General features: G+C 39.9%; 1 protein-coding gene across 4 annotated transcripts; it reads right to left on the reverse strand.

Moving 5' to 3' along the window:
• Nucleotides 1-19,255: 19,255 nt before the first annotated feature.
• On the reverse strand, nt 19,256-60,256 carry LOC307271212 (neprilysin-like). 4 transcript variants are annotated; one of them, XM_080053615.1, is made up of 23 exons: nt 59,878-60,256; nt 56,500-56,676; nt 55,137-55,172; nt 45,180-45,341; nt 34,454-34,534; nt 33,903-33,998; nt 33,691-33,809; nt 33,386-33,454; nt 32,721-32,855; nt 32,067-32,168; nt 31,829-31,965; nt 31,606-31,699; nt 30,391-30,519; nt 28,764-28,862; nt 28,115-28,192; nt 27,805-27,908; nt 27,387-27,445; nt 22,817-22,936; nt 21,884-22,017; nt 21,408-21,473; nt 20,614-20,709; nt 20,394-20,470; nt 19,256-20,223 (listed from the first exon to the last, which is right to left on the reverse strand). In XM_080053615.1, the coding sequence occupies exons 1-23, from the start codon at nt 59,918-59,920 to the stop codon at nt 20,124-20,126; spliced, it is 2,313 nt and encodes a 770-aa protein (XP_079909741.1). In that variant the 5' UTR covers nt 59,921-60,256; the 3' UTR covers nt 19,256-20,123. The 4 variants fall into 4 exon arrangements, with proteins under 4 accessions (XP_079909741.1, XP_079909743.1, XP_079909742.1 ...); XM_080053617.1 differs by lacking the exon at nt 59,878-60,256 and adding an exon at nt 57,372-57,521; XM_080053616.1 differs by lacking the exon at nt 59,878-60,256 and adding an exon at nt 57,281-57,503.
• Between the last annotated feature and the right edge of the window lie 692 nt (nt 60,257-60,948).

Raw genomic sequence — 60,948 nt, forward strand, 5'->3', positions numbered from 1 at the left:
GCCCGCTTTTTATTGGCCCGCGGCCGATTTTAAAGATATAATGTAATATGGCCCTTTTAATTTTTTTTTTTTTTTTACCCACTAGTGCAGGGGTGTCAAAACTGATTGATTGGCCTTCGGCACATTTTAAAAATATAATGTAATATGGCCCTTTTAGTTTTTAAATGATTTAAATGCATTCATTATATTACAAAGGAATATGTCCCATAAAAGAAAAAGAGCACCAAGCCCATACCAGAGGATGGTCTTCAGATTAAGCCTCTTAATTGTCCTCTCAAAGTGCACCAGATTCATGCATTTCACTTTAAAAAGTAAAAAAAAATCTCCCGGGGGGGCATACCCCCGGACCCCCCTAGCAGTGTCGGGACCTCGGCTGGCTACTACTTTCACCCAGCTAGACATTGGAGGCAATAGCAGAAAACACTGGGTGTCTGAAGGCATTCAACAATAGTCAATGATTTGGGCAGCGCTGATATTGGAGAGAGGCCCCCCAATCAAATTCTGCTTAGGGCCCTTTGGAAGCTTCGGCCGGCTCTCAGGGGAAGTGTGTCTGTTTAATTTGCAAGGAAAGTGTTGCCGTGAAGAAGGATTACAATTTACGAAGACACTATGAAACTAAACATCAGAGCAGCTACATGTCCTGATAAATGTGTTATTTTTGCCAAGTGGCCCGGCCCTTCGTAGATTTTTCTGTATATGGCCCTCAGTGGAAAAAATTTGGACACCCCTGCTCTAACATATTCCCCCAAAATCCCACCCATTGCAGTACAACATAATTAGTACAATTTTCATAGGTTACATTACTGGGAAATATAGTAAACAAAGCCAATTCAAAAGCCGCTATTTATCCCTTTGCACAAGCAGACGGTCAAAGTTTTCCTTGCACCAGGAGGGCATGGACTGCTTCACAAAGTATCAGGCACCACAGGAACAGGCAATGCAGTATGTTTATAGAGATATTGCATCTAATAATTAGAACATATTGAACATATACTCACACATTGAGTTTCTGAGTGAGTAAAACAGAGACTTACGATAAAATAGATTCTGCAACAACAACAACAAAAACACTCCTTGTGTCTGCTACTGCCTCCTCACACCACTCTATGTCAATGTGAAACCTGCTGACCCCTGAGAGGACAAAAATGGCCAACAGTGATGAACTCAATTGTTCCCTGAGCTGTCACAAGCCAGTTGATGATATCGCAAGAGGCAGGTGGGTCTTGCTCTTGTCAAAGTTAATTTATTGCTTCAAAGGTGTTGTGAAGTTCACTTCTCTTAGAAAGTGCCATATCAGAGAAAGAGGAAAAAGGTTGTTTCACGTTTGAAAATGATAGCATGTATCTCTTGTTCAGGCTGCACTTGCCGGTCATGGACCTTTCACAATGCCTTGTTGACATTATGAATGATTCTTAGACACATCTTTGTACAAATTCACAATACCTAAAGGTAACGTATCACATAGAGCAAACTAAAATAAATTAAAGAGTTCCTTCATGAAACGGTCAGTCAGGTAAACTGAAGCCAGTATTCATACAATTCAGAAAGACTCCATGTTCAGGGATATCAGCATTCCACAAAGCAAATCCTACAGTCTGGGCCGATTGGGAATGAGGGACAAATACTGCACTATACGCAACCTAAGCCTCCTTTGCAATCCTGCTTTTATGTTATGTTCTGGTGGATCAACTCCTCAAACAAAGCCTGACAAAAAGATAGAAGAGCAGAGGTCTATTTAGTATCTGGATCTAGTCGTCACAATTTGTATGTCTAAATGATGTGATAATTAAAGCCTTAAACTAATCAAATTACCTTTGCATCCTTAACTATAATAAACTTTACCACAGCTCTGACAGGGGATTTCAGGATGGCTTCAGTTCTAGCAGTATGTTTTTTTGGAAAGTTCTCTGAATGCCAAAGAGATAAAATCAAAGAGCACCAAAGATGGTCAGAAAAAGACTAAATGTGAAAGGGTAAATCTGGAATAACTTTATGAGGTAAAACACACCTCACTTTCTCTGAGGACATCTATTAATATCAGAATTCCAGCTACTTTGCAATGGCAAAAGAAACATCAAGATTTTGAGATTGGTGATTTTGTCAAGGGCACTGTGGAGCATCTCTAATATCTAACATTCAATTATTTGATTTTGAAGAAAACAGGAACACACAGCGAATACACATGCCAAAATCAGAAATTTGCAAACTGAAAACAGATGACTGAAGTTAGACCTAATGAGGGTTGAACCCATGAGCGTCTTTGTGTGAGGCAGCAGTTTACCACTTTCTGACCCAAACACAATTGTTGAAGCAGAGAAGACAGACATATGTAACAGTGTTAGCAATATTTTGCAGCAAAACTAACAAGAACGCAAATCATCGTTATGTTTGCAACACATCAATTATCCTGTGACATCAAACAAGCCAACATTTTTATCTGCCACAACAATAGAGGCTTAAGTTTGTGCCTCACAACAATTATTGTAGCCACAGATCGACATTCTGAGTTTGCCAAATTAACTTTCTGTCCATTTACAATAGCCATGGCTGCTGCTAACAGTGTGCTGCTCTCTGCTAGGAAACCCTCAGCTGTCAGAAAACTGAGGGACAAGCTGAGCAGGAGGTTTGGCTTATTGTTTATTTCCTCCGCTGCAAAGATAATGGCCTGAAGTAAATAAGCTTGCTGTTTGCAACTGCTGTAGTTGAGATATGGGAAAGAATTAACAGGATGCACATCAGCAATTAAGTCAAATGATGATGTGTATTAAACATGGATTTAGTGACGCTAAAAATTTTCAAGAAGAGAAAATATTTAGTTATTCAAAATCTTAAATCTCACAGGAAGCATGAACCTTTTTCTCTCAGAAAAAACAAATCAGGCTGTGGTGCCTTCACATCGATACAGCACAGGATCCCTGATCACCACATCTGCCTCATAAATGTTATGCAGAAGATATACTTTACCATCAGCTGACAGGGCTTCCATCCGTAAATCCCCTGCCTAGCGAGGCAGAAGAGGAGCAGACCTCATATACACTCAACAAAAATATAAACGCAACACTTTTGTTTTTGCTCCCATTTTTCATGAGATGGACTAAAAGATCTAAAATTCATTCCAGATACACAATATTACCATTTCTCTCAAACATTGTTCGCAAATCTGTCTAAATGTGTGATAGTGAGCACTTCTGCTTTGCTGAGATAATCCATCCCACCTCACAGGTGTGCCACATCAAGATGCTGATCTGACATCATGATTAGTGCACAGGTGTGCCTTAGACTGTCCACAATAAAAGGCCACTCTGAAATGTGCATTTTTTTGCTTTATTGGGGGTCTGGGGACTCAGAACCAGTCAGTATCTGGTGTGACCACCATTTGCCTCATGCATTGCAACACATCTTCTTCGCATAGAGTTTATCAGATTGTCAATTGTGGCCTGTGGAATGTTGGTCCACTCCTCTTCAATGGCTGTGCAAAGTTGCTGGAGACGGCTTATGGTGGAGAAATGAACATTCAATGCACGAGCAACAGATCTGGTTGACATTCCTGCTGTCAGCATGCCAATTGCACGCTCCCTCAATGCTTGTGGCATCTGTGGCATTTTGCTGTGAGACAAAACTGCACATTTCAGGGTGGCCTTTTATTGTGGACAGTCTAAGGCAAACCTGTGCACTAATCATGATGTCAGATCAGCATCTTGATGTGGCACACCTGTGAGGTGGGATGGATTATCTCAGCAAAGCAGAAGTGCTCACTATCACACATTTAGTTAAGTTATCTTTATTTGTCAGTTGTACACGAGGCACATTGAAATTTGTCTTTTCGCATATCCCCTCTCAAGTTACCACACTTCGGAGGGGGTCAGAGCGCAGGGTCAGCCGCAGTACAGCGCCCCTGGAGCAGTTTTTTTATTGCTTTTATATTTATTTAGACAGATTTGTGAACAATGTTTGAGAGAAATGGTAATATTGTGTATCTGGAATGAATTTTAGATCTTTAAGTCCATCTCATGAAAAATAGGAGCAAAAACAAAAGTGTTGCGTTTATATTTTTGTTGAGTGTATATATATATATCACTTCAATTTGAGCGCAGCGAGGGGAAATCCAAATAAAAGACAAAGTATAAACAGCTTTGATTAGTTAAAAAATTAGCCAGATAAAAAGGGATAAATGTAGCAAGAGCCAAAACATAAAACAACCTCTGGAGAGAATATGTAATGTGACCTTTATACCAAACGTTCTTTCTGATGTTGTTGATGAAACAGAGAGCAATCCAATAGTTGTACAACACATATGACAAATGAAGTGTTACTGTATGTTCCATTTTCTAATCAAAACATAGATAAGCAAGTCATAGATTAGCTCAGTAAAAGGGGTGGATACGGACTTTGAGCAACGTTGTGGGGTCATCTCTTGCAACACCAAATGAAGGAAGAGGAAGACGTTTGCATTTGCATTGCACGTCTGCATTTGATACGGATAAATCACTGCAGCATGGAACACAAATCAAATTGCGCCTTGGAAGGAGGAGGAAATGAGTTTGTTATCGAAGCGAGAGAATAGCCGGTACAGTAATTTGGAGTGAACACAGTAAAGGAGCAAACCCAGGTGTATTCATACAGGTCTCCGGGGATAGCAGTTTCAAAACAGATGATGAAATTTGAATGCCTCTAATCCTAATACAGTAGCTGACACAGTAGCTGATAGCTTATCTTGCAACCACCAGCCTTTCTCTCATGTTTCCACTTATTTTAAAAGATCCGAAAGCTGAGAAGATGTCATCTACTCATGCTTATGAACAACCACACTCTTCAATTCTGTGTAATCAGGCAATCAATTTGACCCTGTATATTTCAAATTCCCCAATACTGATGATGGGCTACATGAAGGCGTGCTTTTGTAGGTGACAAAGGTACAAATAGATTAGAGAGTCCTCTTAAAGATGAAAGGGGTTAGAGGTAAAACTAGAGAGCTGTCATCTTCAGGAGCAGGCCCTGTCAGTGACAAGTGTTCATCCAATTAAACCATGAGTGTCCTTTCAAATCCGCTCTCTTCCCTTCCCCTCATTCTATCTGCGCTCTTCAATTTCTAAACCACCTTGTCTCTCTTTTCCTCAACCTTGGTGGGTCCTTAAATAGTCTCCAATAATTACTGCCCCTATCCTCTTCTCCTGTCTGTCCTCCCGGCTTTGATAGTAATAGTTCCACTTGGGAAATATGCGTGTTCACTTTCTTGCAGATAACATAATGAGAAGGTTAAAGGTGCTGTAAGCGGAATGTTTCTTTTAGCTAACTTCCTGTCAGTTACTGCAGTTAGCAGTCCCCTCGCTCATCCCTACGTCACCACATTAATGCACTGCGGTTTTCAAGCAGCGAGTAATCTAGCATCATCTCAAATCCATAAGTGTGATAAAACATGATAAAAACCATCAAAACAGACATTGGGAAGGGTTTTTACCTGCTCCGCCATAGGCGCATAAACATTCACCCATCTGTCGCTCTGGCGTGCACTGGCAGTGAGAGCATGAGTGAGACGGGTGTCGGTTTGTAGCGTTCTCTCTTGTGATTGGATAAAAATTTCAGGATCCTCCAACAAGTTTTTTGGCCGATTACATGCAGAGCAGCTGACTGAGAGATCGGCTCTATGAAACGCGCACATTATGTAAGTGATCACTGTATGAATAAAGAGCGATTTAACACTCATATTAACATAAATTAACCGCTTACTTCACCTTTAATACTACTCTCATAACTTGCATTGTTCAATTTGAAGGAGCAACTCCGACCGCTTAGCTTATTTGAGCAAAAACACTGTATAGAGGGGTACCGCCGTTAGCATGAGGGTTACACAATGATTAAAAGGTGATATCTCAGTTGTTTAAAAAAACACAAAACACAATCATTTATAGTTAGCCAACCAGTCCTCCCTCACATAATCCCTTGACTTTTTGGTTGGCTTATCCTACCGACATGAGAGTGGTATCAATTGTGTCTAACTCTTAGGTAGGAAAGCAAATGTGTAGATTTCCTAAAATCTCAAAATATTCTTTAAGGATGGTTGGTTAGACTCCAACCTTACACAATGTGTTCAATGCAGTCGTCTCTTAGGTTTAATGCCAACAAAACAAAGGTCATGTTCTTTTCCCCCTTAACAAAAATAAGTTGCCAGATGTTTTCTCCTGCATCATGTCTGCAGAGTACATCCATTAATACTGTGACCACCCATAAATACACTGGCATCACACTTGAAAATAGCCTGTTTTAGGAACTAGGCCTCATTTACCTCCAGTGCTTGTTGCTGAAACATTCTTAGCACTCTTGGACTGTTGGGATGTTTTATATATGAATGCCTCCGGTCAAACTCTTCATCTGCTGGATGCTGTTTATCATGGAGTTCTAAAATTCATAACCAACTATAACCCCCAACACACCATTGTTCTTTATATTCTCTGGTCAAGTGGACATCATTATCAAAGAGCTCTGCATTGGTACAACTTTATCTATACAGTAAATCCTTACTTGGATTGCTGACCATCTACATATCCACTTACATGTCACATAAACAGTACAGCTACGCTCTCAGGACATCATCACTCTATCCATCCCCTCAGTCCAAACAGAACTTGGTGAAAAGTCCTCTTCCTACTTCACTCCCTCAACCTGTAACACTCTACTGCAGAAACTGAAGTTCTACAGCTGGATTCCCCTTGGGGATTTTAAACTTATTGCAAAGAATCTGGAGAGAGCATTTGTGGGAGTTTGCTTTTGAACTTGCTACGAACTTTACATTCTCAGTTTTATAAGTTATATGATCTTTTAGTTGATTTGTTGTCTCTGTGCTCAAAGTCCTTTATGTCTGTAACCAGGGCCGGCGGTAGCCAGGGGCCAGGGTGGGCCGTGCCCACCCAAATGAGGGCTGTGCCCACCCAATCAAAACATTTTTTATTTCTTTTATTTTTTAGGTGGAAGTCCAGACCCACTATCGGACGGACGTGTCCAAGAAAATGTCAAATATAATTCAGACAATTAATTAATACTAAAGAATATACCATTACCATGCATTGCTTCTAATTGTATTATTGGGTGGGCAGGACAGCCTGCCTCCAAGTTACCCACCCGCTTATAGTGGTCACTGGTCAGCAGAGCCGGCCCGAGGCATAAGCGAAATGAGCGGTTGCTTAGGGTCCCGACTGCCAGGGGGGCCCCCCAATATATATTTTTTTTTTAAGATATTTTTTGGCATTTTTATGCTTTATTGATAGTGTAGAGACAGAGTTGAAATGGGGCAGAGAGGGGAGTGTCATGCAGAGAACGACCGCTCAGTTGCCCATGCACTGTGTATAGTCTATAGCCTATTTCAGCCTCGTCTGTGGAAAAAAAGATAACTGGACAACAGAGTTCTTCTGCTTCGTTCCTCTCACTGCATTTAAATGAATTCATTATATTACAGAAAAATATGTCCCGTAAAAGATAAAGAGCACCAAGCCCATCCCAGAGGATCCTGCATAATATTTTATTTCAAATTTATATTTCTATGGAAAATCCATGTGTCTTTCTTCAATAGCTTCTAATTCATCCGACCCAGTGTCTCCAAATTATTTGTTCACACAAAATTCCTCAGATTTAGCCTCTTAATTTTCCTCTCAAAGTGCACCAGATTCACGCATTTCACTTTAAAAAGGTAAAAAAAAATCTCCCGGGCGGTCCTACCCCCGGACCCCCCTAGCAGGGTCGTGACCTCGGCTGGCTACTATTTTCACCCAGCTGGACATCGGAGCCAATAGTGGAAAGACTATATATCTATATAGTGTGTATAGTATATAGCTCTGGACTACCACCATCTAGGTTGCCCAGTCTCAAAGCTTTCTCTTCAATCAGCTCAGGCTGCCTACAGTTAATACTGCGATTAAAAAAAATATACATTATGTTGTATATAATGTATATTATATGTTATTCAGAAAAATGTTGGGAAAAAAACATGCAAGAATCAAATCTCCCACAAAGCAACACTCAAAGTTTATTTGCATATTGTGTTCTACACAATTCACAGTAAATGTGCCAAAAAGCAGACGCAGAGATCTTACAAGGGCAAAAAGATTCTGCTTGCGCGCTCTGCACGCGCTCGCATCTTCGGGCTCTCTGCCCAGTGTGCCCACCTAAAATTTCTACAGGCCCACCCTAATCTAACTCTCTAGAACCGGGCCTGTCTGTAACTTTGTCTTGTAGGGGAGAACGGGGTAATTTGTCACACGGGTAGGTTGTCACAATCGTTATATATCAGAACCAGAAGGCGCTGTCTGTTAAATTTTGGTATGTAAATATACACAACTGGGATCAGAGGTCACCTACATAGTCTTCCTTGGAGTTAGACTGTTGCATTTGAGGTGAGAGGACTGTTAGTGTTTTTCATGTCAAATTGAAAATATTTAGCTCCTCAGTATTTTTCTTCTAGGCTTTTACACAATGGGTTTATCACAAAACACTTGTTACCCTAAAAAAGTGTGAAGGGTAAGCTATAGTTTAGATTGTTTTTAACAAGCTAATTAGTTGTCAGATGGTTGTTGGCCTTGATGCTAGCAATAAATTCCAAATGGGGTTGGTCGTCACAATTTTTTGGGGGTTGGTTGTCACATGTTATCCAAAGGGGGCAGCCAGGAAAGGAACCCAATAACAAAATAAAATGTCAAGCTGTATCCTCACTGACACCCCAGAGAAGGAGAGAATTGAGCAGGAAAGGCAGCTAACATGCAAAAGAGAAAAAGGGCAACAAAATCAAAACGTCCCAGTGCATCCCAAACTAGACCAGTTGCCAAGGCTACTGCACCCCAGTGCACTCCACCACAGCTGGGGAATAAGAAACAGAAGAGAAAGAGACAGGAGGAGGAATCTTCATCAGATGAAGAGTATAGTTTGTCTTTGGTTTGTATGGAAACGTTCTCCAGCACCCGTTCAGGGGAGGTAAGGGTTGTTGTTGTATGTGCAACCAGTGGGCACACAATCTCTGCTTAGTTAGAGTGAGCAGACCCTACATTTGCCATCACTGTAACTCAGATAGTGAATTTGTGTATCCTAGTTGAGTAGGCTATTATTGTTAGACCTATTTGTTTTGTTCTTTATGTTGTTACATACAGTAGGTTGGTCTTAATATGGATTTCCTTTTTGTTTATTCCTTGCTCATTTTGTGTTAAGATGCAAAAAGTTATGTAGGCCTATTTTTCAACTTGACAATGAAATTAAACTTTCAAATGTAGTTCTGCTTTCTTGCCTTCTTTTCAGTGGCGATTTTGGGTTGGAAACTCTGGTGGGGCCATGCAGGAAAATAATCTTATAACGCAATCCAGAAATACCACATGACTACCATCACAACACACACAAATTAGCAAGTGACAGAGGGGACCAAAATTGCAGCTGAATAATGCCATCACTCAAACGTGAATCAGACGACATATATATCAATAGCACCACCAGTGTTCAAGATCTCACAATATAAAAACTCAAGATCGAAACAACAACGTGGCAACAATAAAAACACAACGGCGCACACCCTATAGGCCTACACAGCAATCAATATACAAAGCCACCACTCACAATATACCACAGCCAAAGAGCCATTTCACCACCAGAGACAGGTGAACAGCTCCCTCGGGGAGCCCACGTGAGGTTGTGCCCCCCCCACACACACACACACACACACACGTATCGCCAGTTACGCATGCAGAAATTCTAATTCAAACAATAATATGTAAACTACATTATAAATTCCACTTAGAATAAAAATAATTACAAATTAGACTCACTAATGACTCACCACTCTCGGTGACTTTGCTGTTAAAATCCAAAAGTCCGTGTATGAGTTCACTTTCACTTTCAAAAGCATCGCCAGGGCGTTCAGTCTCTGCTCTCCCATTGTGTTCCGTAGTTTTGATTCTCCCGCCGTAAACCCCGCCCTTTCTACAAATCAGCCAATGAGAAGCAGTCTGGGGACCTAATCTTCTGGCCCCACTGTCGAAACTAAAGTGTGCGCTGCGCACGCGCTTGCTCACGCACGCGCTTGCTCACGCACGCGCTTGCTCACGCACCAGCTCTCCAGTCCGCGGCTACACTGCACAGGGCCATCTCGGCTTGGCCCCACCGAGCGGAACAGACGAGACGGAGCAACGAACTATTTCACACACAACTACTACACTACAAAAAGTAAGACAATTGCGTTCATCAAATTAAAACTGCGGACATGTAATTAATTATTAACAATTAATTTATTATTAACTTATGCTCAATGCACATTTTTGACAAAAAAAAAAAAAAAAAAAGTTTATAATCCTGCCCTGCACGGCAGCGCCCTCTGGTGGGGCCGTGCCCCACCGGCCCCTAATGCAAAGACGCCACTGCTTCTTTTTAAGATTTTTCCCATGAAGATAACATTGTGACAAACAACCCCATAGTGTGTGACAACCGACCCCTTGATGGGGTTGGTTGTCACAATGTGTTAGAGTGTCTTTGATGGTAAATTTCTTCTTTATTACAATAAGTTAGAAAAAGTGAGGGGTTCACATTTCAAGCCAACACCTTAAGCTTCAATTTAATGTAGGAATGACTTTTGAAAGATGTTTAGGTGATGAGCAATTCTCACTAGAGTAAAAAGTGTGCCTACTTACCCCGGTCTCCCCTACTGTCGCCATCTGACCAGCTTTTCAGAATGAGATCCCATTTGACATGCCTGTATAAACTAAAGTTTAAATAAAAACAAATGAATTAAATTGTGTGCATGGTTTCCTCACCTAGAAGCTAGACAAGGCCAGACTCAAATACAGACAGGTCACAATTCACACAAGACACTTTAACTGTGTTGTAATGACAAGGAAGTTTGATCCGCAGCTGATCATGCAGTTGGGTCCTGTAGCTCTGATACCCTCTATTATAATATAGCATTGAAATAACCAACAAGGACCATGTATTCCCTCTAGATAAAAAAGTTCCTATCCCCAGCTGCAGAAGTTCCTCCAGGGGGAGAGAGGAGCCCAGGGTCTAGCAGCTGGGACCAGGTCCACAGAGAAAAGGCTGTCACGGGATGTGGCCTCACCTCGAGAAGATGAGGGAAACGGTATATCTCAGTCATTTTTGTGTGAATCTTGGGGAGAGGAGAACAGGCTTAAGTTAGATGGGGCTGATTAATGCCCGTGGAAAGGATGGATTCAATTTCAGGTCCACCAGATTTGTTCCACTCTGCCCTGCCAGATGCCAATGTCAACTTCTTCTCAGAGCAGGAAGCCTGGTATTGGACCCATCACAAGAAGAAGGTTAGAGCTGAGAGAGGTGCCATGTCCAAGAGAGGTAAGAAACCTAACCAGAAGATTTAGGCAAAACATGCATTTTAATCAATATATCTTTCCACCCCCTCCCAACATATTTTTATTGTGTCAATATTTCTCTCCCTAGATGTGCGTTCAACATCTTCTTCCCACAGACTCTACTCTGTTCTGCTGATTGTAGGATGGATTGCCGGCTGCACAGCTGTTGTCTATTTTGTCTTCATTTTTGCTTGGGTACATAATACAATGCAAAGTATATGGTATATTTGTATATCAGTGTATGTGTATGAACAAAACAGTTAGCATGTCCTTAATTGCCTATGCCTAAAAGCCCATATATTTAACATATAATTAAGCACGCTACCAATTAGTCTGTCCACCACTTTGATCCAGACTTAAATATAATGTATATCAACCATGAATAGCTGTAACACTTTGTATAGAGTAGACTTTACTAAATTTTCCCCAGAGTATGTATTTTGTGATCTTCAGACTCTATAGTGCGACTGCAAGGTTCATATTTGTCAATTTGTCAACAACTGGACAGGTTGCCATACAATTAGGTGCAGGCATGTATCTTCTAGGTTAAGAATCTTAACCTAGAAGTGTATAGCAGCTTTTCAGAGGGCTTCTATTATGTGGTTCTCTGACTTGTCCAGGCAGCATGCTGTTAGCATTCAACTACATACAGCTAATAATACTTTATGCATGTTGTGTCATTGATGTGCAATTACCTTTACTCTGGATTCATGCAGTCAGTGTAGTGTAGGAGTGCAATGTAAAACACAATACTAAGAAAGCCTGGTGAATACTGCTAATTTTTCAAAATGTACCAGCCAGACTGCAGCCTCAGCCTGTGTTTTTGTACCACTAATGGATTTGGATTTTCTTTCTTTAGCAGAAAGGAGGTGTGCAAGGAAGAAGTTGAATTCATCACAGCAATGAATGTATCCTTCCAGGAGACATGAGGAAGAAAAGATCATCAATATGTTTTGACATTCCTTTTTCTCTTAGATACATAATGTCAGCTACTTTTGGACAGACATGCTGGTTTACTGTATACAAGTGAGCAGTGGATTGCAATGAATCTCTCTCATGATCCAGTAGTAATGAGAACGGCAGTTCCCTTTGACAAGAATAATTGTGTAGGCCTTTCCTATTATACATTATTCCAATTAAGATGCTTTTGTTGCTTATACGGTTTGATATATCTAGTAGCCTACATCAGATAAATATTCCCCTCACAGTAAACTATAACTATTTTAGGCATCATGGATTTTTCAGTTTCAAAACAATTCAGTTTTTGTGTATTCCACTGCTGCTCTTAGAAAAAAAGGGCTGTTCATGTATCTGTTTTTTACTTAAAGGAAATGAGAAATTGATATAACTGACTGTGTTTGCTTGCATACAGTGTGTCCTCTGTGTATTCATGTCATGCTACTTGGCATCAAAAATATTTGCTTTTAGAAACTGGCAATATCGTTGCCATGGCTACAACAAGTCTATCTTTTTTTATTATAGTAGTTGTGCGCTCTCATAGGATGTGAAGAGGAAACAAAGGGATGAAATTGGGTGGGGATCTGCACTTTCTTAAACACTTTTAATTGTTAGGTGCAGAAACAACCTAAAGGGCTTTTCTTTCTCATAATTTGTTTGATCTAATGTAAGCACTTGATGAACTGCTTTACCTTTGGCACATTACGGATCTTAAGGTTTAAGCCACATAAAGTACAACCTCAACACTTTCAGCCAGTATTTAGATTCCAGCTAGGAGCAATCATACAAATAGGCTAATGTTTGCCCGACATGTAAGCTCACAACTTGCCATTACAGCTGAGACCCCAAATCTGCAGCAGTAGCACTGTCAGCTTTAAAGAGCATTTTGAAGTCTGCGTTTAATGACAGGGAATTAGATTAGGTTGTTACTCCAGGTTGTGCCACATCCACTTTCCAGTGAGCAGGAAAGTGTAAGCCTTACACAGGCCAAATTAACATGCACACTATTTGTCATGATGAGCATGTGCACCAGATGTAAGCATACGTCTGACAGGCTAATGAGGTTGAGATGGAAACATTCTGCACCTCAGTAATGCATGAGGGTTTGTACAAACACATGTGAACCAACAAACACTCGCACACATGTTGATGCAGGCAAACATCAAATCAATCCCTCATCCATATGTCCATTCAAGCTTTTATTAAACACACATTTTAATAATTGAGCAGCATTGTTGGTAACATACTGTATATATGTATTTATGCTGTTCACATACCCAATCTGTTTACTTCAGCAAAACAGTTCTGTAACTCTCACTGCCAACACCCCTCCCGAAAACAAACCTTTCTGTCCGTAAATGTATCATTATTCAAATACATGTTGTTATTCATGCTGTGTAATAAGATATCCAAGGGTGGTACATTAACTCTGTGTCTAGTATTAAGATGTTTAGTGTTCATTGTTGTGCTGCTTGCACAGAGGAACGGTGGAATGCAAATACATGATTAGTAAAGGTGACAGATGTTCTATTTCGATGATAATGGGTGTCACAACATGTGTAATGCATGCTAAACAACAACAAAATAAATGATAGTTATAAATACATGTGAAATGTGTGAACAAGTCTGTTAAATTGTTTTAATAATTATTTAATAAAATATGTGTTTAAAAAATATTTACAGTTGTTTTTCTTTTTTCCCCAAATTATAATAGTAGTAGCAGTATTGGTGCAGAGGCGGTATTAGCAGCGTTAATAGTGGTGTTTGTAGACATGGCCCTTGGAACAATCTAGCCTAAGGCAGGTTCTTAAAGCCCAGCGATGTTAAGGGCAAATCCAGGTCTCTGTCGGTGTCTGATGCTCATTTCTGGCTCATAAGGAATTCTTCTCAAGATGGTTATAACAGTTAGCTTTAGCCTGAATCAAACTGTGCTTCAAAATAAATAAAATCTTAAAAAGATTCAGATAATAAAATACACAGTTAAAGTAATGGGGTTTTGTCCCGTAACTACAGAACTCTTAACATTTGGATTGAAGCACCACAGTCAGTACATAAAAGTATAAAACACTTTATTTGGGTAATTAAAAAATGGAGAAGAAAAATAGCATATTTCCTTTTAAAAATCACATTTTATCCAAATATTTGCCAGATTAGGCCTCTGTGATATGTTTTAAGCATGACACCTCTTTTTTGTCAACTGCTGTATCAAGAATGTGTAAAGAATGCAAGAAAACTACTGAACTACTGTGCTCGTGGATTATTTGGCCTAACAAAAACAAGTGGAATGGGAAGCAAAACGGAGCCTGTATCTTTAACCCACATACCGTGTGGGGCTCCACTAGAAGCTCCCCAGTGTGGTTGGAATGTGAAAGAAAGAAGTGGCATTTGCCTTTGTGACAGAAAGTGTGTTATATCATCTGAACCAATTAAGTGCTGTGCTGTGACCTTCATGCCATTACAAAACTTGAAGCAGTTAATTAGAATTGCATAGTTGCACATTGTCGGTGACTGCACTACGATGTAACAGTAATGAAACTGATCTTTCACCTGTCCACTGCTAAAAGGGGATCAATAGTTACTTTAATTGTGGCAGTCTCTAACTATACAATACCCTCAATCAAGGTTAGGTTTCTAAAATATCGTTGTTTCGATTGATTGAAGCTACTTGCTGCTTTGAAACTACTTCTACAGTACATTTCTCAGATAAAAGCTATATTCACTTATGAGGGATGTAACGATCCTTTTTGTGACTGTTTTGGCCAAACTACTACATGATTAAGTAAAAGCAAGAAGCAAGTAAGCGCAGTGCAGCAGCAGGAGAAAAAAAGAAGCCATGCACAACTTTCTCCAGACTGCTGAATTATACAAAAAGCTATCAATGCCAGGCCCTATGTCCTGAAGTGCATTAAAGAAAGAAAACATGCAGCTTAACCTTCAGTGAAAAGGCAGAAAACTGTTTATACGGTCCATATTTGTTATTTAAATAAATAATTTTGTTGTATCATCCTAAAGAAATTGGATCTTATATTTTGAAAACTTTTTTTTAAAATCTTTGCACAAAAGAGATATATTCAACAACCACAGGATGTCACTGTTTTACATTAATTATGGAGTGTGCACGAATATATTTGTGTAGGCTATGTGAACATGAGCTATAAACAGCACATTCTGAGAAAGAGCTAGTAAAAATTGCCCCTGATACATTTTCACCAGGATTTGATGATGACAAAGTGTGCGCTTTTTAAAGGCTTTATCATTAGTTGTGTCTGTACTGTTAACATTTATAATAATTCGCATTTGTTTCACTGTCTTTGTATGGTACATTTCTTAATTTCTAGTGTAAATACTGGGTTGCATGTGGATTCATCAACATATATCATGTTTTCTTCAGTATATCACATCCGACACACATACCACAAGGTGTATCTCGTACATAAATCCTCAAGTCAAAAAGGTGATGTTTTACTGTGTTGCATGTTCACTCTCTGAGGAGGAGCATCATGTTTTTATTTTCAGTCATTTAACTCAACGTAATACTTTGTATTGAATCAGGAGCACCAATAACAGTGAGCCTATCCAATGGGCAAAGGGTAGAATGATAGACAATGAGAGCACAGTGGAAGTGCATTTCACAATAAGAGCTTCTTTCAATCAGCTGCACAGGGCCCACTCTTATTTATCTAAAAAACTTTATCAGTCATGATCCTAAAACATAATTTGCACGTGTTGAGGTGTGTGTGCATGTTTTTTTTAAGGTGTGCATGTGGTATGTGTGCACACGATGGTTTTTGTTTCATAAACCTCAGTCACCAAACACTACGCCAAGCACTGGCACACACATACCGTCAGGCATTCCTGAGGCCACATGCCCACCCCCTACACACACACACACACACACACACACACACACACACACACACACACACACACACACACACACACACACACACACACACACACACACACATACCACTGGACCCACTGTTAGGTTCGCCCCAAAGGTCACATGAATGAAAACTGAGTCGTTTTATGACCATAGGGCAAAGCAAGGGAGAAGAACTTTGTGTTGACAGCAAGAACAAAATACAGTGTGTCATGGGTGACTTTTTTAATACTGACTTAGAGATCAGAGGTTTATAGTGCAGAGGTGAGTGAATTTTTTTCTTTTTTACCACTGGCAGATATATTATCAGTCAAGTCACGTTTCTCATTCTTATGACTTTTAAAAGCTCCACACATCTCCCATGCTCTGTGTTACTTCAGGATAAACCACTCTGCTCAGTCTCCCAGGACATGCTGAGGTGTTGTAATGTTAGCTGTGATGTTAGCAGGCCTATCTGCTAATGACACGTAGGGTGAGAGCACGAGGAAAGTGGGTGATGTGAACCTTCACTTATCTGCCAAAGTATTGCCAGCCAGCAGAAGCAGAAAGGGGAAGCCATGGTTGAGCCATGGCAGTAAATAAGCAATACCAACTGATATTAAGCAGAAAACAATACTTGAATGAGTCTTCGAGAGCATGGAAATGAAGTCACAGCCAATCAAAGTCTTGTTTTTACACAGACTGTAATGCTATTGGTTTGTTTCAGCAATCACAGGTGGTTTATTCACATTTGAGTTGCTTAGTTGTGTCTCAAACACTAATAAGTAGAGTGTATATTGTGGTTTAAAGTGAATAAATAAAGCATGGTAAATGTCATGAACTTCCCAACATTACTTTTTTTGTATTTGCACAAGTGTGTGTTCGTTTTGGTCCCTACACTCCACCATTCCTCAATATATTTTTTTACACTTGGCTTCAAAGTGCAGCCATTTTTCTGGCGCTCCAAATTGGCACCTGTGTCCTATGCATCCTGTGCGTAATAATTCTCTTTGGCTGTCTCCTATACCTCTCAACTTTTTTTTCTTATTCCATGGACTGCTTGCCTCTCCAGTTTCAGCCTGGGTGCAGGCCATCCCCGTTCCAGGAAATGTGCTTGCTGGTTCATTGCAGCATGGGGTATACTGTATTTACCAGTAGGCAGCTTGGGAGCAGCCATAAAGATATTGCACATGAACTGGTTTGCATCATGCCTTTAGTTAACTTCACACACTAGCCCTCCCTTCTCAGTGCTTATAGGTCCAATTAGTGTGAAAAAAAAGTTTAGGCTACTGCTGCATTTAAATTAACTTATTGTTGTTTCATCACGTCTCTGTGGAAATTAAACTATTAAACTAAACCCCCGATATCCCTAATCCTCCCCTCAAGTCATGAATATTTCACTCTAGGGAAAGGGCACCGTGGAACTGCTATAGGATTTCTGCTTTTTGATGTAGAATGTTTCTTTTTGTAGTGTCTCTGAGGTCGGGGAAAAATACATTAAATCAGGACCAAGATATTCTGAATTTGCACATTCTTATTCCCTGCACAACTTTAGTCCAACAATAATCATGTCTCTTATTCTGCGGCTAGCCGTTAACGTTTAAGATAAAACAAAAACTTATCTTTGTGTCAGATAATGATTTAGGAGCTTGCATTTATACAGAGTGCTGATTCAGTTGCAAAATGGTATGTGCTGCAAAGATACACACAGAAACCTTTGTAAGACAAGTGTTATTGAAAGATTTATTCTGAAAGAAAGAAATGCTCCTTAAGATGATTATCAGTCAATATAAAGTCTCGTAATACAGGCAACTGAGGTATATCTGTCTTTCTACAGGTGGAGTGAGAGAGAGAGAGAGAGAGAGAAAGGGAGAGAGGCAGAGAGAAAGAAAGCCTGAGGGAGTGAGTGACAGTGACAGACAGTTTGCACGAACAATGATAAAAAACAAAACACAAGAAAACAACACTACATAAATATGGGACTTGGGGGATGTTGTATACAGTCTAAAAACCGGTCTATGTGATCATGGCACATCCTTCATTGCACTCATTTCTATATAAAAGGCCAAGGCAAACATTTTGGCAATATACAACCTTGTGTCACAGCCTCAGTTACTTTTAACAGTGAAAATAAAGCCATTAAAGCGATGGATCTTAAACTGGGATCCACTGCCTTGATGCAACGTTTTACATTCAGAAAATATTGGCACGTTTGAAAAGTGAATTGGGTTGCCGCTGAAACTAACCCCAATTTAAAAGATAAAATAAAAAATTTTCACAAAGCTTTATTATATTATTTTTCGTAAATTGAATTGCTTTTCCCATACACCTCTCTTCAACGAATAGTTTAATATCCTGTTAAATATTAAGCTGGTGCCTGAAAAGGTTAGCTTAGCTTTGAATACAGATGAGAAAATATGTGAAACAGTAAGCCTTACTCTGTCCAAACATCTGACCAAAATCTGCCTATACAGCAGTTCAGTTCAAGCTCCTACACAAACATTTTATATTGTCTTTGTTTAAGCAACAGAAAATGGAAGGGTAATAACAAGTCTTAAATCCTTGTCATCACACTTAAGTTGTCGGGAAACAGGAAGAGACTTCAGAAAGTCACTGTGCCGTGCCAATAAACATAAGTCACATAATGCCATGTTAAAAACAAACATAAAACCTTTGTTGTTTTTTGATTAAACAAATGAGAATTAGCGTTGCATTTAGTGAAGTTTAGAGATACCGGCAGGCAATTTATTTACTTTTTTGAAGAGCCAAGTTGCGAGTTTCCAGTCTTTATGCTAAGCTGCATGGTGACTGTAGCATACCGACATTTGAGTGGTATCAATCTTCTCATCTAACTCTCTGCCAGAGAGTAAATTAGTGTATTTATGATCAATGTAACTATGCCTTTAAGGGTACACTTTATTTTTCTTTGTTTCCCTGTGAATACACGTACATGTTCACACACAGTAGCAGAACAGATCATGTAAGGCAAATGTTTGTTTCAAAAACAGTGAGCAACGGTTATAATGACCTGCAAAGACTAGGAAAGAAATAGAACCTGACATCCAAGCAGAAACACACAGGAGGTTGAGTGAATGTATAAAAAACGACTGGTGTCTGTCGATTGTCAGCTCAATGATTAATGACCAGCTGTCATCGCAAAAGCGAGAACTTCATTTTGGCTTATTTTTGGCACACTGCTAATGAACAGCAGCCGCCTGTCAACAGCAGTTAAGTCATTAACATTACAACAGATTGTATAATATGTAATCATGGTTAAATACTGGTCTAATCAACAACATAAATTCAGATTGTCTTTAATAATTTACCTAATGTAGTTATACTTATTAACAAAGAGTACATTACAAGTACATTACATATAGTATAACGTATCAGCATGTAGATGAAGGCTGAATAGAGTGGAGGTTTTTATGAGGCATACTGCTCCGGCCCACATACAATACAGTGGTTCAGCCCTGTTAAATGCGTATATGTTTTGAGTGGGTGTGTGGTGTTATCATATGCCAGTGGGTTTGAGCACATTTGTCTGTCTGCCCCTCTCTTGCCAACTATTTTTACAGTATTTTGACTGAAACAGAGATGTATTGGCAGACTCACAAAGAATGAATAAAACAGGTTGAAAATGAATGAAAATGAAACAGAAGAAGTGATTTTAATCCAGTGAGTAGTAGAATAATCAAGCCAATTGAATGAACTACAGTATCAGACTCAGAGAGACAGTGCTCCGTCTGTCCGTGAGGGTACAGTCCACTGCTTTCCTCGGAGGAAGTGCATTATACTGCAGTGTTAGTCCACCAGCCCTGGTCCATCCGGTAAAGAGCTAAAGGGAGCTTCCACTTCCTTGTAGCCCCTTTACGAGTGCTCCAACAGTCAGGGGGTACTGCAGGGGGACAGGGACGAGCCATGTCACAACAGTCCCCATCCCAGAGGTCTGTGGATCACCACACACGGCAGACGTTGTCAGGGACCATGTTGCTGCCCTTGTTGCAGCTGAAGACTTTGGCAAATTCTGGGAAATTCTGAAGGGAGCCTAGAACCCTGAGACAGATACAGAGGAAATGGTTGGTTAAGCTTAATGGTGCTCTGTTGCAAGGTTCCTTGAAACATAAATACAGGGCATGTCATCTTGTCAAGATGTTAAAATGTCAGCGATTGCCCTAAGCACAAGGCTGATGGATGTAAAGGGAACCCTGTTGGTTTAAATGTACCTGAATTTCCCTGGACTGTGTACATCTACTTTAATGGAATTGACAGCTTGCTCAGGTCGGTGTGTTCCACACCACACCTGAAAAAAGACAGAGAATAGAAGGAACTGCATAAGACCAGTACTTATTGCCTTTTAATATATCATATTGTTTCCACCCATCCATCCATCCATCCATCCATCCATCCATCCATCCATCCATCAATTAGTCAGTGAATTACTACCTGAGCAAAATTGAGGAAAAAGAGTTGATTGTGGGAAAGGTCAATTCCAGGCAGCAGTGGCTCTTCTCCATTCTCCTGTACATAGTGCTGATATGCCTGCAGGATTGATATAAAACAAAAGTTATAATTGTATATCACTGCTATAAAAAGGTAACTAGTAATGTACATTTTAAATGCAATGTTAAAAAATGACTTGATTGCTCCTTGTTGTAAAAGCCTAAACAAATAATATTTCTTATGTACTTCTACTTATTTAATCTGCATTTTCCTATTAGTTAATGTATAGGTAAGATAGACTGTTTATAGATAAAAAACAAGCATGTTGCATTTTCAATACATTTTACCATACTGACAAAAGAAAATACATTTACTGTCACATTTCCCTTTCCAGCATGACATTGCAATTGTGCTATATTATGTTCTCACAGATCTTGGTACAATTTGGCTCAAAAGAGTAACAACATTTACACTGTTATTGGAAATGAATGTCAAATAAATGCTTGAATGCATCACATCGTGGTTGATCTTAAATATCCATATTTGTTTTCTCTTATTGCAAATATGTGGAAAGTCCTGTTTCTGATCACCACTGGTTAACATTAAATAAATCAACTGTGACACCATGTTCTTATGTTTAAAATAGCTAATGAGCCAGTCAGTGACCCAACAGAATGACATCTATTGTTGCAAGCAGACGACAAAGACAAACCACAGACTGAATGCCATTCTATGTCATCTTTACACCAGTGCTCCTTAACCAACTTTCCTCCTTCCTTTGTTTTCAGGCTCATTACCTGATATGCCTGGCGTATCCCTCCATTGTCAGCAATGTTCTCCCCCAGGGTGTTGTTACCATTTAACTAGAGAGGGGGCACGAGGAGAGAGAACACAAAGAATGACAGGGGAAAGGGGCAGAGGGAGATGTTGTGTTTTTCCCCCCTCTGCATATCTCTATAATCACAGCTAACACTCTTTGGGATACAAGAAATCATTTCCCCAGGGGATAAAGGAAGCATTGTTCAACGCAAAAGGACAGAGGAGGGGAGACAAAGAGAGGGGAGAGAGATTGATATGTCAACACAAAATATTTAAAACATTTGCAGTTGCAAGAGATGAGCCTACACAACTGGGGGAAATATGGAAATGTATAGGCTGGGAGAGGTAACAGGAAAGCAAATAAATGAGAGCAAGATTTGGGATAATATTTTGAGAAATATGCAGCTGTAAATGATTTTAAGAGAAAGGAAAGAGACTGTCTACCAGGACATACATGAAGTCCATTTGCCAGGTCCCAGGAGAAGTTGCCGTACTGATTGATGATGCACTTTGACAGATCGAGGAACTTCTGAGTGGAGCCTGGTGTCCACCAGTCCTTCAGGTCACCGTCCTTGTCATAGTTACGACCTTGTGCAAGAGACCAAATGCATGATGGTCGGATTTGATCGACAAGGTAAACAAATGATTGTGACACTTTTCAAAACCCATCATCTTGTTAGCTGAGATGCGTCAATTGCATGTTTCCATTCCATTTAATTAATTATTGTTTGTACGGGTTTATTCAGTATAAAGTAATTGTAAGAGCCAGATTGCATAAAACATAAGAAATTGTTTAATAATATGTGTGGAAGTAATATGTGTTTTTTATAATTCATAATAATTTACAGTTCATGTTATTTGCTTTTTATAAGTGTATTTTCAGCTAAAGTAATTTTGTAATATGTAATATGTTTAGGCCAAATGCTTTATTTTTGTGACGTATTACATGCGCCATTTTAGTTTGGAAGACAGCTGCCCATAGGCACGGGAGCATAATATTTCTTTACCGTGTGACGTGTATATTTTTTTGACCTTTTTTCAGTAAATCTTTTGAACCAGAAACAATATCTCATGTCATTCGCGTCAGACTAAGTTACTGTGCCTACAGCTGGATTGTGGTATCGGAATTTGAAGTATACAGACGGAATGCCACTACAATAATGCTTACATCTTTGAGATAAATATCAGTAACATATAAGCCAATTCAAATAAGTGTGTTGAAGAAGTATCTATTGCAGCATGCATAAATGGAATTTCAAAACACTTTTTTTCTGAAGTGGGTACCAGTTACAGAAAGGGAACTATTTCTATCCAATTACCATCAGGATCAGCCAAAAAAAAAGCTTCCCCTGGGAATAATAGAGCGCAACACTGTGCAAAGTCGTACCATTGTCGTCAAAGCCATGTGTGATCTCATGACCGATTACCATGCCGATGCCGCCGTAGTTGAGGGATTTAGCCTGGCCTTTGTTGAAGAAAGGTGGCTGGAGGATACCTGCAGGGAACACTGACAGCAGGGGGGGGAAAAGGTTTGCCTTTACAAAACTTAAAACAAAATACACAACATGTAGAATGGTAAAGACTTGCACATAGTAGTAGAAGTAGTTTTATTCAGTAATTTAAAAACATCAATCCAAAAAAAACATATTATACACATTCAACAACAAATAGTGAGTAAAAAAGGCCTAGCAAAAAGCTTATTAGTGCCTATCCTATATCTCCATCTTCTAAAAAAAACCTGAATATTTTTCAATATAAACAGAGAGAGATACATATATACATACACACACATATATATATATATATATATATATATATATATATATATATATATATATATATATATATATATATACACACACACACATATATATATATATATATATATATATATATACATACATATATACATATATATATATATACACATATATATATATACACATACACATATATATATATACATACACATATATATATATATATATACATATATATATACATATATATGTATATATATATATATATATATACATATATATATACATATGTATATACATATACATATATATACATATATATACATGTATGTATATATATATACATATGTATACATATACATATATATACATATGTATATACATATACATATGTATACATATGTATATACATATACATATGTATATACATATATATATATATACATATATATACATATATATACATATACATATATATATATATATACATACATATGTATATACATATACATATGTATATACATATATATATATATATACATATACAGTCATATGAAAAAGTTTGGGAACCCCTCTCAGCCGGCATTATAATTGATTCTGGTTTCACAAAAAAAATATAAAAGTGGTATGTCTTTAATTTACCAGGAACAGTTAAGTACTGGGATGTTTTCCAAACAAAGATTTTTTGAAAAGCAGTATTTGGTTGTATGAAATAAAATAAAATGTGAAAAACTGGCTGTGCAAAAATATGGGTACCCTTGTGGTTTTGTTGATTTTAATGTCTGTAACAGCATGTAAAACTGATGACTTTAACACAAAGTTGGTTGGATTATGTTGTTAAGCCTTGAACCTCATATAATTGTCTGTTTAATCATGAGAAAATGTATTTTAGGTGCCTAAATGCAAGTTGCACTTCTCTTTGACTCTCTGCTGAAGTGAGACAGAATGGGATCATCAAAACAGCTCCCAAAAGATCTGAAAAACAAAGATTGTTCATTGTCATGGTTTAGGGGAAGGCTACAAGAAGCTTTCCCAAAGGTTTCAATTGTCAATTTCGACTGTAGGGAACGTTGTCAGGAAATGGAAGGACACAGGCATAGTGGCAGTTAAACCCAGGCATGGCAGACCAAGAAAAAAACAGGAGCGGCATAGGTGGAGGATTGTGAGAATGGTTGCACACAACCCACAGATCACCTCCAAAGACCTGCAAGAACATCTGGCTGCAGATGGTGCATCTGTACATCGTTCAACAATTCAGCGCAATTTGCACCAAAACATCTGCTTTTTATAAAGACCAAATAACTTAATTTTTGTCTCATCAGTCCAAAGCATTTTCTTCCAATATGAATCTGGCTTGTCTAAATGAGCTTTTGCATACTCCAAGCAACTGTATCTGTGGCGTGGGCGCAGAAAGGGCTTCCTTCTCATCACCCGGCCATACAGATGTTTTGGTGCAAATTGCACTGAATTGTAGAACCATGTACAGATACACAATCTGCAGCCAGATGTTCTTGCAGGTCTTTGGAGGTGATCTTTGGGTTGTGTGCAACCATTCTCACAATCTGCCGCATATGCCGCTCTTGTACTTTTCTTGGTCTGCTAGACCTGGGTTTAACTGCAACTGTGCCTGTGTCCTTCCATTCCCTGACAACGTTCCTTACAGTAGAAATTGACAATTGAAACCTTTGGGAAAGCTTCTTGTAGCCTTCCCCTAAACCATGACAATGAATAATCTTTGTTTTTAAGATCTTTTGGGAGCTGTTTTGATGATCCCATTCTGTCTCACTTCAGCACAGAGTCAAAGAGAAGTGCAACTTGCATTTAGGCACCTAAAATGCATTTTCTCATGATTAAACAGACGATTCTATGAGGTTCAAGGCTTAACAACATAATCCAACCAACTTTGTGTTTAAAGTCATCAGTTTTACATGCTGTTACAGGCATTAAAATCAACAAAACCACAAGGGTACCCATATTTTTGCACAGCCAGTTTTTCACATTTTATTTTATTTCATACAACCAAATACTGCTTTTCAAAAAATCTTTGTTTGGAAAACATCCCAGTACTTAGCTGTTCCTGGTAAATTAAAGACATACCACTTTTATCTTTTTTTTTGTGAAAGCAGAGTCAATTATAATGCCGGCTGAGAGGGGTTCCCAAACTTTTTCATATGATTGTATATATACATATACATATATATACATATACATATATATATATATACATATATATATATATACACATATATATATATACATATATATACATATACATATATATATACATATATATATACATATATATATACATATACATATATATATATATATATATATATATATATATATATATATACATACGTATACATATATATATATATATATATATATATATATATACATATATATATATATATATATATACATATACATATATATACATATACATATATATATTAGAGGTGGGCATAGATTAATTTTTTTAATCTAGATTAATCTAGATTAATTTTGGAATTAATCTAGATTAATCTAGATTAAAATGGCTCATTTGAATTCATTCATAATATGTGTGTGCTCCCTAAATAATGACTCAAAGTAAGTCTTTGAGAACGTGTTTCTCAAGCCAGGTGGTGCATCAGACCAGGGGCTCATCTCCTGTTTCCAACATGCATCACAAACTGCTTGAGGAAGCTGTTCTACTATGATAATTGGAGATGAAAATAAATAATGTTCAACAAGATGTACTTGTGTTTACAAACTGTTAGGCAGGGCTCAACGCTAAGGTTTTTTTTCACTTGCCCTGACGGGCAAGTGGGTCTGAACTCTACTTGCCCGAAGTCAATTTTTACTGGCCCCTATACAATTTTTTTTATATTAGTCATGTTCAAATAATTGTTATATTTGCTTTTTATTGACAATGTATAAACAAATCATGGACAGTATTATAGATGAGTTAAGGGTCATACTGAAAGTGGAGGCTATAATTCAAATATTATTTGAGTTGGAACATTTGTAATTTTTTTGTTTCTAAACCTACAATAACTGCAAACAAGACATGTTTTATGCAAACAAAAATCATGTAAAGAACTTTAACAGCACTTATTTTTATTTGTTTTACCTTATTCCTTTTACAACAGCAATTCTTTAAAACTTATTTCTGCAAAAAAAAATTAGGCCTACAACAATCTGTTTTAAAGTTAAAGGCTATTATTTTAATGTGTGTATGAGTGATTTGATTCAAAATCTAAAAATTTGGCTCAGGACAGGCTGTTTTGAACACTTTTCCAGTAGCTTACTTTTAAGCTTCCACTGCCTCATGGTATGTGAAGTCAGACACCTCTGGGTCATTTATTGAGATCTATGCAGGCTTTAGAGATGTTCCTCTGATAACTGTTGCTGATGTTTGTGTTGAACTGCACATTAACTGGTAGTAGGCTACTAGCAGCAGAGCTAACGTTAGCATCCTCGCTACTAGATTCACGTTGGGTGCATAATGCATTTAAAAAACGCGGATATTTTCGCTGCTTTTCAGACGGTCGGGGTAGACTTCACTCCATTTATAATGTACTCGTTGGCTTTTGGACTTTCTGTCACACCAACCTACTGCGTGTAGTTCTCTTCTCTAGCTCTCTAACTGGGTGTGTGTGCTCACCGGTGTTGTGCCGAGTCTGCTTGTGTATGTGTGTGTATCGGCAGTGGAGCCCCGCCCCCCCTTCACAAAACGGAGCAGAGAGGAGAGGAGAGATGCAACGTAGCAGACACTACGCGCACACAAATTAGCGTTAATGTAATAATTAGCACCAGTTAAATATGAAAATAGACCATATATAGATTACGTGTATTTGGCGATTCAAAAAAATTAAATAAAAAATATGACACACGGAAGGGGGTTCACCCCGACGGCGAACAGCCATCGGCCCTGGAGGGAACCATCTCCCCTGAGCCGAACAGGAGGTGGAATAAGAGATTAACGGCGATATTTTTTTTATCGCCGATAAGAGTCTGGCGTTAACGCAGCACGTTAACGCCGATAACGGCCCACCACTAATATATATACATATACATATATACATATATATATATATACATATATATATACATATATATACATATATATATACATATATATATACATATACATATATATATATATATAGGTATGTTTGCAGCTGAATGCGTTTGAATGTGTTTAAATACCTATTTGGTTTTTGCTGGATGAGTAAAAGGCGTTGACAACTGCAGCTCCAGTTACCCACCTGGAAAAGACAAGGAGGCCGGAATTAAAGAATGGTTCATGGTACGGATGGAGCACCACAGTGCAGCACAATCGCACATTGATCCAAAGATATTAAAGTTAACCTGTGTGGTTCATAACAACAGGCTAATAATAGAACGCCTGCTCTACTTAGCGGAAGGTTGAACTGTATCCACGAGTAGGAGTTTGTGTGGGAGAGTGTGAATGCTCTGTGATAAATGCTGGATATTGTGTCAGACTACAGGCCGCATTAGCGTATAAGAAATGTATTATTAGAGATTGCAATACTATGGCTACACTTCTGGAATAAGCCTGTTTGCTGTGAATTGATTAAATGTTTGCCCACATGGGGAATCTTACTCCTCTTTGTTGACTTTGACTCTTAGTTTCCGCAGGCGTTTCTTCTGTGCATACTCCAAGTTCTGCAAGATGTTTTCAAAGTACTCCTCTGCACTGTAGGCCAGCTAACACCAACACACAGCCAGAGAAACAGGAGGATTAGTGGTGACGAGAGCCATCAACGCTTGTTCATATCAACTCATAAAAGCCAAGAATTCACAGAGATGTTTTCACAGAACTGATATGCGGCTACAATGAACCTACTCTGTGTTCTGTTACGACTAATTCAGTGAAACATGAAAAACATTTCAGAAACTTTTCAGACACTCACATCTTTGTACTCATTGTTAAGGTATGCGTCGTCAATGATGTTGTCAGAATAGCCGATTCGTTCCCTAATAGCTCGGGCCTGCAGAAAAATGGCAATCAGACATCTTGGTCACCACATATTCTTAAAAGGTGGAATCGGTGAATCTGGAGTATGCTTGTTGTCAAAATAACTTTTTATCAAAATGAGTGAATATCTATCTTCTACCTTTCCATACTGTGTGTGCACTGAAAAAAACAATCCAGTATTAATACACAGCCTAGTCTCTTGTTAACGGGCAGTATCGGTGGGCCACTGTGTCTACTAACCAGTTTACATACCAGTTAACATAGATGTGGTACAAAAAAAATAAAAATAATAATAATAATAATAATAATAATAATAATAATAATAATAATAATAATAATAATAATAATAATAATAATAATAATAATAATAATAATAATAATAATAATAATAATAATAATAATAATAATAATAATAATACAGTGCACACACTGTACGGACAGGTAGAGGATAGTGAGGAGATATGAACTGATTTTGACAAAATAATGTATTTTGACAACAAGGATTGTACACAATCACTGACTCCAGCTTTATAAAACAGAAAGAATACAATACAACACAACAGATGGTTTAATGTAACCATTACCTTTTCCTCAGCTGCTTTCTTGGTCTCACCGTCCATCCAGGTCAGATCATTGAGGTTACCAATAAACTGCTCCCGAATGTCTTTAATCATCTCTTCCATCTGATGCCCGCACACACACAAAGAGATGAAGAGAGTCACTCACAAATACAGTATATCTCAGTTGAAAAAAATTCAACACTGTCAGTAAGAAGTTTTTTTCTGCATAAGGTCTGCGGAGGTAACAGTGGAAAACAGTTGTCCTTTGACACCACAATGAGCTGACAGAGGCATTCCAGTGTCTCATCACATCAGCAGACCCCTCGCTAACTCGCTGCATGACCACTTGGACAACACGCTGTGGTTGGCCGCAAACCAGCAGGGACCGGCACTGATGAGGCTTTTTCTGAAAACCTATTAGCAAACAGCATTCGTGTGTGCAAGTGAGGTTGTGATGTGTGCAAGCATGCGTGTCTGTTACACATGTGAAATCCTACTTAATGCACGGGTAAATCGCAGGGTGTATGTGTAATGGTAAGCCTAATACATCTCTTCTTATCATGATGGTTTGCTTTAGAGTTGGTAATGATTGACACTCATTATGGGCACTAATCCACTGTAATTAAATTTTTATTTAATTCACACTTTCTCTGAATAGTAAACAGTTAGCATAATTATTGAGTAAATGTATAGACATTTGGTCATCATAATTGAGTGGTACATTATTAAAAATAAATGATTATTATTAGTTATCATACTTTCAATAACGTTTATGATTACAGTTGTAATTGGTCATGTTAGAAGTAATTTTCTCAATTTGATTTACTGTTTATAAGAGAACATAGTATTGTAAAAGCTGATCATATTTGTATGTAAAGTCTTTATCAACAGGTAACTATAGCTGTCAATAACATTTAACAGACTAAAGTGTACCGTTTTCTTCTAAAACATAGTAAGGTATAATTATTAATTAGGTGGCATAACTGGAAGGGCTCGAGTATAAGTAAACTACCACTCAAATCTACTAAATGTACTTAGCGAGATTCTATCATATCATATTTGAAATATATATCTGTAGCTGAGAGAAGGTTGGTATGTGAGGAGTGCAGCATGTGTGCCAGCTGCATGTATAGCCATGTATTTGGTGAAAGTAGTGTTGATGGGTACGTTCAATTTATTCTCAAAAAGGTTGTGCGTCACTTTTCACCGACACAGACACATTTACACACGGGGCGTTGTGGGCAGATGGCCAGAGGATGATGTAGGGTGTGTCAGACACTCAGCATTATGACAGATGTTCACTGTCACTCACACAGCGTGACATACACACACACACACACACACAGTCTGACTCATGTACACTTGGGCATGTGCAAGAGCATGCGAACACACACACACTCACACACACACAGTTGAGATTTACAGTGTGGGTGGTGTGGGCACGATAACAAGGACACCTTGTTCAGCTGCTTTCAATGGGTGCAGACAAAAAGACAGTTATGTTGTGGACAAAGGTTAAAAAAAGAAAACACAGGTGAGAAACAAAAATAAACTGGAATGGGATATGCCTGAAAGAGATGTCTGTTTTTTGTGAAAACACATGTCCTGCTTCATTAAGTAACAGTTACCCACTAACCCACTCCTTACTGACCAGCTCTTTGCTCTTTTCAGAGAAGGCCTCCTGCACATACAGTCGTCCTACAGCATTGTCCATGTTGCTATTGACGTAGAGTGCACACTGTCGCCACACTGCTGCCTCTGACGATGTACCAGACAAGGCCTGCAGGGAAAGTGACCAGTCACCGATTAATCAGGGATGCAGGATGGATCACACAGCATATTGGTTAAAGAGGCTCATTGCAATTCCTCGTTTAGGCCTCCATTATGCATTACCATTAGCCTGGCATTCCCAGACCTGCCACTAGGCGCTGTTGGTCTGGACACGCTCCGTTGAAGCTTTATCAAGAAAACCAGAAATCTGGCTATGGTTTCAATTGGTTCTATCTAATATGGGCGCGCCAGAGCCCCTTATATGGTACTCTGGGGAGGACGTAACCGGATGACGACAGTGACGTGCATGCGACGTCGAAGCCGTGATAGTAAACATCAAAGATGGCTGCGGATATGTTGTGTGAGTTTGAGACTGCTTTGGCCTCGACCCTTAACGATTTGGAAGACAGCACTCAAATCTTTCATTAGCAAGTAAGTGGAATGTTCTGTTTTGCCGACCGACAACGGCAAACGTTTAATTTAACAGTTTAACAGCTGTTCGCTAAACGAAAGGGGCTTACATCACCTTGTGCATCGCTCTGATTGGTTGTAGTGCTATCCAACTGCGTGCAGTGCCATTTGAAATGCACGAGTAGGATCCGCCCCTTGAGTTGGAAATTACTATTGATCATGGCCAGACCCTCTATTGTTCAAGATATCAGGGCCTGGATTTCCAGGCTACATTACCATAACACTAAGGACTAAAATAATAATAATTTAGATAATTTAGAAACAGTCTTATATCGTTGAGGATGAATTTGAAAACTACTGTGAATTATGTGCAACAATGAAGTTAGAATTTTAGTTTTTTACGTGGAATGTTGAAAACTAGTAGATAAATTGCCATTACATTTTGTAGAGACATTCATGGTCCCCATACAATTAATTGCAATAATTAGTGCTTCCAGTACTGCTAACGTTCATGCTAACGTGCTACAAAAAAAAATGGTGACAACGGTAAACGGTATACCAGAAAAACATTAGAAAGTTTGCATTGACATTGTAATCATGTAGTTGTGTAAATGTTAGCATTTAGCTGAAATCAGAAAAGTCTTATCTTGCAGAGAATGTCAGTGTCAGGGTCCTGGCAGTTTACCTTGCGGAAGGCTTTCCTGGTATCCCTGTAAGGTCTGCTCAGGCCCACCACCATGTTCATAGCAAAGCGCCACACCACGTAGTTTTGCAAATCCCTAAGTGGAGAGGAAGAACTTTCAAAGAAACTGCATGGAATACACCCCTGCCCACCGCGAACACACTCACAAACAGGCATATTCACAGTCATACTCAGACACAACTACAGACTCATTCACACACCTTACCTCTTGGTGTATTTGGCCAAGACGAGCTCGAGTCTTCTGTAATAGTTGGGGGAGTAGTTTATGACCTTCTCTGTGTCTGGAATGCTGATGTTGACTGTACCCATGATCTTAGCTGTGAAGTAACTCCAATCAAATAACTGCAAGACAAGTGGAGGAGAAAAAAAAATAACATAAGAAAAGAGTGACTAGGGTGAGGAAGAACCAAGACATTTTAACAGCAACGAAGTCTATTTTTTACCTTTGATTCAACTTCAAGGGTGAAGTTTTTATTCAGATCACCTAGTTCCATCTTGTTGTAAAGCAACACTGGGTTGTTACGGTCCTCTGGAGTATCAGTAGCCTTGGAGAGAGCAAAACAGAGAGATTGTGAAAAATTGGGGAATGCTGTCACAACATAACCCTCGTACTTCCTAACACATGCAAACAATGGCAGCTCCCGTCCGGCAGCAAAAGAAAATGTTTCGAAGTCCAGGGAGGCTTCAGGTTAGTCAATGTCGGTGCGCAAAACGTCGACTGCCCTGCAAAAGCCTTCAGCTGAGTGGAGGGGAAGTGGAGCGTGGCAGTGAGCAGAGCAGACCGGCGCTGATTGACAAAATGTGGGTTGTGGAAAACCTGTTGATGACTGAGAAAAAGTGGTACACGGCAGCTGCTTCCACAAACAGAGAGAGAGAGAGGAGAGATGCTCAGGGAGGGGAAGGTCATACTGTCCGAGTTATGTTTGCTCACCAAATCATCCCGTTGCGTGAAGCTGAGATAGAACAAATAAAGCATAGATTGCTGCTGGAAAACGTTGCCTCCTGACTTTAGTTTCTCAAAGGAAAGAGAAGCAGAGAAACTAGAGGACGTTACTGATGGACCAATCATTTCGTAGTGTTATGTAATTAATGCTTACGTTGGCTATGTCCCTCTCCAGGTCCATGACTCGCATCAGCTCCTCTCTGATGCGGGTTTCGTTGACTTCCAGCTTCCGGTCAGTGCGGATCAGCTTCGCCAGGTCTACCATGAACTGCTCATAGGCCACACATGCCTGTCAAACACACACACACGATATCTGTGTTTTGACCTTTCTTTAAGAGGAATGAAAGGAGGACACCTACACACAAATGCACGTACACACACATATCAATCAAGATTCCATGGTAAAATGTAAAGTAAAACCAGAGCATGTCTCCTTTAATCACATCTAATCGCACATCTGGTTTGATTGAGACGCAAGCAAATATGTTCTGTTTTGCTTCTTTGATTTTAATCATCACTTTTTGCCTCAGGCCTTATGTTACGTCACCATACACACACATGCTCACAAAAGCAAGTAAGCACACTAATAAGCCCAAAGTTACGCAATTCAGGTACTGATGTTTCAACCGAAAGCCCTCGTCATTTGTTGGGCATAATGTTTCCTGGAACAAACTCCACAGGACGTGGAACCCAGACGCAGTGGCAGCGGGCCAAGATGAACACATGGAGCTGTTTTCATTGTTTACCGCTTGAGAGCCTTAATTAAATTACAGGTTTGTGTGTGTGTGTGTGTGTCCATAATGTGAACCTTAAGCCTACCTCTGCATAGGGTCCAGTGCAAGTGTAGTAGTCTCTGGACAAGAGGCCAAGGCTTGTCTGCTGGTCAAACTGGTAAAAAGGCAGACACAAAAGCACACACGTTTATTTATACAAGCCAAAAAAAATAGAGTTGAAGAAAGTGGTGGGTTTTCTGTTTAAAAAAAAAGCTGGATGGATAAGATGTGTGAATGTCTGTATATGACTGTGGTTCTACGAAAACAGAGAGGGAGAGAGAGAGAGAGAGAGAGAGAGAGAGAGAGAGAGAGAGAGAGGGGAGCGCGTTCCTGCTACAGTTGCACACCTACATGAATGATGTGTGAATTGGAGTCCCTGTCATCGGTGCCGACGAAAAAGTTAACCAAGAGTTGAGTGCTATATTTCTCATTCAGCCTGGCGATGACATCTTCCAACCTCCATGTGATACCTAAAGGAAAAGGAAGCGTGAGGAATAAGGATGTTTTTCCTGTGCATGGAATCTGCTGTGTGTGACAAGTGGAAAAATAAAAATACTCCATACCATACTTGGTCTCCCAGTCGTCCACAGCTACTGGCCAATCAAACACATCGGGCAGCATGTCGAGCAAAGGAGCCCCTTCTCTGAGCTCGATTAAACCTTTAAAGGAAGTGAAGATATGCAAATGAAAAAAATGCAAGAGTCCGTATGATGTTTACAAAGCAAAGTTCAGAAATTATTATTTTTTTTTTAAATCCATCTTGTTAATATGAATGAATTGTAATTCTTATCAGGCTTAATTAATCTATGCAAATGTAGACGCATTGGACGAGTGCATCACAGAGACTGGTAAACCAAAAGGCTTTCCAAATAAATAATTTACTCGCATCCAATAAAGCCATCAAAAATTAAGTACTATAAGTATTTCAATTCATCTACGGTATCGGATTATGAATAATTAGTGAAAAAATACTTTTACTTTTAAAAGGAATACTGAATATTGAGAAGAATTCTTACTAACTTCTTTAAATAATAGTCTGACAGCGCAATTAACTGAATGAAAGATGTTCACTTCAGGACCAAGGAAGTTAAAAAAAGGAAAAAGTCTGACGCACTCTCATTGGTGCAGGACTTGTAAAGGGTTTTGGCCTTGGTAAGTGCAGGGGCTTCTCCCTCCACAGTTTTCTCAAGGACACCTACAAGTGGAGCAGAGAAAGAGAGAAGACAGGGAGGGAAAGAAACAGAACAGAACGTTAATGAGTGTACATGCAGACAGAGGGATGTAAATAACAGTGAGTGTGTCATCTCTGTGGGCTGAAAATAGTCCATGTACTTTTAATCAAGTCAATTAAGGCATGTTGTCAGTAAGCACCAACAAAAATAGAAGTCGTGACTTCACACTTTGGCAATAGCAACCGGTGATGCATTTACTGGGGAACATTTAGAACTTGAAAACAAAAAAGGAAATTCCTCTGAATTTCACCTTGTTTTCTTGATAATATTGCACCCCTCACACTTTCTTGGAAGTTGTATTGGCCAACCTCAGAGAGAACACACAGACGACATGTGAGGGTCATCAACTGGGAATGCTCACCCTGGCCCTTAAGCTATTAAAGCTGGCCCATGTGTTTGCTCTGGGTCTCTCTGTCTTCTCCTCACAGTCACCTTGCATCATTGTGTTTTGGTTTTGCACCATGGACCTTCAACACCACACAAACCACACCTCCATGCACAGCCTCCATTGCTGACCTAATAACCTCTATTGCTCATTTGATTTATTCTTAAATTAATATTCCTAAATAGTTATTGAAGGTTTGCAGATACCATTTTAAAATGGTGACTTTCTATTTAAGAAAAGACTTTCAGTATGTTGCGAATGTGTTCAATAGGGTTCACTTGGAAAAGATCAATGTGTGTATCTTCAAAATACATCTAACGCATACCAATAGCTATACACCAATGCACGGGCATAAAATGTTCCCCTCCACTCCGCATGGCCAAGCTTTACTTTGATTTATAGAATCAATAATTAAACACGAGCCATTTGTTAGTTGCAGTGCAATTCATCTTCTCATTTAGGGCGATTCAAATGATTTGGGCCATTTGTCGGAGAGGTCAACAGTGTCATATAAATCAAAAATTAAAGTGGCAATATGCAATGAATATTTTAATCTCTGTCTTTAAATTGGTTTCTCAGGATGGCAGCAGTAATCAAGGTGAGGCCAGTGACCTGAGAACAGGGAAGTCAAGTCAAGGCGAGAAGAAAACTAGGTGCAGCATAACTCAAGGTGTGTCAGCAAGAGGCACTTTGAAAACAAGACTGAACACTTTGGCTTATTTTATTGCCTGTGTTCATTGCCTCTTCAACACCTGTTGTGGGCATTTGAACACCAGTTAGCTGAGCCTCAGGCTAAACAGCATTTCCAGGTAGACAGCTCCATCCAAATGAGGGATAAGTGTTGAGGTGTAAACTTTCTCAACTGAGGGGGAGGAGAATGGGAGCAACGATTTACTTTTACAGCGTTGTCCCGTGCAGAGTTGCATATTGTAGCCGATTCTCTAAGGATTGTCTGTTGCTTGTTTTTTCCCTGGACATTAGAATGAGTTTAACATAGCTGTTCAGATCATCAAGGTTGAACCAAACACCCACATGGTCATTTGGGTGTTTGCTGAAAAGCACCATGGTAAATGCAGGTGTTTTATGTGAAACGTTGTGGCCTCTGTCCTTCAAAAACAAAAAACCTCTCACCGCCTCAACAGGCACCCCAAACTCCAGTTCAGCATACACTCTGGTGATTTTACATTCAGTACCAATCATACAAAAAAACTCAACTGTGTCAGCACTATAGCCCTATATATACTGTACAAACAAACATCACATCGCCAAGTTTGCTGCAGTTCAGCTAGTATGCCGGGCTCCTGAGGAAAGGGATCATTTTAAAGAAGATTTTAGAAAGGACTTGTCCTGTCAGGGATTGGGAGTTCAGCTCTTTACTGAGTCACTTCAGCAAATTTGCTCCAGCTATCATGATTAACGGCACACAGTTTAAGACTGGGAGATTTGGAAGGGGTTTTGACTTGATCCTTTGAAAGCCATAACACCTGGGGTTCAACATGTTCTCCCTCAAACTACATATGAAGGTTGATTTTTTTTTTTGCAAAAGCCTGTAGATCGTTATGCTGTGCCTATTTGTTTTCAAAGACTGCATCATAGGGGCGCCCTTAGCTCAGTTGGTAGGGCGTCCCCCCCATGGGCCTCGGCCAGCAGCGGACCCGCGTTCGATTCCAGCCCGCGGTCGTTTTCTGCATGTCTCTGCCCCATTTCAACTCTGTCTCTACACTATCAATAAAGCATAAAAATGCCAAAAAATATATATTTGAAAAAAAAGACTGCATCATGAATAATGGATTATGTAAATATCTGTCAAGTGCATACAATAACCTCCTGTACATGCACAATGTATGTTAATGTTGACCTCATGATTGCTGTTGCTGCTGTATATAATTGAGAAAAGAGCCATAAACAAGCGTTTGAAAATGTATGAAATCAGTCAGTCTTTTATGGATTTTCCCACGCACCAATGTTTGTAAATAGGCATGAGTTTACATTAATATCACTTGTATGCATGTGCTAGATGTGCCGTGACTATCATATGTTTACTCAAAACTATAATCAGACCACATGTGCTGGTGGACTAATTCTTGAGCGTATAGTTGGCATGTGTTTAATGACGTTAAATCTCATCACTAATTAAAATTAAACCCCTCTAAATAGGGCTGCAGCTTTGCCTGCCATTGATAAAGACATCCCTTATAAATGTGGCTTGGGGATCAACAGATTTGCACCATCGCAGTGCACATATCAATGCAAGGATCAATACAGGAGAGAAGACATATCTTAAATTACACAGCCAGCTGACAGGAAACCCTCCCCTGAGACCAACAAGACATCACACATGTCACCATGAGTTGGGATGAAAAGATAAAGATGAAGAAAATGTTATTATACTTCAAGACTTTCTGACAGACCAATCAAAGCAGAATTGTTAGATAAAACGGTTAGCAAGGTTTAACTGTTTCTTTAATTTTATCAAATGTCTTCATGTCTGTAAAAATTGGTTTTGTGCTGTGCTATTGCATAATGTATGGAAGATCCACTTTACTGTCATTTAATATCGCAACCCGGAAATATCCTAAATTGATTTCGATTTTGGAACTTAATCTTTTTGAATTAATTTAATTTGCTCAGTGCTTTGTTCGAGTCATTTGTTTCACTTATTTCTTCTTGTTTCACTGCATTTCGATACAGCCTCTTTTTACACTTTCATTTTTCCAATCCCCCTGTCTTCTCATTATCATTGTATGCACTATTTATGTGCTCATTTAATCTTAATGAAGTCCCTGCGATAGACACCCTTCGCAGGGCGCTTCCTGCAAAAGGGCACAGCTCGTGTGTGTGATTGGATTACTGACTGCCTGGTGCTAATGTTTAACCACAGCATAGGCTTACCCTCTCTCCGACACACACACACACACACACACACACACACACACACACACACACACACACACACACACACACACACACACACACACACACACACACACACACACACACACACACACACACACACACACACACACACACACACACACACACACACACACACACACACACACACACACACACACACACACACACACACACACACACACACACTTTTTCACTCGCTCGCTCACCCCATGTGTGTGCCTGTTTGGATTTATTTGGGAATAGATTTTTTTGCCACCTGATGTTTGTTTGAGACATCACGCCAAATTGCACCCAACCACTCAGCGTTATTCAGTAACTGAATTTCCAATGTCTCCTCTCTGCATTGCCATTTTATCCACGAGTGCTTGTTGTTCCACAAGGCAAGTCGATTGCAATGTGTTCAGTAAGAGTTTTGCTTCCAATTTATCACTAGGATTCACATAAATGGACACTTAATGGGGGTGATGAGTCTCAATCAGCATCACAAAATTCCGAACTGTTCTATAAAATCATTAAAGACTATTTTTTTTCTACAGTCATTGCTTTAATATTTTTGGGAGTGGCAATAAACTCATTATAAGTAAATATATCTGACAAAAGAAGAATTTTTAAATGTAATGTACACTATTACAACAGCCCATTAGAAACTCCCTTTAATGGAGTTGTGAATAATTTACATCTTTATCGAAGCATTTTAGGAAGATAAAGTACCTTAGATTAAGTGTTGGTTTAATGGAGCTACAGTACACATTTTGGAGTCGCGAAATGAGAGGAACTATTTAGGGCATCCACACTCCTGTTGTAAAAAGTCCCATTTATTTTTATTCATTTCTGCATTGCCAGTGTTAGGTGATTGACAGTTTGGGCACTTTCAAAGCATTGATGGGACATGAAAGTCCCACAGTTGAATCATTATTTTAAAAAGATGAGTGAGTGCTTTCGCAAAAATAATAATGTTAAAAAGAAAATAAATCAACAGAAATTTCCAAAGTTAATTAACCAGAAGCTGCAATTTAATTTTTTTTTGTTGCAGAAACACAATACTTCTTTGCAGCATAAATCCATTCACTTTCAGATACTGGGTAGATTTAAGTGAATTTGGCAACTCCTAACCACAACACTCACTTGCTTCTTCTTCTGCATAGCAATGGCAGCTAAGAGCCATCTGCCACACCAAACTGCTACAAACAGACTTCTCAAAAACAAAGATTTGAAAATGATGGCCATAACATAAACCGATAGTATTGTTATAATAATACTTACAGTATGTATTATTATTTTCTATAAAAAATTAATGTCCAGTGGTTACTGAGAACAGTTATCAGACTCAACATTATCCTTTAGTTTACAGGTAGTAAATACATATGCTCCGAAACAAAACCATCCATTTTTGTGAGCTCCTGACTTTTCCACTTGCCCAATCTTTATTATTTACTGGCCATTCAAGGCAATGTTCCTTGGCTAGTCTCACTGTATACTGTATAAAAAGTGAAGTCATGTACCCCGGACAGTGTTGGCCGTGAAACGGCTAACTGGGGGGACTATTACCTTGGTGGAGGTCTAAACTCTTTCCTGTTATTCATAAGCATCCAATCCGGCACAAACATATTAAGTTTCGGTACCTATATTCATATATTTTTGTTGGCCAAGAACTACTGCATTAATATTCATGTTATTTGACTTGGCCAAAAACCTTTGGTCTGCTATCTTTATTTGACATGTTTATGAGAAATAAGGGATTTATGATGTTATGCAATGGCTCCGAGTGGAACTTTGAAATCAAGGGAGTCACATGAACAAACCTTTTTATTTCCCAACTCCTATTGTAGTCATGCTTGTTTGACATAAGGTCTGTTTTAGTTATTGTTATCACAGGAACATTCAGTCTCCCTGGTACAGTATGTCATGGGCATAACAGCATGCCTGACACATGCAGTATAACATTTCTTGACCTATCCTCAAAGCTTTTCTCAACATTCCATCATCCAGCAGCTTCAGAGCTCTTCCCCACTTCGCCTCAAAGACCCAAAGGTATATTTAACCTATCTTTAATTCTACAACTATCTTTCTGTCACCTCGGTATTCAGCCACTGTTTTTTCTAGTTTGAATGAAAACCCTCTCTTTCATCCTCCTCAGCCTGTATCTTCAACCTCTCCCATTCCTGACACAAACCAGTCAGTAATTAAAACGCTCACAGTCAATCGGGCAAATTATCGCACAGTATGAGACACCTGAGTACGGGGGGGGGGGGGGGGGCGGAAAAAATAAAACACCACCCACACCATTGTGTACACACAAAGCGGTGATCACAATCAAGAGTGCAGATCTTCATTGATTACCATTGATGGCGTTTTACAGCTCACAGAGAACAATCCAGAGCATTTACAAGCAACTCACAAATCTACACTGTCATTCACATGCACGTATAGCCCTTTTTTTATGGCCGTCATGCAGCCTGTAGCGCTGCAGTGTCCAGGTGTTTCCAGGCCCCTGCAGCTGTTGACAAGAAAAAGGATCTGCTAATCAGCGGGCGGCACTATCCAAGCAGGCGAGAGCAGCCAGCCCCCCGGGATCAAAGGTCCCCTGTTTGATGTCACCTCCTAAAGTACAGGTCACATAACCCTTCTGAAAGCTTTCACACTGCCAGGGCTTACATCTCAACTTGCATAAGTTGGAAAGGATAGAATGATTTCAATGGTGAAAAAATGTAACTTGTGGAATGCACACATTCCTTGGTTTGGAATGTCAAGGATAATCTTAAATATGCAGCTCTTTTTTTTCTTCTCTAGACACACACACACACACACACACACACACACACACACACACACACACACACACACACGCACAAAGTAATCCATGTTTGTGTATGCTGTAAACAGTAGGAGGCATTCAAACTTCTGACTGGTAAGACTGACTCCCCACAGGAATAAACGCAATACTGTCAGTTTTGTTGGGAATGGAGCTGTTGAATGATTAGGTCCGGTCCTTTCTGCCATAAATGCAGCATGTCAGAGTGTCAAAGTCAATGATTCTAAAATGTCAACCGTCGCACTGTTCCTAGTATTTCATCCTTAGTTGCACAAGTGTATTGTTTCCCCTATCCCTCTCTGTTTTCAGACAGGCAGTAAATATGGCAGTAAGACCTCTGGTAAATATGCTCAATCACAGTACAAAATACAACAAAGTGTGAAATGACGCCAAGCGCTCGCACGGTGATATGCTATCTACGTAAATGCACATACGGTTACGGATTGCCGAAAATGAGCCCTTGTTGAGCAATGTTTGTTTTCCTTTTTCCCCCCTATGTGTGATTTGTATGGGTGTCAAGGCTGCCATGGAGAGGAGAGGAGAACAGAACACAACAGATGGGCTGTAAGTTGTCATAAGTCAATGTACAGTGCAACAGGAAGCTAGAATGCATAATTCTTCTGACAACTTCTATACCTTTTCCTACTGCTCTACAATAACAAATCCAATTTGTCAGAAATCAAACGAACAATCGCACTGTGCTTTTATACAAATTCTCATGTTCAAGAAAAACCTTTGGGAATGACTAAGAACAGGATTGCATTAAGGCACTTTTATAATTACACCACACAGTGAAAAAAAATAGGCACTTTCACTACTACTAGCAAAAAGGACAAAATCACAGCCAATCTCTAAACCACTAATGAATATTACATTGGCTGTAAAAAGGTGCTCATCAAGAAGTAAAGGGGGGAAATAAGGACACTGAAAGCTGTTTGTACATGAAGGAACGAGTCAAAAGACCAGAACACCAAAGAATTTTTTTTTTTTATTAAATTGTTTTACTCGAATCCTTTCAAACAATAACATAATCTGTATAAATTATTGTGAAGGACTGGATACCATTTCTATCTCATTTTGGATTGAGCAAACACACATCTATCCATTACCGCCCACCTTCAGGTTTATCTTTAGGAAAGATAATCTGCATGTCATCGATGTCACAAGGGAACAGATAGAAAAATCCAAAGGAAAAATGTACTGCTCAAAGCTTGCTCTTCTACAGCTCACATTTGAGATTATCATCTCAGCTAGGGCTGCAACTAACGATTATTTTGATAATCGATTAATCTGTCGATTATTTTCTCGATTAATCGATTATTAATCGATTAGTGTTTTGGCCCGTAAAATGTCAGAAAATGGTGAAAAATGTTGATCACTTTTCCAAAGCCCATGTAGACGTCCTCAAATTTATTTTTATGTCCAAAACACAAAAATATTTCAGTTTACTGTCATAATAGGATTAAAGAAACCAGAAAATATTCACATTTGAGAAGCTGAAATTGGACATTTCTTATTAAAAAATTACTTGAAACGATTATCGATTATCAAAATAGTTGTCGATTATTTTAATAATCGATTAATAATCGATTCGTCGATTAATCGTTGCAGCTCTAATCTCAGCCTCATTTTAGTTTCTATTTGGTCTGAAATGTTTCTCATATTTTTCTCCTAAAATTCAGTAGCAGAAATAGGTGAGACGGAATAATTAGAGAGAGTTAAAGCTTTTCTCAATTCAGTGTTTTTTATGTTTCCACAAAGAAAGTCAACAAGAAATCAGATTATTACTGTTATTTATTTTTTAGCCTTTATTTATACAGGTTTATCCCAATCTTATTCAAGAGAGCCCTGTTCCCATTCACACACATTCATACACCGATAGCAGGCTCACTATCGGGAGCAATTTAGGGTTCATTGTCTTGCTCTGGGACACTTCGACATGTGGCGGGGGCACGGGGGATCGAACCACCAACCCTGTAGTTGAGGGTCGACCGCCCTACCCACTTTGCCGCAGAAAACAAGCAAAGCATTTATCTTAGTCTGAGAGTCCAATGAGTGATTGTGGAGAGCTCTTATTTGCTCTGTCTCGGCTTAGCATGAGATGCATGAACTGAAGATGGGATGAGAATAGATTGAATTCATAGAGAGAGCTCTCTGATTTATCTGCCTGAGATCACAAAAGAGACACAAAAGTTGAGAAACTCTGAGAATTATAATAGAGTTTCTGACACTTAGACTAAAGGAGACTTAATTTAGATTTAGTGCAGTCTTAGTTTGGTGTCACACATATCTCATAGTTGTCTAGGAGAAGTAAATGAAACATTTTTTAGATCTCTTTTTCAAATTTTCTTTTCCTCCAGGAAGATAAAAAACTGGTTTGCCAAGATGTTGAATACGCATGTTTTTCCATCAAGGTTGTGGACAGATAAAATGCTGGGGGCTGGTGCAAATTACCCGACTGCACGAGACAGGCTACACTCCTTCCACTGTAAGGATCAATCTTTTCTCGCCACACTGAATCACTCTGTTTCTCCAGCAGCCAATCCGCACTGTCTTCATTATGGTGGAGGGGGACTAGCATACCAATTGTAAATTTATGGAAGATGAAGAGTTTGGGGTGTCCATGGGAAAGTTTGTGCCCGAGAAGATTTAGCACCCCCACTGCCCAGGACTCAACTGGCCTCCTCGCAGACAACCTGAGGTGAAGTATGGACCCTCGCACACCCACAAATCCACATGCATACGTAGTGCAACTTCACCCTCTCTGTATCAGCCATGCCACAAGGACACTAACAAGGCTCTAATGCTTGCTAAATGCTGGCAAAACACCAGAGACACACAGACAAACACACACACACACACACGTATATACACTTGTAACTAAGATGTGTACCACTGCTGTGAGCTCATGTCTTTAGAAAATAGCCTGAGAGCAACATCCACACACATAGTGATTGTGCAAGCTCTTTTGACTAACCCTCAGCTCACATGGTACTAAAGCCTAAATCCCGTGGCATATGTGATATCTATAGTGCTGCAGTCCCTGGCGGACAGTCCTCTTTAGCTCCTACTCTCTAGCAACGCTGTTCTCTCAGTCCTATTGCAAGTGGCCTAAAAAAAGGACTTGTACTGTTCTTGGTTGCAACAACTCTTAATCATGAACAGAATGCATTTTTATTATTTTAATGAAAACATGCACCGCAGGTCTGCACAATCTTTCACAAATGAGTCCCTCTGCCTGTCGGGGTTGCGATCTTCCAGTATGTGGATCTGTGCGTAGGTGAGTCAATCTATGAAAAAAAGGGCTTAACCTAAAATTGATACAAAAGGTTTTTCAATAGATTCTAGTAGTATTTGGAATAACATACTATAAGTATACCAAAATATACCTCCCAGAAAGCCCTCATTTCCAAAATGGCGGCCGAAATGGCTATATCTCAAATTTAAAAAATGTTGCAAAGGAATTTCCAACTGATTCTGGTACCTCTGGACATACTTACGAACATACTGAAAATCTAGGAAAATACACCTTCCGGAAAGGCTTTATTTTCATAATGGCGTCCAAAATGGCGGCCGGGAGCTTAGAATGGCTATGGGAAATGTTACAAAAGAATGTTTCAACTGATTCTGGTACCTCTAATAAGAATGTGCGACAAATCTAGGTAAATATAACTGCTAGAAAGGCATAATTTTCAAAATGACTGCCTGTAAGCTTACATTGGTTAAATGGTTACTATTCAAACTAGAAAGGTGATGTTGGTGTTGAACAACATAAATGCCACACTTATTGTGGTCTTTATAGAGGTACCAGAATCAGTTGAAACATTCTTTTGTAACATTTTCCATTAGAGATATAGCCATTCTAAGCTCCCGGCCGCCATTATGAAAATGAAGCCTTTCTGGGAGGTATATTTTCCTAGATTGTTAGTATGTTCATAAGCATATTTGCAGGTACCAGAATCAAGTGAAAAATCATTTGAATAATCTTTTTCTATTGAGATATATAGCCATTTTCAGCTTGGCCCGCCACCATTTTGGACGCCATCTTGAAAATGAAGCCTTTCCGGAAGATGTATTTTCCTAGATTTTTAGTATGTTCGTAAGCATGTCCAGACTGAGGTACAAGAATCAGTTGAAAATTCCTTTGAACATTTTTTTTCAATTTGAGATATAGCCATTTCAAGCTCCCCGCTGCCATTTCGGCCGCCATCTTGGAAATGAGGCGTTTCTGGGAGGTATATTTTGGTATACTTTTAGTATGTTATTCAGCACACACCAACTACTACTAGAATCCATTGAAAAACCTTTTGTATCAATTTTTGGGGGGTTAAGCCCTTTTTTTCATAGATTGACTCACCTTGTGTGTGTGTGTGTGTGTGTGTGTGTGTGTGTGTGTGTGTGTGTGTGTGTGTGTGTGTATGTGTATGTGTGTGTGTGTGTGTGTGTGTGTGTGTGTGTGTGTGTGTGTGTGTGTGTGTGTGTGTAGATTTGTCACCTTTAAGAATGACCTCCAGTTCGTCTCGTAAGATGTCAAAGGTGCTGTATCTCGAGCTGGTCTCGGGGATGATGTTCTTTTTCAGCCAGCCTCCACAGGCATACTGGTAGAAGTTGTCACAAGGATCAACACTAGGATCCATGTTTTCAATGAGACGAGACGCTGCACAAGACAAAGGGGGAAAAAGCATAGATAGTATATACAATGGCTGTAGCGTCAAGGCTGATCTCAGTTCACCGAGGAGCATCCTTTTTTCTTGGCCTAAGCGCGCCGCCATTTTTTCAGTTTCTATATATGGCCATGGTTTGAGTCCGCATCACTTCCTCGTACCAAAAAAGGGCATGACGTTGGGGAGGGAGATAGTCCCATCTAGATGAAGTACCGTGACGTACACCAAATTATTAGGGGGCCAAGCCCGAGAAGGGCTGGGACCGCGGAATGCAGAGCACCGCGGTTCCCAAGCCCTGCGGGGCAGGGAACCCTATTGTTTTTGTTGGGCCTTTTATTCTTCCTATTATTATTCCATGCGTAAAAGTGGTGCTGCAGCCCAAACCATAAAGGGTTGGGACATGCCACTTGCATGGCTTATCCAGGTCCATGGTACGTACGCAGACAAAAAAATTCAGACCTCCCGGCCACTAGGTGGCGCTACAGCATAGGAAAAACATGTTTTGGGCTATAACTTCCGCACCGAAAGTCCGACAGTCAAAAACTTTATATCCACAGATGCCCACAAGTCAGCTGCATCTTTTGAGATAGGCCACGCCCATTTGCGTATATATACATTTTTCGCTACATCGCGAAAACTGTGTCAGTCACCAAAACATACTCCTCCTACAGTTTTCGCCCGATTTGGACGAAACCAAAACCATTATGCTCTACCGACTCCCACGAGCAAAAGTTGGTCAAATATTTTTTCTACGACCATTGGAAGACCAAACGGTAGCGCTTTAAAGATTTACGAAAATTCGTAAAAAAAAAAAAAAAGAGGGATTTTCTTGAAACTCAAGGGAGACTATCATGGGGCATACTTGAGTCTATAAAAAGAATATGGCCAAGAAATTCTTATGTATGCCGGACTTATTAAAGAAATTAGTTTTTCACTTTTACTTCCTGTTTCGAAGTGTTTTGGCGGGAAAATTCAAAAAAGTGTCTTTACAATGGAGAGGTTGACAGTTTGATTTTGCTTTAACTCCCCAACCGAACATTGCACATTCAAAAACTTGACATCCACTGGTTTGGTACATTGAGCTACATCTCTCTATCGAACATAGTTTTGCGAATGTCATCCATAGGGGGCGCCAAAACCACAAAAAGCAAAGAAAACGCGTTTGGGGCTATAACTTCCACACCGAACATCCCACAGTCTAACACTTTATATCCACAGATGCCCACATGTCAGCTGCATCTTTTGAGATAGGCCACGCCCATTTGCGTATATATACATTTTTCGCCACATCGCAAAAACTGTGTCGGTCACCAAAACATACTCCTCCTACAGTTTTCGCCCGATTTGGACGAAACCAAAAGCATTATGCTCTACCGACTCCCACGAGCAAAAGTTGGTCAAATAATTTTTCTACGACCATCGGAAGACTAAACGGTAGCGCTTTAAAGATTTGCGAAAATCCGTTAAAAAAAAAAAAAAAGAGGGATTTTCTTGAAACTCAAGGGAGACTATCATGGGGCATACCTGAGCCTATGGCCAAAATATGGGAAAGAAATTTTTATGTGGGCCGGACTTATTAAAAAAAAGAGTTTTTACATTTTTTTGCCTGTTTTCGCCATTTTCTAAGTCTTTAGGCGGGAAAATGGGAAAATTCAAAAAAGTGTCTTTACAATGGAGAGGTTGACAATTTGATTTTGCTATAACTCCCCAACCGAACATCGCACATTCAAAAACTTGACATCCACTTGTTTGGTACATTGAGCTGCATCTTTCTATCTAATGTAGTTTTGCGAATGTCATCCATAGGAGGCGCCAAAACCACAAAAAGCAAAGAAAACGCGTTTGGGGCTATAACTTCCACACCGAACATCCCACATTCAAAAACTTTACATCCCCGGATTCCGTGAAGCGAGGGGCCGGCGCCGCGGACGAAGACGCCCTTTCCCGAGTCGCGTGGGAGGCTTGGCCCCCGTTCACAACTGCTTGCAGTTCTAGTTTATTATTATTCCGGACAATTACACACAATACACAATTTTCTCTTTGCATATTCACATATTACTTTGTGTTATCGTCCGAAGGGTGGCAGGAGAAGCCAAAGGCTTATCAGGTCCCGCCCCCACTGCCATAAGATTCAGATACACAGACTGATAAATATATTTATTTTTTTAAGAAGATGCATTCCAATACACAGACAATTTTAGGTCTCCTTATTAATTGACAGTGTACACCAGACATGCTTTCCATTTTCCTCTCTGCCTGTGACAATGCAGATATGGCCTTGTCCATTTATTCTCTGGTAGTCTAAACACATCTGCAAAAGTATTCAAAACGGTCAGTTTTAGCAACATTTGCACGAACGCCAGGAGCTATAGGCTAACTCGCTCACTCTACTAGTTATCCTACCCGGTAGACGAAGACGAGCTCAGTCACGTAATTCCCTGGCTCCAGTTAGGTCCAAAAAACCCAACAGAGCTGAACATATTCTCAATATCACCTCCGAGCACCTGAGAGAGGGCATTAAAAAGCTCATAGCTGAAACAAATGTCTCCTAGTGTTGACTAAGGGCGGATTAAGCTGATCTCAATGTATTTGTTATAATTAGGGGGCCAAGCCCGAGTAGGGCTGGGACCGCGTAATGCAGAGCAACGCGGTTCCCAAGCCCTGCGGGGCAGGGAACCCTATTGTTTTTGTTGGGCCTTTTATTATTATTAGGGGGCCAAGCCCGAGTAGGGCCTGGGACCGCGTTTTGCAGAGCAACGCGGTTCCCAAGCCCTGCGGGGCAGGGAACCCTATTGTTCTTGTAGGGATTATTATTCTTTATTCTTCCATGCGTAAAAGTGGTGCTGCAGCCCAAACCGTAAAGGCTTGGGACATGCCACTTGCATGGCTTATCCAGGTCCATGGTACGTACGCAGACACAAAAATTCAGACATGCCGGCCACTAGGTGGCGCTACAACAAAGGAAAAGGCGTTTTGGGCTATAACTTCCGCACCGAAAGTCCGACAGTCAAAAACTTTATATCCACAGATGCCCACAAGTCAGTTGCATCGTTTGAGATAGGCCACGCCCATTTGCGATAGGATAGATTTTTTGCTACTTCGCAAAAACTGTTTCAGTCACCAAAACATACTCCTCCTACAGTTTTCGCCCGATTTGGACGAAACCAAAAGCATTATGCCCTCCTAACTCCCACGAGCAATAGTTGGTCAATTAGTTTTTCTACGACCATCGGAAGACCAAACGGTAGCGCTTTAAAGATTTGCGAAAATCTGTAAAAAAAAAAAAAAAAGAGGGATTTTCTTGAAACTCAAGGGAGACTATCATGGGGCATACTTGAGTCTATTGAAAAAATATGGGCAAGAAATTCCTTTGTGGGCCGGACTTATTAAAAAAAAGACTTTTTCAATTTTTTTGCCTGTTTTCGCCATTTCCTAAGTCTTTCGGCGGGAAAATTCAAAAAAGTGTCTTTACAATGGAGAGGTTGAGAATTTGATTTTGCTATAACTCCCCAACCGAACATCGCACATTGAAAAACTTGACATCCACTTGTTTGGTACATTGAGCTGCATCTTTCTATCTAACGTAGTTTTGCGAATGTCCTCCATAGGGGGCGCCAAAACCACAAAAAGCAAAGAAAACGCGTTTGGGGCTATAACTTCCACACCGAACATCCCACAGTCAAACACTTTATATCCACAGATGCCCACAAGTCAGCTGCATCTTTTGAGATAGGCCACGCCCATTTGCATATGGGATTTTCTTTCGCTACATCGCAAAAACTGTGTCAGTCACCAAAACACACTCCTCCTACAGTTTTTGTCCTATTTGGACGAAACCAAAAGCATTATGCTCTACCGACTCCCACGAGCAAATGTTGTGTAAAGAATTTTTCTACGACCATCAGAAGACCAAACGGTAGCGCTTTAAAGATTTGCCTATTAGCTACCTTTTACCAAACTGCTCCTAAATCCAAAACGATTTATCCTATTAACACCAAACTTCACACATGTGTTTGTCCTATGGTTCTCAGGCTGGTTCTACTTTTTCCTTAAATTGCTCCAAAAGGGGGCGCCAAAAACACACTTGAGCATCTTTCTCTGCCATTATTTTTGCCTTTTGGTCTATAACTCCCAAACCAAACATCCCACATTCAAAAACTTTACATCCCCGGATTCCGTGAGGCGAGGGGCCGGCGCCGCGGACGACGACGCCCGATCCCGAGTCGCGTGGGAGGCTTGGCCCCCGTTCACAACTGCTTGCAGTTCTAGTTATTATTATTTTTCTCCGCGTAAAAGTAGTGCTGCAGCCCAAACCGTAAAGGGTTGGGACATGCCACTTCCAGGGCATATCCAGGTCCGTACCCCGTACGCAGACACAAAAATTCAGACATGCCTGCCACTAGGTGGCGCTACAACAAAGGAAAAGGCCTTTTGGGCTATAACTTCCGCACCGAAAGTCCGACAGTCAAAAACTATATATCCAAAGATGCCCACGAGTCAGCTGCATCTTTTGAGATAGGCCACGCCCATTTGCGTATATATAAATTTTTTGCTACATCGCAAAAACTGTGTCGGTCACCAAAACATAGTCCTCCTACAGTTTTTGCCCGATTTGGACGAAACCAAAAGCATTATGCTCTACTGACTCCCACGAGCAAGAGTTGGTCAATTAGTTTTTCTACGACCATCGGAAGACCAAACGGTAGCGCTTTAAAAATGTGCGAAAATCTGTAAAAAAAAAAAAAAAGAGGGATTTTCTTGAAACTCAAGGGAGACTATCATGGGGCATACTTGAGTCTATCAAAAAAATATGGGCAAGAAATTCCTTTGTGGGCCGGACTTATTAAAAAAAAGAGTTTTTCAATTTTTTTGCCTGTTTTCGCCATTTCCTAAGTCTTTCGGCGGGAAAATGGGAAAATTCAAAAAAGTGTCTTTACAATGGAGAGGTTGACAATTTGATTTTGCTATAACTCCCCAACCGAACATCGCACATTCAAAAACTTGACATCCACTTCTTCGGTACATTGAGCCGCATCTTTCTACCCAACGTAATTTTGCAAATGTCATCCATAGGGGGCGCCAAAACCACAAAAAGCAAAGAAAACGCGTTTGGGGCTATAACTTCCACACCGAACATCCCACAGTCAAACACTTTATATCCACAGATGCCCACAAGTCAGCTGCATCTTTTGAGATAGGCCACGCCCATTTGCATATGGGATTTTCTTTCGCTACATTGCAAAAACTGTGTCAGTCACCAAAACACACTCCTCCTACAGTTTTTCTCCGATTTGGACGAAACCAAAAGCATTATGCTCTACTGACTCCCACGAGCAAATGTTGAGTAAAGAATTTTTCTACGACCATCGGAAGACCAAACGGTAGCGCTTTAAAGATTTGCACATAGCTACCTTTTACCAAACTGCTCCTAAATCCAAAACGATTCATCCTATTAACACCAAACTTCACACATGTGTTTGTCCTATGGTTCTCAGGCTGGTTCTACTTTTTCCTTAAATTGCTCCAAAAGGGGGAGCCAAAAACACACTTGAGCATCTTTCTCTGCCATTACTTTTGTCTTTTGGTCTATAACTCCCAAACCAAACATCCCACATTCAAAAACTTTACATCCCCGGATTCCGTGAAGCGAGGGGCCGGCGCCGCGGACGACGACGCCCGATCCCGAGTCGCGTGGGAGGCTTGGCCCCCGTTCACAACTGCTCGCAGTTCTAGTATTAATTCTATTTTGGTCTACAGACTGAAAATGTTATTAACACTAATACATGAGAACACATTCAATATATAAACAGATGAGAACACTATTTTAATAGCCTATAATTTTGAATATAAATACATATTATATAAAATATTTAGAGCAGGTCTTTAGGTGCAACAGTTACATTAAATGATTAAATACACTTTGTGGCTCCAGTAATGTTTTGGGTGGAAGGGGGGACCACAGTAGCTCACGATATTACCATTTTTACACCCCTTGCCCAGCTGTTGTAACTTTGCTCAAATACAAAAAAAATATCAGTTTTTGTATAGTCAAATATCACAAATAACCATTTGGCTTTACAGCCCATCTGTGGTCCAAAGAGTAACTGAAAACCATACATGAGCGAGGGTAGATTCCATCACACATCTATTAAAAAAACTTCTATACAGCCATCGTTGAAAGCATCCTCACCTCATCCATCAGTCTGATTTTGCAGCCTCGACTTACTCTCCCGGAAGAAATGATAGAGCATCAACAGGGCATCCAAAATTATTGGCGCCCCCCTACCATCCCTTGAATAACTATCCCGCAAACTGACACTACGCAGAGCCCGCAAGATCATCTCTGATCCCACTCACCCTACACACAATGCCTTCCAGCTACTTCTCTGAGGCGTTACAGGACAATTGCCTCCAAAACAACCCGGTTCAGAACAGTTTTATTCCCACTGCAATTAACATTCTAAAATCTGAACACTGAGGATTAAGCATGGCCCTTTTGTATTATGTAATGTGCCTGTCTGTATCTATGTTTAATGTTCAATGTAAAGTTGGAACCTGTACCAAGGAGCTGTACTGAAAACAAATTCCACCAGCCTGGCTGTGTGGTCATTAAAAAGTATCATCATCATCATCATCATCATATCAGAGGTTTGACTCTTTTACAAGTCACCAATTAAAATATAACTTAAGTAAAAGTAGAACATTATGTTATATTAAAAATACTTAAGTATGAAAATTATTTTGCTGGTATAAGGAAGACTCAAAGATGACCCAGGTAAAGATTAAACAGTGTACAAGGAAATATTCACATCCTTTACTGAAGTAAAAGTACTAATATCAAACTGTTAAATTACTCTGTTACAAGTAAAAGTTTTGCATTGAAATTTTAACAGGAGAAGCTGTAAGTATGAAAAATTTTCGGCATATTTTCATTAAAAATTACACTAAAATAGTCAAAAGATAATAAATTTGGGTCTGTTAAGTTATCAATTAATAAAATTATGTTTTTTATATATAATTAGGACTATGTAATGTTGTAAATTACTTTAGGAAAAAATCCCACAAAAAAAACTTGAAAGGTGAAGAGCTACAGAGCAGGAATACTTCTCCCAGGACGGACAGTAAGATACAGTATATCACAATCAATGACAATTATCACAAGAAGATAAGATGAGGATAGTCTGAATGTAGGTTGACTTCAGCTTGCTGCAAGATGAAGGGCCACACCGTTGCTCTTTCGTGTAGAGATCAGGGAGACCAGAGGCACACATTCATTCCTCCATGTTAACCTGGAAGAGGACAAAGAGACAACCACTGAGTCAAACAATACAGAAAGAGTCAGATAAAAGTTATGCACTAGGGCTAGGCAATCAATCATTATTTCAAAAAATAACGTTTGGAATAAAGGAAGAAACAGCAAAAAAAATTATATTTATTTTTGAGATGTAAATATAGCCTACATTTACTGCATTAACTCACACAGTAGGCTATATGATAACCGTCATAATATCCACAGATGACACAGCTGCGGAAACACAGCCACATTTGTATATTTAATTTGAGTTTATACGTCTGTTGTAAAAAATAAATAAAAAATAAATAAAGATAACCATCGTTTTAACCGCGGGACGGAGCCGGTTTTACAAATGCACATATCCCCTTTATCTATAGCCTAAACATTAATGAGCGCAAACTTGTGAGCATATATTTTGTCACAAAAGTGTTCCTACGCCATAGGCTTACTTAACCCATAGATAGTAAAAGGTTTAACTGGACCGATCAGCCCAACTTTCGTTTCTGAACCGATTCCATTACGTGCCCAGCCAGGTCTGGTAGACTGTCGTTAGCGGCATGGAGCCTTGAACAAACCTCGGGCCCGGGCAGAGACAAACAGGTGTTGCACCGAAAGCTGTGACCTGTCAGAATGTGTGACCCTAGAGGGCGCTGTTCTTATTGATTAACCCAGTCTCATAGTGAAATATAGGCTATTCCCAGTCTCATAGTGAAATATAGGCTATGTAAAAACGTTGGTCCATTGCACAAATCGTATAAGTTTCTCAAAATTGGCACTGAAATGGTCAGCTCCACATGCATGCGGCCAACATGATTTATGATATTCAACACAGTACCCGGCCCAAATACCACCCGAACCCTCCCGGTGCTCAAGTCATGGTAGTGGCTATCTATTTAGCTGGCATAACATAGCTAACACTGTCACTGTGACACTTGCGAAACCAACACCTTGTAACATAGCCTAACAATAATAATTGTAAATACAGCGTTACTCACCGAAAAAAACTGGCAACCACAGTCCTTAAACCATCGTTGGTACAGTTTACCAAACAAGACGGCTTGGCACCAAGCAGCACACGAATGGAGGAATGGACGCACTGCTGTCGACTTCAAGATGACGGAGTTAGCTTGACAACTAGCCTTCGAGGCAAAGTGACAAAGTGAGGGACAGAGGCTAGCTGTCAATCAAGAGGCCGCGCCCCTAATATTCATACATTTGAACCTCGTCCTCTTTGAATAAAAACTAGCATGGTAGAACAAAAATTCATCCCCCTCAGAGTTGTCATGGAGATATGAACTAAACATACAGACTATAATGTTTTTTTTGATCCAGGCCTGATATAGGTTTAATAATGCTGTGAAAACGGCATGTTTAATATTGGAGTCAATGGAAACTGGCTCTCTTCTGCATACAACAGCCCCCAGTGGCCACCGGGAGGTACTGCAAAGGCTCTGAGAACTGGAGAAAATGCTCACCTTTTAAAACGCATTAATCAAACTACTAGATCCTTTTGCATTATTAGTGAGCTTTACTGAGTGCCAGCCAGCCCACATGTTTTCCACCTGTTCATGGTGTGCTAAGCTAACATTACCAACTGCTAGCTGAGGCCTTATAGTGAATGGACAGATCTTAGACTACAAACGCAGTCGAGACTGTGGACCACCACTGTTTACACGTCAAAATGTTACATGCTCCTCTAGTTGTGGATAAAAACATCCTACCCTGAAAATCTTTAAAAAAATGTAATTAGCTTTCCATTCATTTGGCATAGGCTACATTAAATTTAAAAAATGCTGCCATTTGCTGAAGTAGGATAGGATAATGGCAGTAATTATGTTCTATTGGTGCAATTAAATTAAAGCCGTGAGGCCGGGTTGAGCTGAGAGATCTCGTGTGACAAGGCTGGTCATCAAATCTGAAGGGGGCATTGGTTCCCAGAAAAATGCACCGGATATGAATTGGTGTCTTGCTGGAAACTAGAGGTAGAGTTATTATAAATCTTCAATGTACTATGACAGTGTCATGAAAAATATGCCACTCATGCCATTCATTAATGCAGTCATGTGATCAGGGAGCGCTCATTGTTAGGTTATAAAAGCTGACCCCTGGATATGTAGAAACACTTCAGCTTAGAACACACACTGTACACACACGTATAGTAATGGATTTGGTTAAGCTGTGAATACATGTTTATACCCATTACCAGTTTTTCAATGTATCTTGCATAGTTGTTCAGAAGTGATGCAAGACGACAACCCTCTGCAACATGTTTCTGCTGCTCGGGACTGTCCCTGTATGTTAACCCATAGACATATATACGATGTTAACCACTGTTTTGACTCAGAGGCAACATATTTACTGATTTAAGGACACCATTTTGTTTAAGTATGTCTAAAATCCCTGGGGTTCTTAGGCAGTCTCAGGGAAAAACCAGAGCCTTTAGAATGAAACAGTCAAAATAATGCAAAAAAAGAAGCAAACACACAATTCTTACCTGACTGCGTGCAGTCAGCCGTGGTGCAGATTTCATCTAGGAAAATGCAAAATACACCATCACTCAGCAGGAATTTTGCAGTCATCAGTCATTATGTCAAATGCTTTATTTATTTTCACATCTATCTCACAAATCACACAGATACTCTTAAACAACTTAGACGGGTTGATTTCACTCTGTCAGGAATCATTTAGGTGCCACACTGTTAATCCCCCTCAGTTTGACATACACTCATGAGCAAACTCAGACACACATCAGTGAACTGTCATATGAACTTAAACACACTGCTTTGTCCCTTATGAGTGAATTAACATGATGTGCACACAGGTGAGTGCACACAGAGGTATAAACTTGGATAATTAAGTAATGAAACGTTCTATTATTTGCTGATATGGCAGATTGCCTATTTATCAAGGACAAGACTGCAAAAGATAATAATAGCTGAACACACACACACACACACAGTATGCCAACCGAACTGCTGTTGTTCACCTGCTAATCTGTAGATTCAGCAATATCTGAATACAAGCCGTTTATTATCCACATTAATTTTATACTAAAATATAACTTGTCTTGTGCCACATCACAGGGACCCGTTGTCCTAGACAAACAAGTCATTTATAAACTAACTAAACTTCCCACCATGTTACGTAACAAAAACCTTGTGTCAACTCTGAGTTCCAGTTGAACACATTTGATATCCAAATACAAAGAGCAGGAAAAGCAAAAGTTAGGCATATTATTGATTTAAAAAAAAAACATGACACTAATTTTGTTACATTGATCTGAAGCAGGTTCGATTTGTTTCCCATGGTGAGGGAAGGGGTTCCATTTCACTGTTTCCATTTTGAGTGAGCCATTTCTCATAACGTGAATTGATGAAATTCACAGCAAGATCTAAGATAAACGATTCTTCATAATGTTCACTAAAGCTATGAAATGGTAAATAGCCCAATGTTCTGGGGTACAGAGTGAGGGGGAAGAGGGAGCTCTCAAAAGCACCTTCACACTCCGCATTCTTCCTTCTGGCTCAGTGGTTTGTACTTTTGCACTCTGCTCTAAAAGCACACCGCTCCAGTGTCTCTCCTATTTACCTGAACAGAATGCAGTTCTTCAAAATGCTCCTTCATGCTTGCTGTTAACCTTAAACTCAGCTGAAAGTGACTGTCAGTGCATATAGTCACAGTTTAAAGGTGGCATGCTGCAAGTGTTCTGAAAGGTTCACTTAATGTTTTGGTGTCTAGAAATAGAAGAAGCAAAGAATGGATGGACCCCAAAAGCAATTTTTCGAAATCATGACGCCGTTTTCTCATCACTCTGTTTGCTGTCAGTGTGTTGAAAAAAACTTGAAAAAACACCTCACCTGTCTTATGTGTGGCAAAGAGGATGATGAGTGCGACAATGACAATGAAGAGCAAGGAGACGATAGTGATGAGGCCGATCTCCAAGGAGGTCCAGCGGGGCTTCTTAGCTGACTTGGGGGGGTTGGTCTCTGTCATCCTCAGGTCCTCTCCTTCAGCTGCCAGCTGTCCTAACTCACCTGAAGGAGTGGCAGAGCAGGAGCCATTAGTCCATTGACAGGAAGATTTAATTTGCAACCATTTTGATAAAGAACGAATCATCATTTAGGCAACACGTCAACAATGACTAAAATAACATATAAGGTTAAAGTACAATTCCTAGGTGAGCCAAAAACAAACTAAAGAATCTGCGGAATTTAAAGAATTTGTACAATTGACATTCGGCCTCACATAAGTCAAATGGACACATTCATTATCGGTCAGTATCATAAAAAAAGAAAACTATTCTGTTAATCAATGATCTTTGAAGTCATTAAGCAAACATTCCAAACACATGCTGGTCGCCGCTTATCAAATGTGAGGATTTTTCAGCACACTGGCAACCCACTGCTTTAAATAGAAGTATATTCATATTGACATTAATAAACCAAACATTCTGTTGGCTATCCAGATTTTCTCGCAAAGCTGAAGATAGAAAATACATGAAAGTGAAAGGGAGATAAAAGACACAGTGCCGTGATAAGAAAACCAATGAAAGGAAAAAAAGACATGCAGTGTTTCTTTTTCTCCTTTTCTTTTATTACCAGTCTTGAAGCAAAAGGTGAGAACAATGGAAGTTCTTACCCTCTAGTGGCAGTGGACTCCGGACAACAAAAAAACAACAAAAGGCAAAACAAGAAATACACACTTCTGAAGGACAGAAAACAAGAGAGACCTTTTCCTCTGCTCCTCACTATACAGTGTTGTTTTCTTCTCTCGGGCCAAGTGAGAACTTTACAAAGTTCATGCAACAAGCAGTTAAATCAATCTCTGAAGGCAATTACTCCTTAATCCCTAACTGATAGCGCACACTCACACACTCGATGCACAAGAACACACTCGCACGTCCACAGCCATGGTCTCATGCACACTTTTACAAGCTGGTGTCATGAGACGCCCTGTGCAGATGGGCGGATCGCTCAGCATGCTGCTGACTAGGATGAGAGCAGCACGGCTCGACCAAAGGACAAAGTCTCCCGGTTATCTTTAACAGAACAAAGTAACAACAGACACACAACATCACCTTGCTGAACGCACACTTTGTCGTGTATCACATGCACACATAACCACAGTCCTGATGAATGTCAAACCCCCTATCATTCTTCTCCATGACTAAACAATAGCCCTATGTAAAGTAGGCTAAACAGTAATTACCCAGCCTGGTAATTAGCCATTAGTGTATATACACCAACCACAACAAGCTGCTCTCCCAATTCCAGACAAGCACCACAGCATGCATGACTTCATCATTACTCATAAAATGTACTATAGTGGAGAGGTGGTTTTACGTTTAATGGATACCTTTCCCTTTCCCTTTCCCTTTGCAGTGTGTGCCTTAACAGCATGCCTAAAAACACCAGTTAATATTATACTCAGAACTTCCTGTTCACCGCAGCTCTCTGGCTGCAGGAGGTGGGGGGGGGGGGGCAGACACTTTTTTTCTTCTGCAAGTAAACACATCACTGTCACTGTGACAGCATTGCCACAGCTCTCAAAAATTCAAATAAATAAAAAAAGGTGTGTGCATGACAGTGTTGGAGGGCCTATCCATTATATTCAGTTGCCCGAATCCAGATGTGTTGCATGCCAAGAAATCAGATGCCTGCACAATTTATTAAAAGAGAAACAAGGACATAAAGACAGAGTGGAGGAATGAGCAAAACACAGCAAGGGGGAAAGAAAGCCATAAAAACAAAGTGGGAAACTGAGAGCTACTAAATCATGTTTAAGTGAGCTGAGGCATGCTAGGCATGAATCTTACTTCTTACTGTAGTACCCCCTCATGCACTTTTTCTCCAATCAGTAGGGATAATGAGTTGTACATGTTTAAAGTCAGGCAAAATATCAGTCACTTAACTATTATTCACATATGCGTTGTTTCTGTGCCAATTGCCCTTTAAGGATGTTTGCTCTGAAAGTCAACATGTAAGGGGAGCTGTCATTTCTGCTGATGATGTTAGTGCTCCTGTTGCAGGATGCAGTCACTGTTTATTTTATAAGGTGTCTCTGAGTTGGGTTTTTTTGGAAGGTGTGTGCTCTGCTTTGTCTGCACTCATACGATAAAGAGAACAGAAAGTCTAAACTTCTCTCATTCATCCCCCCCCCTGCTCTCTTTGTGTCTGGTCTTGATATATCTAAACATAAAAAGTCCCCAATACTTGTGAGACCTCAGCGACCCCTTCAAAATTGAACCAATCATTCACCGGGTCACCTGACAACACCCATGTGCCTGTACACACACACACACACACACACACACACACACACACACACACACACACACACACACACACACACACACACACACACACACACACACACACACACACACACACACACACACACACATCTCCAGAATACTTATTGCACAACATCACTATTCTACAACCTACAGTACATCCATGTGAGCCACGAGCATGTCTTGTACCTAATAACGTTTGACAAGAATGTGGCCCACTTAAACTTAAAATATCACCTTCTCTGGGATATAGCTGCACGAAGACTACAGTAAAGTCCCTTTCAAATCATTTTTTTGAAGGACACTTGATGCCCAAAGGTGTTCTGGATCTAGCTGATAAAGTCCACCTCTTAAATGTATGTCCTATGTGTATTTATATAGTAGCAGTATGAATGGAATAGCAGAATAACGTTTAAAGGGATAGCACAATTTAAAGCATGCCAGATGTCCAATGCAGTGAATGAAAACCACAAGGTAAATTCTGGATATCCAGTTGGATAATATGACAGTAAGTGTTTTCTGATGGGACCAAATTGCAACCAAGTTTTTTTTTTAACTCCAGTGATACAAATATTCAGCTGCGGCACACACGGTGCGTGGTGCGTGCCAGCTCCTCATCTCCTGTTGCACGTCGGTAATTCCAAGGGGGGGTTGGCATGATCAACTGGTGCACGCTGCCCCGTGTCATCCAGCCGGCACTGGCGCACACGCACAAAATAATGCACTCACTCACACCGTCTCTCTCTCACACACAGACACACACACACACACACACACACACACACACACACACAGACACAGACACACACACACACACACACACACACACACACACACACACACACACACACACACACACTCACACACACACACACACACGGGCGAGCGCGCACACAGATGGCACCGCGTTATAAGAAGCGCTCGGGGTGCGTGAGCGACTTACCAGATGTGTCGGGAAATTTTCGGTCGATGGTATAAATGGGCATCACATCCACTGATCAAACATCCATCCAATCCACAGAGGGAGCGCGAAGTGCTGATCGATCTGTTACAGAGTGTTTGCTTCAGCGATCCCGCCTCTCCTTCTTCTTCTTCCTTTGGCTTTCTATTCTAGGAGGGCACATTCACACTAACACACACGCGCACTCACGCACAGACCCCCTTCACTAACTATACCAAGTAGCCCTACCACATATACCCACAGAGGATCGCCGAATTCAAATGAGCCATCAGACTCGTGCGCGGCGCAAACCTTCAAGTGATCCACAGGCGGGGGATCCCATATTTATACCGCCTATGACATATTAGTGAGGCAGTGAAGGAGCCTTCTGAAGTTCCCGGTCCACCGCGTCGCTGCCTCCTCCGTCAGGGCGGCGTTTTGAAGTGACCCTGTCAGCGGCATTTGCTGTCAGTTGCGCCTAAATAGCTCCGGGGCGCAGCTTCAGGTGTAGGCTACAGGGTGATGAAGTGATGTCTTTTATATTTCAGTGGGCTTACTAGGGCTGTCAATAACTTTAAATCTAAAGCACTTTAGGGTAACAAAGTAGGCTATAAGCATGCAAAAAGATCCCTTTTTATAATTCCTTAATACAATTGGGGAATTACACTTAAATGTCATATTTTTTGGTCCATACGATGCAAAATAGTCTTAATCGATGGGGTGCAGATACCCAGAAGGTCCCTGGACCCCTCTTTGGAAAACCAATATCAAATTAAACAGGGTTAGTGTCAGGTTCGAAAGTGTATATACTGTCATTCCAACACTATAAGCGAGATAAGTCTGTTTGAATTAACACAACTACTTATTTAATGACAGTCTGGAAGGTTACATATTATACTAAACATGAAATTGTAAATATCAGTTAGTGGTGTTGAATGCAACCCTTTAGCCAATGTGATGTGACCTTGTGCTTATGGTAAAGGTGCATCTCTGAGTTTTCTAGACTTACAGTAACGGTCGGTAAGAGTTGTTGTTTCAATGACATTTCAACATGTATTTTTACCAAGGAAGTAC

This window comes from Ammodytes marinus (genome assembly GCF_949987685.1).
Source record: "Ammodytes marinus genome assembly, chromosome: 3".
NCBI lineage: Eukaryota > Metazoa > Chordata > Actinopteri > Uranoscopiformes > Ammodytidae > Ammodytes > Ammodytes marinus.

What these genes read in the sequence shown, in the direction of transcription:
- LOC307271212 (XM_080053615.1), bottom strand. Translation starts at nt 59,920, where the DNA reads ATGCCCATTTATACCATCGACCGAAAATTTCCCGACACATCTG. An exon ending in CGACTGGGAGACCAAGTATG is followed by an intron (nt 33,810 to 33,902) that starts GTATGGAGTATT and finishes CTTTTCCTTTAG; the next exon opens with GTATCACATGGAGGTTGGAA. An exon ending in CCCTTGAAGTTGAATCAAAG is followed by an intron (nt 31,966 to 32,066) that starts GTAAAAAATAGA and finishes CTTGTCTTGCAG; the next exon opens with TTATTTGATTGGAGTTACTT.